Source organism: Camellia sinensis, unplaced genomic scaffold (assembly GCF_055761805.1).
Source record: "Camellia sinensis isolate YWXY unplaced genomic scaffold, ASM5576180v1 Unanchor3, whole genome shotgun sequence".
Classification (NCBI taxonomy): domain Eukaryota; kingdom Viridiplantae; phylum Streptophyta; class Magnoliopsida; order Ericales; family Theaceae; genus Camellia; species Camellia sinensis.
Window position 1 is genome coordinate 21,996,593 of NW_028129178.1, and position 72,089 is coordinate 22,068,681.

The window sequence follows — 72,089 nt, forward strand, 5'->3', positions numbered from 1 at the left end:
GTTTTGAAACGCGTCACAAAGGCTTCCGCCAACTGCTGCCACCTTTTGATGCTCCCCTCCGACAGCCTCTCAAACCATTTCAAGCCCAGCTCGCCCAAACTTGACGGGAAGATAAGGCACATAAGAGTGTCATTCCGCCTATGTCCGGCCATGACCTGTTGGAAGTGGCTTACATGCATGTATGGATTGGTCTTTCTGTCGTAGAACGTGAACTTTGGTTGGTGGAAGCCCGCGGGAAGAGGTGTTGTTTCTATCTCCAGGGAGAAAGGAGTGGCGCTCAACCTCGCCAAATCCGTGTCTGGATGAGGAGGCACAACAAGGCAAGGTGGAGGCATTACCACCTCTTCACTGGCGCGACCCCCATAGGATAACCGCTGGAATGCTGGCACCCTCTGAGTCTCCCGCCGGCGAGCCCGCTCCTTTAAGACTACTCGCAAATCCTCTGAACGAGCAGAGTAGGAGTACCTTGACGTCGTCGTCGGACGTGAAGGTTGGTAAGTGCTATCTTGCGCGCTAAACTTCTCTACGGGCGCGTCGGAATCTCCAACCTTGTACCTTCTAGTAATTGAGAGGGACGGAGTGTGCCGCTGGCTCTGACTGCCTGAACGACGGGGTTGGGTGCGCTCACTGTGGTCTCCCACTCCAGCTACACCCTTCCCTTTGACATGCCGCTTAAGATCCTCCATCTCCGCCGCCATTCTTCAGATGACGGCGTCTTGGTCCCTTAGCTTGTGTTCCAGATGTCTGGCATGCGATTCTCTCCGCCGCCGGTGACCGTCTAGACTCCGAGAATGACCAAAGCTTCTTCCGCGCTTATCTCGCGCATCTCTTGAATGTCCTCTTGGAGAAGTTTCCAAGTCCGCCATCGGAGGAATGGCGGGGTGTCCTTCTCTCCGTCTGGCTGACTCCGGGGTAACTCCGTCGATGGCGGACAAAGGAATCTCGTCGTTGTTCACCATGGACGGCGATCAGATGAGTTGGGAAGACAAGGTTTTGTCTATCAAGTTCCCACAGACGACGCCAATTGTACGGGGAGCAAATATTCCGGCGAGCCCGTACTTCTTTCTTCCAAGCTCCCTGTCTGTCCGATCGACCTGCGAACACAACAACGGTGAGCTACCCGGCGGTGTGTGGCTGGAAAACCCCTCCGACGGTCAAGTTAGCACATACTCAGGGATAGAGAGAGAGAGGAGAGAGTTGAATGTCTAAGTGTATCTCACCAAATGATCATCTATCCAAGCATGGGAGGCGCAGACACGCTTATATACCTTCTGCGCCCCAAATCTACTCCCATTAGTCTCTCGACACATGGTGCTGCTATCCCATCTGTCAACACAAATCCAGCAATCACCACCTAACTAAACTGTCAGGATATCTTGGCGGAGCCCGGCAGACCAGCGGAATCACCTCGGCCTCACACGGTCGTGCTGCACCGCATGCCCGAATGCTCACTAGCCGAGCTCCATACCGACCGAGCTCAGTTGCATTCCGGCAGAGCCGAGATCGAAATAGTTCACGCGGGTAAAATAAAGGCCTTCCTGCCGAGCTAAAGGCGCAAGCCTTCCTGCCGAGCAATGCAAGTAACACGGTTCTCACCTGTGCAAGTTCAAGTAGCTCGGTCTTGGGCTTTAGCCGAGCAACCTCATCTCCGGGCAAGCCCAAAGCTATCCTGGCCCAAACGCGCTCGGCCTTCAACTTGCTCAGCCCTTACTATGGCCCATTTCTAGCTCATAAAATCTCCCTATCGAGGTCAAAATTTTGAAGTTTTTTTCTCTTTTTTTTCCAAAAATCAATATATAAAACCATGAATTGCTTGGTATATTTTTCATTTATCCTAGGTATTCATACAATTATAGGGAAGGCTCCAACTGCACTCTAAAATTTTGGTTAGACACCTTAATGCTTTGTACATTCTATTTTGAAATTTAAACTTTACTTCATTATTTTGAATATCTCAAATAATACACATTCTACCTTCAAAAATTCTAAATACATTTTTAGGACATTCCATACAACAAATAGCTCCCAATTCACCTCTGGACAAAAATAAAATCACACATACCCTTAGTACACCCCACTATTGTTCAAACTCTCAAGACAGAGGTTTCAAACGCACAACAACAATAACATTGTCTACCACCACTGTCGCTAGAAAATTATGGAAACACAGAGCCAAACATATATATGAAATACTTATGAACAAGTTTTCAAATAAATGTAATTTGTTTTGTACTGAATTTTCGAACAAAGTTCATAAAATTGACGCCAAAAAACAAAGAATGTGAACAAAAAATGTACTTTCTTTATTAGAGGTAGTTTTGAAACGTCTTCTTCATTACCCATTTTTTAGTTCAATATGAAATAGAATGCGAGAAGATGGATTCAAGAGAAGTATGAAGATGTAAGATGAAAAAAGTGAGAGAGTAAGAGAATAGTTATGATTTGCACTTTTTAAAATTTTAAGTACTTTTTGTTTATTTTAAATAGTGACATGATGATAATAATAATAATAATAATAATAATAATAATAATAATTCATCAAGTTGAGATGTTCAATCAAAATTTTAGGATGCATTTAAAGCCTCCCAACTATAGTCATATATACCACAAATATAAACAATGTCATAGATGGAAGAAGCATTGCAGTGCAATATAGCTAACTCCTTGCCAATTTACTGTAACTAACTCCTTGCCAATTCAAGTTAACAAGAAGCACGAAGGCAGTGTAATTCGATGAACACAAAAAGTTAAAACATTTTTTAAACTGCCTAACAAAACTGAAAGGAAAATTCTACTTACACAACAACGTTTTAGCTCACTATGCCTGTTATTATAATATTTTTATTCTTTTATAGGATTACTATTAAGAACTAAAAAACTTTGGGTAGCATTTGGTAGAGTTTTCTAAATATGGTTTGAGAATATTGTATTTTGAGTTTGTGAGTTTTGGAATTATGATTTGAGTGTGGAAAATTTGTTTGATTATGAGTTTTGAATTGAGTTTTGGAGGAAGTTTTGAGTTTTTTAAATTAGATAAGTTATTTGATTCAAAAATTTACTCATAACCAAACACACAACCCAAAATTCTATTCAAAACTCATATAAAAATTTAAAAAATTACGCAAAATATTTTTTATTTACAATATAAAAATAACAAGTGCTCAAGAAAAAGGGAAAAAAAATCGAACACTGAGGATGACTGGGTTAGCCAAATTTTTCCGCCTAGAAAGGAGTTTTAAAAGTAGATGTGGAATTATAATTTGAAAGCTCAAAACAAATACCACACTCAAATGAGTGGGTGGAAATGTACTTGGAACACATAACCAAACACAGCTTCATTTTTCTTGTTAGTCTTCCTGTTCATATTTCTCTTTATATCCTTTTATCTTTCTTTCACCCATCATTACCACCACCATCATCCCGCTTCTCCTCCAACAACCACCGTCTCCTAGCCACCATCACTTCTCTCCACCAATCACCGCCATCCTTTCTCCCATCTTTCACTCTCTCCGTCCATCTACAAATCCAAATGCACATATACACATATAAATAATAACACACAACAAACAAAAATAAATAAAATTTATATTTAAAATGTATATGGTGGTGTTTGGGAACTTGGGTTTGGAATTATTTTTTGATTTTTTCCACTAAAAGACAAACTTTTTGCAAAACCAAAATAAACACATCCAAACAAAATATCACATCCAGCCCCATAATCATTTCACTTTTTCTCTCACAAACATCACATCCAACCACAAAAAAACTCACTTCCCAAACACTCACTATATAATTATTATAAATAAATAATATACAAGATTTTTGTGTTTAAAAGATGTTTAGGTATGAATTTCAAGCATTTTGGTGTAATTTCACATTGTTTGGAAAAAGTAAGTTCGAAACTTCTTCCAACTCTGATTTACCGAATAAATTGAGATTGTTCGGTCTTCAGTAGCCAACAATTTAAGTTTATATGGATTTCTATGGCTGAACATGGTTAAGTAATCAATTTTGACCCGTTTGGTGGGATGCAACCAAACAAACTTGATTTGTTTGGCAGTTTTCAACGGAACAAACACAATCTGGCCATGTCCCGCTGAGCAAATAAAATTTGTTCAACTGTGATTCAGTGAACAAAACACAAACATTGAAAGAAGCTACAGAAGTGGTGGTCACGAGGGAGATTGTAGAGTGATGATTGTGGCGATGGAGGGTTGCGAGGTAGTGACCATTGCAGTGGGGTTGCAAGGTAGCGCTTAAAGGTGGTAGTGTTGGCAGTGACAATTGTAGTAATTGAAGATGGAGGAGTTAGGGTTTTATAGATTTTTGGTGTAAGGAGAAGAGAAAAGGCTTTTGAATGAGGCTATAAGTGGCATAAAAGAGTGTACAGAGATGAAATAAGTTTTTAAAATTTTTGAAAGAAGTGTAATTAGAAAAATAGTGTAATGAGGTAGAATTATTGTGTAAATAAAAAAAAATTACACATCGGTGGTAATTCTATAAAATTATTACATATTCATGAAAAAAATTGTAATTATAATTATTAAAATTTATAAAATTTATCATTTATTTGTAATTAGTTTTTAAAATATCCATTTAACTGAAATTTCTCCAAAATAAAATTACCCAAACTAAAGACTTAGGTGTCTTGTTTTTTTTCCTCTTTTACCCCCTCACAATTTAAAAGCAGAAGTTAACTTTTTATGGGAAATATGTGTTTGAACTATTTTGGAATTTAGAAAAACATTACATAATTTTTTGTTCATACCAAAGGGAGGACTCCTGTTACATTACAAGGTTGCATACCCAAATGGATGTGCAGTTACATGTTTAAATCATAAGGTTGTAAATTAGCAGTTACATTTAAAAATATACATATCAAGTTTAGACTTCACTTTATAATAGTATAAATATAGTTTAGAGATAAAAGTGTCACACCCCATTGGATTTGGACGGTCCAAAGAGCACCATTAGTATTTAGACTCAATAGCAACAGTTCATACATACACATGGGCAGGTCAGCAACTACAAAAATCATGTGTGCCCATCATTGTTGATTGCCAAAGCTAAGCTACACCTCTAAATCAGTGATTGGCATTTCTCCAAACAAGTAATACTAAATACACTAAAAAAAAAAAAGGAGAGAAGAAGAAGAAGAGACTCTTATCAACTTTGCTGCAACTAACATTCTTTTCACCTGCAAGAAATGAACGGCAAACTGTCTACTTGAGAACACATTTGAATACCAGAAGGGGCAACTGGAAAATTTAAGCTAAAACAACATGATGAAGACAACACAAACAACACCGAAATATATGGTTCGTTTTTCAAAAATCAAGAACAATTAGCATATGCATTTCATTTCATTGATGCCAGCAACCTATCACTAACCTCACCGCTATGTTCGAAATGATATTAAAGTAGGGAGTACAAGTAAGATTATTAGAATATGATACTAACATGGGATAAAAGTGAGATAATTATTTTTGTTACCATTGAACGGAGTGTCATGGACAATCCCATGACCATCCGATTTAACAATACTATATTACTAATCCCATTAAGCAACTCCAAGTGCTCTACACTCTTTATTTTACCTAATTGCTTTAATTATTGTGTTCTCAAACCATTCAAACTAACTTAATTAATTTTTAAAACAAAAAATACTAATTGTTGATATTTTACTACTGTAAATTTGTAATAATAATAAATTTGTCCATACAAGCATACAAAACCTGTAGAATGAGGAGAGAAAAAAAATACAAAATATAAAATAAGTTATTCCGTAATTCATCAACTACAATTGAAAGAACATGTAAAATTGCTACATACATGTATACATATATAAAATCCCAAATCTAAGACATAAATATACAAAAATTCAAGACATATACATACATATTTGTTTAGAGAGTCTATGAAGCTCTTTAATTGTAGCTAGCGAAAAGGTAAGATGATACAGTAACTAATCCAATAACTAGGCCGTTGGAACTCAAAATTAGAGTTATATTAGCTAAAATATCTAACAAACTTTTTTTAATTATCCCCTTAAAAATGCGGTACTATATAATATAACTCATCCATTTGTACCAATCAAACACATTACTAGGAGATATTAAGGGACAATAAAAAAACATACTAAATCCATGCGAACCGCATGCACTGCCAATCTCAATCCTTCTACAATCCTCCCCCACCCCAAAATTCATATCAACTGTCCCTATATAATATAATATTACTCATCCCACTGACACAAGACAATGGTACTATATAATACAACTCATCCATTTGTACCAATCAAACACATTACTAGGAGATATTAAGGGACAATAAAAAAATATACTAAATCCGTGCGGTTCTGCCAATCTCAATCCTCTTACAATCCTTCCCCCCCCCCCCCAACCCAAAATTCATATCAACTCCCTCCTCACCCAAAAAAAGCTCCAACCTCAACTCAATTTATCGAGTATACCTTTTTTTCTTATCATCATCATTCGGGTTGAGTAAGGAATTCGTAAAATTCGTAATTTGATTTGGTCTAGTCCAATCCGGTAGATTTGGATTAATTTTTCCAATCTGCGGTTCGGTTCTGGATTGAAAAGTTAAAAATTCGTAGTCCACGGATCGGTTCCGGATTGAATGTGGTTTCGGATTGGGACCAATCCGGACCTATATAAATAACCTATACACAGTATCTTCTTTTATTTCATATCTTAAACTCAAATCTAAACCAGTATAATATCTTCTTTTATTGATTTTGTTTGTTAATTTTTAATTTTAATTTGTAATGGTCTAAATATTTATAATGAAACCAGTTTTCTTTTGATTGTTTAAATTTTAGAACAGTAGGTCACTGTTATGGAAATACATGTTACTATTGTGAAACTAATATGATGTTATGTTTATGTTTTTATGAAATTAAAAGATTCTATATTTTTTTTTTTTTGTTTAAATATATGAATCCATAATTCTAAACCCGATTCAATCCGTTTTTAAATGGATTGACTCGGATTAGTTCCACGATTTAAACAAATTGGATTAGTTCCAATTTTTCAAGAACTAATTGGTCTTGATCTTGATTTTACCTCAATCCGAACCAATCCGGACCATACCCAACCGTACTCTACTCTATATATCAAGGGTGTCAGAAAAATAAGTGCTTTTTATTTATTTTTATTATTATTATTATTATTTAAATCCGTAGTCCTGTCATGTTGCCAATTGAAACAAATGACAAGTGATGATAGAGTTACCATTAATTTAAATTGTAGCATAGTGGCCAACACTGAAAATGTGAGAGGAGGGAGACACATGATCGGAAGCCCATGAAATGATCGATATGTTTGAGATACACACTTAGTTTCAGGCCCACAAAGCATTAACCAAGAGCTCAAACAATTAGAACCAAACAGTTAATATGTTTCCTTTATTAGTCTTATACCAGAAATAATGTTACCTGCATTTGCTCATTCGCCCCCCAAGGATCAAACATGCAAGACATGTCAAAGATCCTTGTTACCCTCTTTAAAACTATTTGCCCTTATGATGTACACCTGGATTACAAGTAAAATGTGTTACTCTGGAACCATGTAGTGTTTTTAATTTTTTTTTATTTTTCAAAGCAAAGCTTCAATCAGAAGTCAGTCAGTTTGAATTCATTACCTTAAATACTGTAGGTCGGATTAGTTGGAATACGATTGCATCACCATCTACTAAACCATGATCAATTGAAAATCCTCTCCATCCACCACTAAGCCCGGCCTTCCTAGCCAAGTATACTGTTGGGTACTCTTCTCCCTCTTCATCTACCAATGTAACAGTTTCATCACGCCTTGGAAGGTTCCGGCGGCAGAAATGAACTGGAAGGCCCTATATTCATTCATAAAGCTTGTGCAAATGATTATTTATTTCTTCAAAACTAAATGAATTACAATCATTAAAAACAAAAACAAAAACAAAATAAAAATAAAAGGAGAAATTGTCTTTGTACATAGGGTACGAACTATTAAAAACAACAGGGGTGGGTGGTGTAACCATTCAAAAGTGAGAAGAATCTTGAGGCTATGCCCTGAGGAAAAAGATACACGCACGAAAAATTCGAACATTTATGAGGAGGAACTTCATTGAATATTTCAGTGATTGTAGTAGTGTTGATGTCATAAATAAACCCTTAGCCATAATAGTCAAATAAAGGATTGAATCAAAATATGCATAAATTTTCAGCTTACAAAAATTGATACTCTAGTCTAATTTGGTGGAATTGGCCATGCAGTGAACTATAAAAAGATAGAATAAGGCTTTCATGCAATATGGGTGGTTGCAGGAATTTCTGTTGCCCTGCATAGGTTGCAGCATGTGTAGTGAAAACATTTAATTCTTTAGAAACATGTATTCACTTAGGCTTCGTTTGTTTGGCGAATTAGGTTAGATGGAATCACCAGTGTAGTAGGATTAAGTGATAAGATTATTAGTGCGGTGATATTAGTTGGTTGTGATTAAATCTATGAAATTAAGTAAAATTCTTCATTGTATAAAATGTGACTTGGTTGTTTTTGTAGAGGCAAAATGGTCTTTTTACACCCAATTAGCAATCTCACCCTTCCATGGGAATGCTAATCCCAACATGTGAGAGGATTTATAGTCCTATGAGACTATTTATTTAGTCTCATTCCACTTTTACCAACCAAACATGATTTACGTACTAATCCAATCCCTCATCTATGGAGTCAAACAAGGGCATGTTTGTTTGGGTGGACATGAGATTGGGATTGGACTAATAGTCCAATAAAATTATTAATCTGATGTTTAGTTAAACAATTGAAATACGAACTAATTATTTTAAACTTGAATATTAGTTAAGATAGGATACATAATCCAATGGATTCGTAGTCCTAGGACTATTAGTCATGAGAATGCTAATCCAATCCGCCCAAACAAACATGGCCCAAAGGTATTAACCCACTTTCACGATTCAAAGACAGCGCTAAGGCTATCTCAGGCCTTTAGTCAAGTTTTAAGTAAGTAAAAAGATATACCAATTGATATGAAGCAACTTAAATAGACAAATTTAGAATTAAGCATAAGGTTTGAGTAAGGGATGATGAAGGGAGTTATTACCAGCCAAAACCCACCAGTGACATGAGACTGGGTCATGGGCTTCAGAAAAGTAGGATAATCTCCTCCAAGACCCGATTCCACCTCTTGTGCTTTGGATATAGCCAACTCCCTTGCTTCATCCGAAGCGTAAACCCGATTCGACAAATCCCTCCTCTTATACATTCCATTCTTCAAATTCCTGCCCAATGATGGAGTACACCCTCCCACCCCCCCACCCGTGTAACATAAATTATACGAATCAACAAAAAAAAAAAAAAAAAAAAGTCGTCATTGACTGAACTCAACCCCAAAATAGAGTAGAACATAGTACCTTCTGGGGAGCTCAAGGCGTTCATAAGTGATCTGTGAGAGAAACGAAAGGAGCAAAGTCATATTGAGTATTATTGTTGGGTAAGTGATGATGGGAGATTAGAAAAATAAAAACATACGATTTCTGCGTAAAGAGGGGCAGGCTTGTTGGCTACGCGATTCGACCTTCTTACAGCCACCATTTCTGTCCGAATGATTCGAGGTGTCGCCCTCTTCACCTATTCATTCATTCATTGTACAAAAAACACACACTTCATCAATACCCAAACCCTATATATCTATATATATAAAGAGAGAGAGAGAGAGAGAGAGAGAGAGAGAGAGAGAGAACCGGAGAAGGAGTAGGAGTGGAGGAGTGTTTTTTGAGAGCTTGAGAGAGCTGAGGGAGATGGAGTTGTTCCATCCTTTTCTTGTTCTCTTCCAACCTCTGCCTCCGTAACTCTTCGTATCTTAGCTTGCCCACCACCATTTTCTCTCTCTGTCTCTCTCTCTCTCTCTCTCTCTCTCGCTATGTTGTTGAGATGTGATAAAATTGCAAACGAATGTCTGTGACTTACTAGCCTTTCTATGCTATAAATACTACACACACAAACTGGAAAGAGTTTTCGAAAATTTGATCCAATGGACCGAAATGGCGGTGGGAGCTTCACTTGCACTGGATGGAGAGTCGACCGTTAGGACTCCACTTTGTGTTGAGCTATGATTGCGTTACTGTGCGTGCACCCGGTTACCTCACAGCCAAATTACAACCCTTGCTTGCTTGTTTTTGCCCCCATTAAATTGTGCCCTTTGGCCATGTTTGATTGGGGTTTGGAAGGGAGTGTTGTATTGTGCCTGTTTGTCAGAAATTATTTACAGCTTATTTTAGCTTTCAGCTTAATTTAAGCTATTTTGATGTGTTTGGTTTAGCTTATAGCTTATAGCTTTGTGGAAGTCAGAAATCAGCTTATTCTTTGAGTGGGGCAGGAGATGCTTTAAGAATAAGCTGAAAATCAGCTTAAGCTGAAAGTTATAAGCTATAAGCTGTTTAGGCATAAGCTATAAGCACTTTCCCACAGCTCTACCAAACAAGGCTATTATCAATTTGTGAGACTTACAAAATCTATATTTATATGTAACAAAATTCCATGAGAGTAGCGATTTTATAGGAGTATGAATCTCCTCTTATGATGAGATTAGCATTCTTATGGAAGGGTTGAGATAGCTAATCTTTTCATACAAATTCATGGCTCAATTACCATTTTGCCTTCCACATATTACAAATTTATATTATATGTGAGGAAAGGTTTTTGGTAGTTTTATAGATTTAGTCTTGATTAATTAAAACCACCATACTAAGAATTAAATAAACACATTTTATCCTACATTTTCAATCTAGTATCACCATATACTAATAATCTTCTCATTCAATCCCACCGACAGTACTCATAATTTTATCCAACTTAATCTACCAAACAAATAAGACCTTTATGTTTTATCTATTTCTTTATTTTGGTTGTTCATTTTTTTTTTCACTTCAGTCTTTTGTACTTAATTTTTTTTTTTTAATTTATACTTAAAGTACTCCTTTCGTTTCAAAATATTAGTCCCTTATTCCATTTTTCATTGTCCTTAAATATTAGTCCTTCTTTCAAAATCAAGTACAAAAATAATATAAATTTCCTATTTTACCCTTCTTTTAAATTAATAAACAATATAAAAAGTACAATTATGACATTGATATTTTTAAAAAATGTACTATCAAAAGGATAATTTTGGAAAATCAACTTTTTTTAAATGCAATAATTATACTACCAAAAAAAGTTGGATTCTCCAAAATGGACCATTATTTTGGGACGGAGGGAGTAGATTATTATTTAAAATTAGACCCAAAAAAATGTCAATTTAACTGCTACATGACATGAAAAATATATTATATTGCAGTTTTGATTTGTATTAAATGTGTGAGTTATATATAATAAAATACTTTTATATCATCTGGCTGTTAATGTGTTATAATCTTTTTAGTTTTGAACATAAATTATATTTTGCAGTAAATTAAAAAAAAATTAAAACATGAAGAATTTATAGAAGAAAAAAAATGACCAAATATAAAAAGACAAAGCATAATTTATTTGAAAAAGTCCAACATTGAAGTGGCTGCTATGTGTGGAGGATAGTAGCCAATGTGGTGCGACTATTGTACTCATTTTAGAATCTATTTTAATAATTTGAATTGTTTATTTTTTAAAAGTTTATAGAGTAAATATATATAAAAAATTAAATTGATCGAAAATTGTTAATCATTCCATTGAATTATATTTGTATATACAAAAACAAATGACAAATATAATTTAAAATATAAAACTAAATATAAATATAAGTCGATGAAAAAATTATTGATATCTATTCAATTTAATAATTTTTAAATATATTTTATTTAATATATCTTAAACTATAAATAATTTAAAGGGTAAATTATAAATACATTCTCTGAAATTTGCTTAAAATATAAATTGCCGCCTATAGTTTGAAAAATTACAAATAGCCCCTTATTAAAAAAATTTATTTAACAGAATTAACTAAAAAAATGAAATTCATAATTACTCTCCTATATAATAATAAAATTACCTAAATTATTAATTGAAACATATTTTTAACATCACTAAAAATTGTTAATTGACTTTGATAATTTATTAATAAAAAGAACAATTTATTATAAAATTAAAAAATTTAAAAAGTAAACTGTAATTTTTAAAGTCATAAAAGACGATTCATATTTTAATCATATATCAAACTATATTTATAATTTACCTAATGTTTAAATTATCCAAAATAAGCTCAAGCCCTCTCCAAGAGGATAAGACGTTCGTACGGAGAGCAAGAACAAGAAGCACCTGTAGCCAGCATTAGCCATTAACCATCCAATCAACCGCCCAAATTCAAATTTCAAAACCCAACTGTTTGCCGGATCTACGTCACTACGTGGTTAACATGTTGCATCAACTACTTACCCAAAAAAAACATGTTGCATCAACACTTCTTTTTAGAATTGAATTAATAGCAACAAGTTGAATGACTTTTATAATTACAACAATGACACGTACTACTAAAAAAATATATATATTAATAGTAATAATGTGTTGAGAATGTCATAAAAAAAAAATTAAGACATAGGTAGTGAGCTCCATCTACTATCACATCATTAATGGTGCTATTAAAGCACCACTTTTAGTGCTCTCAATTATTTTTTTTATAATTAAATGATTTGTTATTAAATCAAACATAGGCCCCGTTTGGTAGAACTGTGGGAAAGTGATTATAACTTATAGTCTAACAGCTTATACCTTATAACTGTGAACATAAGCTGATTTTTTATTTATAAATTAAGCTTCTATTTCCCCATTTAAAGAATAAGTTTATTTTTGACTTACAAAAAGCTATAAGCTATATTATTAAGCTGAACCAAACACATCAAAATAGCTTAAATTAAGCTAAAAACTAAAATAAGTTGGAAATAAGCTCTACCAAATAGGGTCATAATATTATACATTTTAATCTTTGTTTGATTAACCGAATTGATAATAAGAAAATTAATAATTTATCTTATTAAGATTGATTATCAAATTAGATTAGTATATATATATATATATATATTTTGAAATCCAATTAGATTAGTAGGTTAAATAAATCTATTTTTGTCCATATTTGTTTTGCGATAATATGAAAATATATAATTTCATTTATATATTTATTTTGAATTATTAGTTATACGGTTAAAAAATTCGTAAACTTTATTAGATAATATGTCCATTAGAATTTAGTCTAAATCATGGTTATCAGAATCCCGATCCGGATCTTACGATCTATTTGAGTACAATCGATCCAGATCGTGTAAAAACTCCTTATAGGTAGGATCTTTCGATCCTGGTAGTAGGATCTTATAGGATCATGGAATCCTGATTCGAATCCGATCCTATTCGATCCAATTTACAAGCCTTGTTTTGTATTGTATGACATATTTTATTGTAAATTTTATATTTGTTGTCTAAATACCAATTTATGTGGTCAAAATAAGTAATAAAAATTAAGTAGTATTGAATCAAATAGACTGAGAACAATAAATTAGGAAACAAACATTCAAATATTGCGGTAATTTAAGAAAATTAAATAATCGGAAAAATAAACTTTGCTTTAGCAGAGTCTAAGGAGGGCAAGATGATTGCAACTTTATCCTAATTTTTGAAGAGATTATTTTTGTGACTTGAATTCGCTCCACCAGGGATGCTAGCGACAAACCTTATCATTTGGTTAAGCTACTCTTTTGAGTTCTTAATCTATTTTCATATCCAACTTTGTTAAATATTTTTTCTTTATTTTTTATGCATTATTGTAGATTGTAAAGTATTTTGTTATAGAATTCTTCTTCTTCACCTTCTTTTTTGATGAAATACAGAACTTTTACCATCGAGTTTTCTATTGTATAATATTATATGTACATTTGACATGGAGTATTCTATTTTTCACCATATCTTTTCTTCTTTTTAATAGAATATAGGCTCATTTTGTGTATACTTTATAAGAAATATTTATTTAAATAAAATTATTATGTAATTGTCTTTTTCGGTAGGATCTTACGATTCTTGATCCGATTCTACGATCCGATCCTATAAACACCTCTAACGATCCTACGTAGAATCCCGATTTTAACAACCTTGGTCTAAATAACAAAAATTACAATCAAACCTTGAAATGTAAGTCTCATGGATTAATAATTTCAATCCTATACTATAATTTGCGTAATCAAATAAGCACTTAAAATAATTCAATGTCCATCTATTAAATAAAGAATAAATTATAAATATACATCCTGAGATTTTGTTTAAAATACGAATTATCTATGGGATTCTGAAAGTTACAAATATCCCTTCTTATAATTTTTTATTTAACAAAAAAATAATAATCTAACTACTCTCCTATGCAACAATAAAATTATTAGAATTATTAATTGAAATATATTTCTAACATAATTAAAAATTGTTAATTGAGTTAATAATTTATTAATAAAAAGTGTCATTGTTATGCAATTTGAAAGTTGAAAGGATAAGACATATTTCCTAAAATTATAGGGAACAATTCATATTTTAAGCAAACAACCTCAGAGGATGTATTTGTAATTTACCTTTAATAAATGAGAATAATCTTGCTAGATTGAATTGTTGAAGTAATTTTTCTTGAATTCTTCAATTGGTGATTTTCGGATCTTATAAGACATATTTCCTAAAATTATAGGGAACAATTCATATTTTAAGCAAACAACCTCAGGGGATGTATTTGTAATTTACCTTTAATAAATGAGAGTAATCTTGCTAGATTGAATTGTTGAAGCAATTTGTCTTGAATTCTTCAATTGGTGATTTCCGGGTCTTCAAAACTCTTTGTAGTACAGAAAATTGATACTTCAAGTCGCGTTACTTAGTTATTTTCCTAAAGACAATATTTGTACCTACCCAAAAGGTGTGCAAGGGATTATAATAAATTCGCCTCTAAGATACAATGAAGCCTGATTTAGGATCAAGTTTATCGGCGTCTGCACTGACGATAATAGATCAGAATACTCTTGATATAATCAAGAAAGCCAAGACACTAATAACCAAGTCTACAAAACTTGATTATTAGTAAGAAAAGTAGAAACTTGCTTTAAAAAACTTTTGATCGAAAATTCTAAATCAAGAGAGAGAGAGAGAGAGTTGTAGGAATGCTTTTAGGATTTTTGAATGTATTGAAATGGCTGATTTTACAGCCTATTTATAGACCTTTGATGCATTTGATTGAAAAGTCATATTTTTTGTTCTCATCCAATCAGATGTGACCGTTGGATCGACGATCTATGGTGCAGATCCATCTCACACTGAATAGATCAGATATAACCATTAGATCGATGATCTATGGTGCAAATCCATCTCACACCGAATAGATGCCTTGACTGATCACACCTAATCATGATCGGGTGTCATTTCAAGCCGCTTCAGATCGGACACACAATCGTTCGATCAGTTGGTTGACTTATCGCCAATGGATTCACTACCACGCAACACCAAGCTGATTGTATTCCACATCACCCATACCACATTGGATCCACGTTCAATCAACGGCTATTATCAAGCCACTTCAAATCGAATAAGCAACCGTTCAATCGATTGGTTGATTCATCGCCACACCACGTTATCACTCTAGCCTGTCTGATGTAAATAGAAAGGCGCATGCCTAATGTAAATAGAAAAGCACCCTCATGGTGCCAGTGCAAAGTGCACCATCAAATGTCACACTATCCACACCACACGTGGGCGTGGTGCTCCATCCTTGTGGTGTGAGTGTATGCATATTAACATTCATTCCATAATTCTATATTTAAAAGAATATTTCATTTAACACTTTATTAAGTGTTCCATGTTTTCCTCTCTTTCCAATGTGGGATGAAATTCCCAAGCTTATTTCGAACTTTCTAAAGAAAATCAAGAAAGGTTTTGAAAACATTCAAGAACTAAATTATAAATTTTGAAAATCATTTTGAAAATTTCCCGACATTTGCATACGAATTTAACAAATGATCTCAATCAATCCGTTTTATTTTATCAAATATTTTTCTAGTAGATGGCAGCAATGGTTGAGTCATCCGTTTTATTTTATCAAATATTTTTCTAGTAGATGGCAGCAATGGTTGAGTCATGGTGGTGATAGCAAAAGTGGTAACCATGTTCAATTCAATTAAATTTAATTTTAACTAGGTTCGTAAGGACAAACCTATTTAAATCCATTTATAAATTCAGACAAGTTTAACCGGTTTTGACTAGGTGCCGCTAGATAAATTGTTATATTTTAATAATTTTGGTTTCAGTTTTATAAATTTAGTTTTTTGGAAATTGAATTTTTTACTTTTTGTTTTTTTTTTTATTTTTAGTGAATATTTTTAAAATTTTAAGAATTTTTTTTTTTACTTTTTTAGATGCACCTTATTTAGATGTATCTAAATAGTAAAGAATTTATGAAATTTTTTTAAAAAATATTAATAAATACACAAAAATATGAAAAATATAATGATTTTTGTATTTTCTTTTATATATTTTTGATATTTAGTGAATTTTTAAAGATTTTTTTTCACGAAAATTATACTTTTTAAGTGTATTTACGTTAGGTGTGTCTAAAAATTTAAAAAAAAAATCAGTAAAAATAAAAAAATATATATATAAAATAAGAAATTAGAATTTTCTGAAAAGTATTTTCAAAAAATTAAAAACAAACTTCGTGAATAATATTTTTTCTATTATTCTCACTTAGATGTCAAATAAAAATTCTATATACGAATTCCTTGATGTAAAAACAAATAGGGTAGTAAAATTTTAGATGTTGCTAAAACTGGAGTCAAAGATCAAGATGACTCCCAAGCATCGAAGCATTACCCTCCTTCTAAACTCTCTGACAAAGATCAAGATGACTTTGGTTGAGCAAATATTCAGTCCTGGATATATCCAAATAAAGTATTGCTATGTGTGAAGCTGTTGGCTACATATTTTGTAAAAGTCAGTTGCAGTTCGACACGTGGCATAGTAAGGGTAATAAAGGAAGGTTATTCAAGCCTTTAATCCTGATCGTACACGTGGCAATAAATATTGGTCCTCACATGATCTGAGTAACACTAGATCAAATAACGGGATGCAAGATGACGTGTCTTCAACGGTTACTCATATTCAAATCCAGTACAAGAGGGAAGCTCAACTGCCAGTAATGGCGTAATGGAGCTACTTTTAAGGAAGCATGATCAGCGATCATGGAGGAGCAGTTCGACGGATCGAAGTGCAGTTCGAAGGTCATCACTGACGAGTATAAATAGCAGAGCAGCCCCCAGGAAAAAGGACGGACTCAGATCATACAAACCAGTCATTTACTTCATATATTTTCTTTTCCAGTCATTTACATTTCCAGTCTTTAAATACCTGCACTTTAAATACCAGTACTGCACTTCGATTCATAGGAGTAGCTTCAAGTAGATTCACAAGTAGATTGCTGTTGTAAACCTCTCTGAGGCTGAGTTCGGACCATTGTAAGTGTTCATTTTTATGAAATACTTCAATTGTTCTTCATATTACTGTTATTTTCTATTAACTTCTCCTAAATCAAGCCACCAGTAAAAGTCCTCTTCATTGAGGCTGAAAAGAACTAAAACACAATCGTCTGATAATTGGTTGACAATCACAATTTCTGTAAGGACTGATTGATCCTTGCTGGCACGCTCACATTCACAAAAATACCCTTCGAAAAGCCAAAAAGCCAACAGAAGCATAGGCAAGTCATGACATTTGTGATCTTTACTATAAAGGACATAATTAGATTCTCTTTAAGCATAATTAAAAAGAAAAATCGAGTCATAATTAAGTGCATATTTGGCATCCCCTAAAATAATTAAAAAATTAAAAAGTCACTGAAAAAGTAAAAAAGTAACACTAAGGCTTGGTTTGAGAGGTGGGTTGACTTTTTAACTTTTTAATTTTTTTTAGCTATATTAGTCTGAGGCTAAAAAGCCTGATTTGGAAAAGGCTTTTGACTTTTTGACTTTTTTGTGAGAGAAAGAATGTAATGATTATGGATTGAATGTGATGTTTTGTTTTATTGGGAGCTAAAAAACCTATGTTGTTTTTTGTGACTATTTTAGCCTCAAACCCACTTCCCAAACAATGTCATATGAGGTATAACTAAAAACTTTTGAATCTTAATAATAATAAAAAATATCATAATCAGGCCTTGTTTGAGAACTCTCCCTTTTAACTAAAAAATCAAAAAGTTACTAAATTAATCAAAAAGCCAACAATCCATACCAAAAAGTCAAATATTCTCTTTTCTTTCTACTTTTTACACATCTTTTCGTAAAAAATCAAAAAATCATTCCAAACATACTAATTTTTTTTAGCTCATATTTTAGCTAAATAGCCAAAAAGTTACTAAATTAGCATGTTCCCAAACAAAGCCTCAATATCACATTAAGTTATAACTAACATCATAATATGTCACAACAAAAAATCATAAATGGACATATGATACACACCAATAGAATTCTCTTCCAAATAAATTGACCCATCCAACATGTTATGTTGCTGAAACTAGACTACGGTTGGTTGTCAAATTCCTCCGTTAAAGCAACCATCCATTTCATTACAGATTGAATAAATCCCATCTTTACCTGTACTTACAAATTTTCCCATACCGAACTCCTACTGCCCAAGAGGTGGTAGGGGTGGTAGCCACAACTTTAGGGTGGCAGTAATGGCAACAACAATAGTGACGTCATTGATCTGTCTCTTTATGTTTAGAAAATATTTTTCACTTTAAAAAATAAAAAACCCCTTGAATCAATTCATTTTTCTATCGACCATTAAATTATTTATTTAATTTTATTATTATTTTTTTGTTTTTGACTTTTTCTTTCTATTGCATCATAACCAAAATCAAACATAGCATTGATGAACCTATGTAGTTCTAACCAGAAGACCGAGAAAGATATCAACACCCATTCTATGTTGATTCGACACAAGTAAATGCGCCTTTACAAGCCAAACATAAATTTGCGCATAACAAATCAGGTACATTTATCCCAAAATATGATTTTTCTTGAATTTGAAACATCAGACAGTGAGTGACAGTTTATGGCAAGCTCAAGGCAAATGAAGCAAATTTCACAATGGCTATACCTCTTCCCATCAACATATATGCACTCATATCATGATAGGCTGCTAATATTAGTACATGTACACCCACATCACAAGCCAAATATCATCAATCTAGTATTTTATCAAGCCCAAGCTCTTCAACCAGGGTAGTACCTCTGCTAGACCTTCTTGCAAGCTTCTAGGGTTATACCCCAACTCTGCCTTGGCCTTCTCACAAGAGTAAGCCCACTGATGTCCAAGAACATACACTGTCTGCTCAATAAATAAATAAAAATGCATAAATGAATCATAAATCTCACTCACAATTTAGGGTGGTGGAAATCGCAGTAGCAAAAGTAGTGTAGACTTCAGAGAGGACACAAATCCTTATTGATGCTCATCAGAAAAATAAATAAATAAATAAAGGAGAACCCGGCTGGTAATCTGAGGGTTGGTAGACATTACACAACCTTTAACATAATTCTTTCTCAGATTGTTTATATATTATTTTAAAAAAAAAAACAAATAATATTCTAAACAAAATTCAAGATCAGCATAAACTTGAGGAAGGATTGAGAGCATACCGGGGGGCTGATCAGGGGAAGCTTTCCTGTTATTTTAGAGAAAAAAAGTGATATCCATCCATAAACCTCAATGACAGATAACGGAATGTTAAACCAAGGCCTTTTTGTTTCAGTGATGGCTGCAGCTATATCAAAAACATGCATGAACGATGCATTTTCACCTGTTAGAAGATATCTTTCGCCTGGTCGACCTTTGTTCAAAGCTGCAAGGTGCCCTTCTACTACATCATCAACATGACTAAAAGAAAACTTATCATTTCCATAGCCTATATAACCAGGTAACCGCCCATTAAAACGTTCAATAATCTGAAAAGAGCATAAAATGTTTTCAATTTCATTATCATATACAGAACAGTACATAACAACAGTCATAAGAGCCAAGTAGATGCACTTCATACAAGCATGACTACACTTGCTCAATGCCTGAAAAAAATCAATGATCATACCCATGAAGGTGCAAAAAAATCTTTTCTCACTTCTTGTTGTAAAAAGCTAGAAATTAGCACTGGAAAAACAATAATGCACAACAGATTACTCTATTACTCCAAAGTAGCCGCCTCTATCTCTATGTAATGAATTCCATACATGTAAGTTCTTAACCAACTAGAAAGACTAATGCTATAGACAAACATACAAATTTCACAAATTATTTTTACTTGCAGATATGATAGTTGAGTTAAAATATCAAAGCTTTATTAAGATTTGTTTGTAAGATTTATATAACATTTTCCAGCTAGAAATTTGAAACACAATAAGCATAAGAGAATTGATCAGAGCTGTTACAAATACACCACAAATACTCAGTTCAGCACAATTGTATCAACAACCATCACTTTCAATTCAATCAATCTCATTTTTCAGCCACCATAAACTACCATCAATACTGACGTTCAGCAACAGTCCAAAAATTCATGCATATTTATTTAGACATGAATGTATCATATAAATAATTTAAAAATAAAATAAAAAAAAATAAAACACATGTATATATATACAAGCAATTGAGCTGAAGTAAAAAATGAATGGTTTTTACCAAACGTGCGACTATATTTCCAGCGGTGAGTTTGCCGGGACCGTATACAACTCCGGGATAGACAACCACAATAGGAACCCCCTCTGAGGCGGCATCTAAGGCAATCTTATCTGCAACTGTCTTTGATTTCTCATACTCTGTACAGAATGACTTGGCAGAATGAATCTATTGCCACAAAAACAAAACACACAACGATGTCAAAACAATACCCAATGACCAAACCAATTACCAATAATACCCAAATGAAATGTTTTATTAGTAGGATTATAGCGTAGCATTGGGATTGTTGGTCCATAGCCTCACAGTTCCATATTTGATTGCAAATTTTATTAATTGGATTACATATATAGCGGACATTCAATCTAACGAAATTGGCGAATTTTTAATATTGAGAGGGGCTGAAAATGGTGCTTAAAGTATCTGCAAAATTCTCTCTCTAGATGGGTTTCTCTCTACCTTAGGGTTTTCTCTGGAGCCATTCCAATCTTGCCTACCCTTTCTCTTACTGCTAATCGTTCTGAGCTCCCCATTTCTCTGGTTTTCACCTTTCTATTCCCCTTATCCTTTCCCCTGTTTTAGCTCCCTTTTCTCTAGTTTTTACCTTTCTCTTTCCCTTATTTTTTCCCTGTTTCGGTTGTTTTCCATGGCGAATGTGGAGCCTGGTCTTGATGTTTTATGCTCTTTTGAGCTGGAGGAAGGTTCGGATGAGAGCAGTGACAATTCCCGTTTGTGTTTGATTGGGAAGATTTTGGCTTCGAAGTCACTCAATAGGCTAGCAGTCACTCGTATTATTCTTGGAGCCCGAAAAATGAGAGCCAAAGTCTCGATCTCAGTTTGGTCGGATAATGTGTTCATGTTCAAGCTCGATAATGAGGATGACCGTTCTCTGGTTCTCAAGAATTCTCCTTGGTCCATTATGGGCAACCTCTTAGTTATCCAACCACTTGAGATAGGGAAAGCAATTTCTGAAATGGGCTTTACTCATTGTCCTTTTTGGGGCAAAGTTCATGGGCTTCCTATGGAGAAGATGACTCGCAGAAACGGCCAAATTATTGCCGGTAATATTGGGAAACTGAGTAGAGTGGAAGCTCCTAATGAAGGTCTCTCGCTCTCACAGAGTTTTCTTCGTATCAGAGTAGAGATGGATGTTTCCCTCCCTCTCCCTAAGGCCACGTTTGTTTGGCGGATTAGGTTGGATGGGATTGTTAGTAAGCAGATGATTAGTGAAGAGATTGTTAATGCGGGGATTGTTAGTGAGAGAATTAAGTAAAAGTGTGTTTGTTGTGATGATAGTATGGGATATGATTAGTGATTGGATTGTTAAATTATTTTTATATAAAATGAATAAATAATAAATTTTATACTAAAAAACTAAAACAAATATTAAAACAAACAGGTGCACTTAGTAAAAAAAAAAAAAAAATTATATAAAATAGAATCAATCCCCTCACTATTTTTCTAATCCCACCCAAAATCCAACCAAGCTAATCTCCCTACAGAGGAGGGATTACTAAGCCCCTTAGACTATCAATCCGCCACCCATTTCACTACCAAACATGATGTGTGTGGGACCCACAGCCATGGTAGTCCAATCCGGCCACTCAAGCCTCGAAACAGACATGGCCTAAAGGTTTTATGCTCAAGAGACAAACTCTGAACTCAAATGAGATTAAGGAGACCTGGGTTCATTTCAAGTACGAGCGCCTCTTCGATTATTGTTATGCTTGTGGAAGGATTGGCCATGACAATAAGGCCTGCAAATTAGTGTATCGGGAAGAAGGGAATTGTTCTGGGTATGGCCCAGAGTTACGCACTGGAGTGGCAAAGAATTTTGGGCTCTTGGTTGAATTCTATTGTGCCCAGATAGATAAGATGGAGGAGCGTCTTCAATCTATACTCCGGCAAAGGCAGGATCAGGCATTGGCGCATGAGGAAGTAGCGCACGCACGATCTGCAAAAGGAGAGACTAGCTCTTTGGGTCATGGGGTTTTGCAAACACCTCCGTCCTTAGGCCAGACACCTATAATAGAGTCACCTGACGTGCACCTACAATCACCACTTGGCAGTAGTACGTTTGAGGATAGGAATGTTCCACACAAGCTAGCTCCACCTATTTGCAAGTTGATGTCATCCAAACAGGTTTCCTCCTCAATCCCTTCACTTAATTCGTCGTCACCTTTAAAAATTCATGCCCCACCCCCCCACCTTCATATTTCTACCAAGCCTGGGCTTAAGGTGTTTATCTGCCTATCTTTTATTGAAAAGGGGCTTTAGAGGGAATAGGGGTGGAACGTCTTTGTGTCTTCTCTTGGGCTTGAATGAGTAGTAGCTCCAGTTGAAGCTTCTCAATTTCTCAGAAAGCTTTGAGCCTATTAGAGTAGAGATTCTTGACTTCTTGATCCTTAGTGCTTATCGCTAAAGACGATAAAGAAGCAAAACTAATTTGGAACCCAGGGACTCTTTTGTGCCCAGCCCAGTAGTTCTTGAACCAGCCTACTTTGTCTCCGAACCCCCAGATAGCCCAAACTCCTTACAAAGCCCAAACTTCTTTCATAGCCTAGACTCCCTTCCAGCCCAGGCTCTTTATTGTCTACATATCCATCTTCTTCTCATGAAGATAGCCCTTCTTCTAGCCCTATCTCCATATCCAAACAGCTTACCTTTGCAAAAATGTATCCACTGCATTCTTATCTTGTGCTTTCAATGGAAGATAAGGAAGACCCCTGAGGAGGACCTACAGTTTGAATCTTCATTCACGGCTATTAAGTTAGCCCATGAGCTCACCCTTACATATCCACCCCTTTCATGGTGCTACTACTGCTAGGGGATTGGGTAACTTCAGGAGAAATAGAGGGGGTACTTCCTCTAGTAAACAGGGCAAGAAGTCAAGCAAGCATGCTCATCAAGAGCTAGTTGATGTTGTCATTCGTGATGATCTTAGTGCTTCAGTGGAGGAGACAGATTTCTATTCCCAAGTACCCAATACCTATCCTTTGGATTCTCAGAAGGATAACTTGAACAGGGCATTGGTGGCTGGCCCCAAACAGCCACTAGGTTCATGTTTATAATAAGCTGGAGCTGTCAGAGGATTGGGCGACCCCAGACAGTCCAGATCTTGCGAGGGTTGAGTAAAACCCATTGTCTTGGAATAATCTTCTTGACGGAGACGAAAAATAAGTGAGCAGAATTGGAACTAGTTAGGAAGCGCCTTGGCTTTGTGGTGGATTCATGAAGTTGGTTTGGATGTAAGACATAAGGGGAGCAATCTTTTTTTGCTATTTGATCTCTGGCTCTGATCTAAATTGGCTAATTACCTCCATCTATGCCCTTTCTAGGCTGGCTCAAAGGGTGGCTTTTTGGCACTATCTTCGGTCCATCGCTAGAGAGAGTAATCTGCCTCGGCTTTGCATAGGAGATTTTAATGAAATTGGGTCTGTTTGGGAGAAAAAATGTGGGGTTGAGCCTAATGCTAGGAGGATTGAGAATTTTAGAACCTCCTCAATGAGTGTGCTTTTATGGATTTAGAATTTAATGGGCAAGCTTATACATGGACTAATAACCAAGGTGGTGATGTTCATATTCATGAAAGGTTGGATAAAGTTGTTGCCACGGTCAAATGGAGAAATATGTTCCCTTATGCTCAAGTGTTTCATGAAGTTTTCATTGGATCGGACCATTGTCGTATTCTCCTCAATACTGTCATCCCCCCTAAAAGAGTGCCTAGGTTATTCAAGTTTGAATCAATGTGTACCATCTCCCCGGTGTGTGAAGAAGTTATAGCTTCCAAATGGCAAGGAACTTCTTGGGTTCTCCAATGTTGTGTGTGTGTCAAAGACTCAAATCGTGTGAAGTAGGCTTGAAAAGTTGGAGTATGTGAGAGTTTGGGAATGACGCTCATAGATTCAATGATTTGAAGGCTAAACTTGCTAGATTACAAGCCTGTCCCCATTCTACAGATAATTAGCAAGCCCAACAGGCTATTCAAAAAGAGATTGCTGAAACACTCAAAAGGGAGGAAATGTACTTGCATCAGAGGTCTAGGGTTGCATCAGAGGTCTAGGGTTAAATGGTTGCAGTGTGGAGACCACAATTCTGCCTTCTTTCATGCCTCGGTTACGCAGAGAAGGCAACACAGCTGCTTGATTAAATTGCTGGATGAAAAGGGAAGGTGGTTAACTTCGGATGAGGATATCAATCCCATCTTTTGGATTTTTTTCAACCCTTTTCATCTGTCACCAGCAGAGGGACATGGAGGCAGCTCTTTCAGCAGTGGATCATCAAGTATCTTCTGATATGAATGCATCTCCGATTAGGCCAGTCACAGACCAACAAATTAAGGATGCAGCCTTCCAACTAGGTTCCCTCAAAGCGCCTGGGCCTAACAGCTTCTCGGGGATTTTTTATAACAAGTATTGGGAGGTTATAGGGACAGAGGTCTGCGTGGCAATCAAAAGGGTTTTTAGGAATGGTTTTCTGCAGGAATGGAATCTGTAAAAAAACTGATGTATTATTGATTGATGAATTGTTGATTGATATTTGATTCTGTTACAATTGATTGATTATATAGATGTAGGTTAGGTGGTGGTAGGTGAGGAGTAGGTGAGTGTAGTAGGTGAGTGTGTGGTAGGTGATGGTAAGTGTGTGGTAGGTGATGGTAAATTCTAACAGCCCCCCGCAAACTCAAGGAGGATAGAAACTAACCAACTTGAGTTTGGAGAGAGGAACAAAACAAGAAAATACATAAAAAATAAAATAAAGATAGGAGACACTGTATGGTCGTGTCAGACCGTTGGTGAAGACACTGGATGGTGGTGTCATAACGTTGTAGAGGACACTGGATGGCGGTGTCAAACCGATGTAGAAGACAGTTTATGGGGTCATGTCGGACCGTTGTAGCAGACAATGTTGTGACAGTTGTGGTGACAGTTTACGGAGTCTTGCTGGACCCTTGTAGAAACTAACCGGAATCAATGTCGGGACAGTTTACAAAGTCTTGTCGGACCCTTGTAGAAACTAACCGGAATCAATGTCGGGACAGTTTACAAAGTCTTGTCGGACCCATGAAGGAGCTAACCGGAATCAATGTCGGGACAGTTTACAGAGTCTTGTCGGACCCTTGTAGAAACTAACCGGAATCTATGTCGGGACAGTTTACAGAGTCTTGTCGGACCCCTGTAGAAACTAACCGGAATCTATGTCGGGACAGTTTACAGAGTCTTGTCGGACCCTTGAAAAAGTTGCACCCTCAAAAGGTGTGCCCATTTTTGTCAAAAGGCGTGCCATCAAAAGGCGTGCCCAATTCATCAAAAGACGAGCCATCAAAAGGCGCGCCAGACACGCGGCGATGCACGTGAGTGCCTTGGCTGGCGTGCCCTTTTGTCGGCTGGTGGGAAGAGGCGCGCGATGCTCGTGGCTGCCTCGGCTATAAGACAGAGGCTGAGGCTGAGGCAAAAAACCTGCGAGAGATATTCTGAGAGAGAGTTCTGAGAGAGATTCTGTAACACTCTGTTTTCTGAGAGAGATATTGTGTAACACTCTGGTGCCTAGAAAATGGCTTCATCGTCTTCCCGCGGGCTGCTCACCCTCTTTCCCGACCTCAACGAGTCAACGAGAGAGAGAACTGGTGCGGTGGCACTGGAAACTCAACCAAGCGCCCCGGAGTTTGCTCCGTTGAACTTTCCGATGCGGTCGGTGGAGCAAAGAATGGCAGTGCAGTCAGATGTAGAGGCCAATCAGTATACTTTGAAGGCATGTGTGGAAAGCATGACGGCGGTCACAAATTTGTCGAACCGGCTGCAGAGTAGGACAAATGAGGTGCAGCATGTAAACGCCCAACTGGCTCTGCTCCAACGCATGTATAAGGATGCGCGAGCAGAGATAAGTGTGCTAAAGGCGGAAAACAAGGAGCTGAAGCGGAAGGCCACCGTGATGTTCCGATTTGAAGGGCCGCCATATGCTGCAGTGGAAGAGTATGGGGGAGTGAACGTGCTGGGCGGCGTGGAAAACTCAGATGCAGCACCGTCAAGGACAGTCCAAGACGGAGGCAAGAAGAAGAGACCCGCAGCAGAGTAGAGAAGAAAATCCTGCCTGTGGATGTGGCTGTTTTGTTGTTGTTTTTTTTTTTTTTTTTTTTTTTTGTTGTAAAATTGTGATCGGGGTTGAGCCCCTGATATGAATAAAAAGAGTTTGGTGTGCAGTTCATCGGCGTCGTCTGCGTCTTCTGTGTGTTTGTTTTTTTTTTTTTTTTTTTTTTTGTGTTTTTTTTTTGTGTTTTTTTTTGTTTTTTTTTTTTTGTTTTGGGGTTTGTTTTGGGTGTGTTTGTGCAAAGAAATAAGAAGAAAAAAAAGATGAAAAAGAAAGTGAAAGAGAAATAAAAAAAAAAAAGAAAGAAAACCTGCAATGGTTTTGTTTTTTTTTTTGTTTAAATAAAAGAAATAAAGAAATAAAATAAAATAAAAGAAAGAAAGTTGAGTGTGTGCCCATGTGCAGTTCTGCCGAAAGGGAGAGATAAAGAGTCCGTTTTTGGTTTTTTTTTTTTTTTTTTATGTTTTTATTTGTTTATTTAAAGTAAGGGGAATCATGGGTGAAAAAGTAGAAGAAAAGAGAAAAAAAAAGGAAAATAAAAAAAAAGTGCACATGGTTTCAGCGTGTGGAAATGGGACGGTGGTGGGAGTTTGGTATAGTTGTGTTGGAGAAGAATAAAATAAAATAAAAAATAGATAAAAGATAAAAGCAGTGTACTCTCTCTCACCCTCCATCTCACAGCAGCCATGAGAAGGCAGAGAACGGTGTTTGGCAACATAAGGGAAGTCGAGGGAGGCGAGGTGGAAGTCGCCGTCGGCAAGGAGGATGTCGTCGGGGAACCGGAAGAAGGGCGCTAACTGGGCGCGACGGTGGTGGGAGCAGCGGGTGGGGGTGTCCGCCAGCTGATCGATGTTGGTGAGGCCGGAGTGTACGGCGGCGATGGTCTGTCCGGCGAACGACTTGCCGGAAGAAGGTTGCGGACTGATGGGTAAAGGATTCCTTTGGCAGTGCAAGATGATGCCATTTCCTTTTTTTACTGTGAGTTGTGTGATAGGAGCTGCTGCTGTGTGTAAATGTAGCTGCCATGGCCATGAGGGAGAGGGATCATGTCTGATGCAGAGGATCCGGCGGGCGGTCAAGGCAAGGTTGCCGCCCGCCAGAAGGCGGAGAACACCAAGATCTTTAACCTATTGCTCTGATACCATGTAAAAAAACTGATGTATTATTGATTGATTAATTGTTGATTGATATTTGATTCTGTTACAATTGATTGATTATATAGATGTAGGTTAGGTGGTGGTAGGTGAGGAGTAGGTGAGTGTAGTAGGTGAGTGTGTGGTAGGTGATGGTAAGTGTGTGGTAGGTGATGGTAAATTCTAACAGAATCAGACCAACATAGTGCTAATTCCGAAAGTCCCACATCCGGAGAAACTTTCTCAATATCGCCCTATAAGCCTGTGCAATTTTAATATCATGATCATCTCAAAAATTCTGGCTAATAGGCTTAAGTCGGTGCTTTAAAAGCTCATTTCTCCTCACCAGTCGACCTTCATCCCAGGCAGTTTAATTCAAGATCATATCATTGTGGCACATGAGGCCTTTCACCATTTGAAACTCAAGAAGAGGGGGGCAATGCATGAGATGGCTTGATTTCAATAAAGCCTATGACAGAGTTCAATGGGATTTTTTGGAAGCTCTTTTGGTGAAATTGGGTTTTGATAGTTTGTGGATCAAATGGGTCATGCAAGTGGAGTCTACTGTCTCTTTCTCACTGTTTGCTAATGGAGTGAAGACGGCAGCGTTTATTCCATCTAGGGGTCTTAGGTAAGGAGATCCCTTGTCTCCTTATCTATTTGTGCTCACTATGGATGTTCTCTCCCTTTAATGGACTTAAATTCAAGCAGGATTGCCCGAAGTTGTCTCATTTGTTCTTCGCCAATGCCCTCCTATTTGCCAAAGCAAATCTGCTGGAATGCCAATGTTTGAAGGATATTTTGGAATCTTGCTGTGTTACTTCTGGACAGACCATTAATTTCAACAAGTCTAGCATTATCTTCTCCTCAACTACTCTGGATTCGGCAAGAAAAACCACTTGTGAGTTGTTGGGAATTCCAGCTATTGATCATGGCAACAAGTATCTAGGCCTTCCCACCTTTTGGGGTCGGTCTATGTCTTGAGGCATATAGGTATCTCATTGAGAAAGCTATCCACCAGATGCCAGGGTGGAAACAAAGCCTCCTTTCCCAAGCTGGTAGGGAAACATTAGTGAAAGCAGTTGTCCAAGCCATCCCTGTTTATGCTATGGCCTGTTTCACCTTCCCCAAGAAATTCCTTGATCGTCTCAATTCTTATTCTAGCAATTCATTGGGATTGATTATCTATTGCTAGGTCAAATGGCGGTATGGGTTTTAGGGATTTCAAGTCTTTCAATACTGCACTGTTGGCCAAATAGGCATGGAGGCTTTTGAAGTTTCCAAACTCCTTTTGTGCAAGAATACTGAAAGGAATCTACTATCCCATTCTAATTTTTTATCAGCAAGACGGGGTCGTAGTCCATCTTGGGCATGGTCAAGCATCCTCCTTGGAAGAGATTTGCTTCAGTGAGGTCTACGGTGGCAGGTGGAGAATGGTAACTCTATCCAGTTTTGGGACAATAGATGGCTACCTCATTCAAGTGATTTCAGAATCCACTCCCCGAAGCCTGCACAGAATCAGGTTCAATTGGTTAGTGAGGTTATCAATCAGAACACTAAGGATTGGGATCTTCGCAAGCTAAATGGTCTTGTTTGTAAGGAAGAAGTTCAAAAAATATTGTCTATTCCAGTTTCTTCTGAGGGCAATGAGGATAGTCTTTTTGGAATTTCACCAAAAAGGGCAACAACAAAGTGAAGAGTGGTTATCAGGTGGCTCGTTCAGCCCAGTTACCAGGGGAGAATACTGTTGCATCCACCTCCTTTCAACCTCCAAAGGATGTATGGAAACAAATCCGGTCGCTCAATGTCCCGCCAAAGATCAAGAACTTCTGGTGGAGAGTGTGCTCCAAGAAGTGAGCTACTAAGGAAAATCTATCTCGTTGTCGGTGTGCAGCTTCGTCAGCCTGTCCTATTTGCCAGAAAAATCCAGAATCCATCGAACACCTTCTCTTTCATTGTGGATGGACTAGAGCGGTCTGGGTCTGGTTTGGATGTGATCTTGGTCTGAAACTGGGAAATTGCTCTATATCCTTAGCTATTCCATCCATCCCAAAATATTAATCCCTTTTGGGAAATCCAATTTTTTGTTCTGGTAGTACAATTATTACACTTTAAAAATATAACTTTTCAAAATTACCCTTTGGTAGTACAATTATTACACTTCAAAAACATTAATGTTAATGAATTTAAAAGAAGAGTAAAATATGAAATTCATGTTATTTTAGTCTTTAATTTTTAAAAAGGGACTAATATTTTGAGACAATGAAAAATGGAATAAGGGACTAATATTTCGGGACGGAGGAGTATTATATGGACGGTGTCCATTGGGGAGTTGTGTCAAATAAAGAGTAGTGTGCTTTGTTGGGTGAGGTTGCTACAGTGAGTTGGTGCATTTGGAAAGCTAGAAATTATTTTGTTTTCAACCACATCCCTGTTGATCCTACTCAGGTAGTCAAACTTGCCACCTCTTATTAGCGAGAAATCTGAACAGCTCTGGATCATGGCTTGAGTACTTCTCCACTTGGCAGCCATGGCATCACCAGCCCCCTTTCTGTTGATCCTACTGAGGCAGTCTTAGCTGTTGTTTTGAGAGATCGAGAGGGCAATCTTCTGGATGGTATTGTGACTTTGGCCCAAGCTTCTTCAGCACAGCAGAGTGAAGCCCGTGTAATTCGTCTTGCGTGTGCTCTCCCAAGCTCTGAACCTCTCAAATGTCCAAGTGGAAAGCAACAACAAAGCTGTCACTGAGTTGTGTGTTTCAGAGCTGATCCCTCCATGGTAATGCCTAGCTATTATTCATGACATTTGTGCTATGCGCTCTACTTCTTTTTTTCGTTTTATTGGGTTCCTAGAGTGGTTAACAGTGTTGCCAATTGGTTGGCCGCCTCCTATTTGAAGGGCACTTTGCCCTTTGCTTGGGTCTAGAATCCTTCCTATACTTTGATTGGGGGATTTGAGAATGGATTTGGAAAGAGAAAAGAAAAGGAAAAAATTGAGTGCGAAATTAAATGAAATGTAATTATATTTTATTCACATTTCACCTACTTTTTTCCTTTTCAAATCCCCCAACCAAACACAACACAAGAGTTGTTGAGTTTGGACCTTTCTGTGTATAATTTCATGTAGGGATAATTACATTTTACCCCTCTGTGGTTTCACGCATTTTCACATTATCTCCCTGACATTTATAAATGTACTCATAAACTCTCTATGGTTTTAATTGACGTGCAAAAGTGACGGGATGTGACAGAATTATTGAAAAGACTAGAATACCCTTATTTTTTCTTCAATTTTCTTATAAATGCCATTTTACTACCATAACTCTCTGTCTTCAATTTTCTTACAAATGCCATTTTACTACCATAACTCTCTCTCTCTCTCTCTCTCTCTCTCTCTCTCTCTCATCATGATCTTCTTCTTCTTTAATAGTAGTCTCTCTTGACCATCCCCCCTTCTTCCTTTCTTCCTCCCATCTACTCCAAACTTTCCTCCTTAACCCCCATTACATTTCCGATCAAACTCAATTCCTATCAAAATTAAGCAGGTTCTATACCCTTAACCCCCAACCCAAGCAAACAAATAAAAAAGCCCAAAAAATAAATTAAAGGAAATGATGTACACACCCAAATTCTCTGTAAAGATTGTATGCAATACTAAATCGGTCTGGGAATAAATCATCTTCTTCGTCATCATCTTCATCCCCAATGGAAATCTAGACCATCAGTTCTTATACTAGCACCATAACACTGCTTAAAGTTGTCTTTCACTCTCTCAAGGAACAAAAAAGGCACACTCCTCCCAACCGATTCATCGCCAATATCAACATCATATATTTTTTTCATTTTCTTAAAAAAAAAAAAAAATGAAGAAGAAGAAGAAGAAGAAGAAAGAAAGAAAAGAAAAGATTCTATTAATTTGAACAAAGAATCAAATACCAAATTCATTATCAATGAGAAAGTTGAATGTGTGCCCAACACACGAGACATATATACACACAACATCTATTTCTCTCTCTCTCTCTCTCAATATATATATACACACAGAGATATACCTCTCTGTATATATGATTAGTGTCATCTATTTGATTATTGGGTGGGTTTGATCTCTCCATAGTTCTGAATTTTTCATATTTGACAAAAACTAGAAGATGGGTAGCTGTTTGTCTACCACCAAGGTGAGTGGCTCAAACAGCAACACCACCGACCAGTTCACTAGCGCTACCTTGAATTGGACGATAGAGACTTATAAATGCGAGGCCGTACCCTCTTCTCCATCGTGGTCCTCGTCGCCTTCATCCTCCTCATCACACTCCTCTTCATCTACACCCGATGGGTCTGCCACAATCACACACACTGATCGGAGGGAGTAGGAGAGACGAACCAATCGGATGTCATCAAGAGCCTTAGAGGCCGTGAAGATCAGCTTCGGTTGGTGGTGGGGCGACCGGTTCGCCGCCATAGCTGGGTTGAAGCAAGGGAAGAGGTGAGAGAGAGAGAGAGATAGTAGAATCAAAAAATTGGGTAGGGGTAGGGGTAGGGGAGAGAGAGAGAGAGAGAGAGAGAGACGGGTTATACACTTAGAGATTGGAAGGGCAAATCAGTCAATTCACGTCCCAATTTTGGCACGAATCACTTAATCTTAGGCCTCGTTTGGGAACGGACTTTTTTAGTAACTTTTTGACTTTTTAGCTAAAATATGATGTAAAAAAAGCTAGTGGGTTCGTTTGGTTTGTATTTGTGAAAAATTTTTGGGAAATTTTCTTTACAAATAAGTTTTTAAAAGTAATCAAATCAAACAAATTTTCTCAAAAAAATTTCTCAAAACTTGTAAATCAAACAAGTTTTCCAAATAAATCTCTCTCTCACACACATCAAATCAATCACTTTTTCTAAAAAATTTTCTCAAAATAATTTTCCAAAACATATTTTGAAAAAAACCAAATCAAACAATTTTTCGTACTTTTTATCTCTAAAACACATCTCTCAGAGACAAACCAAACATACCCAGTATATTTGGAATAACTTTTTGACTTTTTGACTTTTTACGAAAAGATGTGCAAAAGTAAAGAGGAAAGGAAATTTTTGACTTTTTGATATGGGTTGTTGACTTTTTGATTTTTTTAGTAACTTTTTAGCCTTTTGGCTAAACCGGTTGCTTCCCAAACGAGGCCTTAGTGCAAACACACTTCTCTGACATATTTGGCCCACGCGCAGTTAAGTCTAACAGAAAATGTCACTTTTGCACATCAGTCAAAACCACATGGATTTATGAATACATTTATAAACATCAAGAGGTAATGTGAAAACGTGTGAAAGGGGTAAAATGTAATTATCCCTTTCATGTATGAAATAAATAAATAAATAACAAAATGAATAATTGGATAACTAATTATAAACTAATTCATGAAATTATTAATCATTTCACTATTAATCAGGTTAATGAAACAAGGCCAAATAGCATAACAAAGTCAAAAATTGTGGAGTTGAAATTAACCACTAGTAGTAGTAGCAGCAGCAGCACCTGAGTCTCGTCTGCAACATAACCGTCGGTTGATCCCACGGCAAAAAACGAGGATGTGTATATTATCTTCTGTATGGTCGTCTCACTCTCCTTGTATGCTTGCAATACATTCTTCAAACCTCCAACATTAACCTAATAATAGAATAGAATAGAATCATAGACATAATAATAAATGAGAGCACTAAATTCATTCGATGAAATTCAAATTTAATAATAATGGAGGATAAGGGAATCGGAGGATTGCCGTGGAGAATCTAGAAGGGTCAGGAAGCCAGGGCTCGACGAGGGCGGCGGAGTGGATGATGACGTGGCAGCCGGAGCAGGCTGCCAGGAGGGACCGGTAGTCAGTCACATCCCCGTAAGCGAGCTCCAAAGCTCCCTCGTACTCGCCGGCCGGAGGTAGGCAGCTCAGATCGCTGCTTGACCTGACGAAGGCCCGTACGGAATAGCCTTGCCTGACGAGGGCGTGGCAGAGCCTTCCGCCCAAGTAACCGGAAGCACCGGTCACCAACACCCTCATATCATACTGATTCTGGTTCTGATCTCTCTCTCTCTCTCTGTGTCTGGCAATCAAAGTCAAACCAGTGACGTTGTGTTGAGGGAGGGTTGTGCGCGGGAGTTCAGATCCTCTACTGGTATCTCTCCATGCCTTCTTACTTGCTTGTAACGGTGTAATGGTGAAAAATAATTTAACGATCGAGATCTGATTATTTTTAAAAAATTAAATTAAAACAAATTGAAATAATCAGATTTGAACTATCGAACACCTTAAGGTGTTGTTTGGGAAGGAAAAGCCGGGCTAAATTAGCCACGTCGCGACAAAGTTGGCTATTTCAGCCACGTCCCGACAAAAATGCATTTCACGGGTATGGGAGAGGCTTGGTCGTGTAAATTTACCTAAATGTCCCGATAGGTTAAACTCTCTTCCATCTGCAGGACAAGCCTCAGATTGAACCCAACACACCCTTCGCAAAGCAAAAGAGAAGAAGAACGGAGCTATCTGACGGCATCTAAGCGACCTTGGCAGAGGAAATCGCCACTGGAGTACGCATCCGCGGCGGCGAACAACAACGAAGCCTCTCAAACTCAAACCAATCTGCAGGTAATGCTCTATGGCCTATCTGATTTCTCTTCTTCTTCTTCCCATCTGCATAGTTTAGGTTCATAACAGCATCGGTTCATGGCCGATCTGTTGCTTTACGGTCGTGATTGGGTTGATTACGCTTACATTACACACAGACGGGGCACCAATCTGTCTCTGTGACAAATCTGGGATTCTGGATCTGTTGTTATGTTCAAAATCTGTTCGGTAATCACAAATTTGGGGCAGATTTGTATATATACATACATATATATATATAATATATGTTCTTCTTAAAATATTTGTTCTTATTTATGAAAATCAGATCTATTGATCTTATTTATCTGTTCTGAATTACAAATTTGGGGCAGATTTATGAAGGCACCGTTGTTTAAACTGAAGGAAATGCCAATGTTATATCTGTTCTGATGTACAAATCTGTTCTATATTTTTTGTATCTGTTCGGTTATATTTTGAAATGCAGATATATCTGTTCGGTTATCACACATTTGGGGCAGATTTGTTATATTTTTTTGTTTATAATCAATGCTGAACCCTGAATTTTTGCTAATAGAAATGATCAATTTCCATTTGTGAAAAATATATAAAAAATATAATTCCAACTCAATTACATAAAAAAATATATATTAACAACAAATTACAAAATATATATGAAATGTATATAACAAATTAGATATAATTCCAACTCAATTTGGGAAGGAAGTTAGATATATTAACAACAAATTACAAAATATATAAAACTTATAGTACCAAAAAAAAAAATAACAAAAATTTTCAACAATTAAGCAATATATTAAAAATATATTACCAAGATATGAAAAAAAATATATGTGAAATGTATATTACAAATTTAGATTTAAAAAGTAAATACTGTAAAAATTTTATTAGACATATATGACAAAATTTAATTATGAAAAACTATATCATAAATATATTGAAAAATGTTTTGAAAATATCAAAAAAAATATATTGAAAATATATTACAAATTACATGTATTAATTTGCGTATATTTTTTACTCAAGACGAAATGCTTCTCATTTCTAAAAAATATATTAATTAGATAAAAAATATATTTGGAACTAAATTTGGGAAGGAAGGTACATATATTATCTACATATATTAACAACAAATTACAAAATATTACAAGTTTATATTACAAATATATAAAAAAAAAACAGTTTATTAACAAATATATTACAAAAATATTAGAAAGATATTAATAATATATTAAATTATATATTACAAATTTAGAGTTAAAAAGTAAAGAGTGTAAAAATTTGATTAAACATATATGACAAAATTTAATTATTAAAAAATGTAGTACAAATATTTTCAAAAATCCATTTTCAAAATATCATAAAAAATATATTGAAAATATATTACAAAATAGATTTATTAATTTCAGTATATTGTTTACTCAATACGAAATGCTCAATTCTCATTTCTAAAAAATATAATAATTACATAAAAAATATATTTGGACCTAAATTTGAGAAGGAAGGTACATATATTATCTACATATATTAACAACAAATTACAAAATACATGAAATTTATGTTACAAATATATTAAAAAAAAAAGTTTATTAACAAATATATTAAAACTATATTAGACAGATATTAATAATATTTTAATATTTATATTACAAATTCGGCAGTTAAAAAGTAAAGAGTGTAAAAATTTTATTAAACATATATGACAAAATTTAATTATTAAAAAATATAGTACAAATATTTTCAAAAACCCATTTTCAAAAAATCATAAAAAATATATTCAAAATATATTACAAAATAAATTTATTAATTTCAGTATATTTTTTACTCGATACGAAATGCTCAATTCTCATTTCTAAAAAATAAAATAATTAGATAAAAAATATGTTTGGACCTAAATTTGGGAAGGAAGGTAGATATATTATCTACATATATTAACAACAAATTACAAAATACATGAAATTTATATTACAAATATATTTTAAAAAAAAGTTTATTAACAAATATATTAAAACTATATTAGAAAGATATTAATAATATATTAAAATAAATATTAGAATTTTTGATTTAAATAGTAAAGAGTGTCAAAAATATATTACAAACTAAATTTGGGAAGGAAGGTAAATATATTAAAACGTGATTACAAATATATGACAAAATTGGGTATATTAAAAAAAATATTACAAATATATTAAAACGATGTTAAAAACATATTAAAATATAAATTTGCGTTACTCTTCGTATCTGTTCATATTGATTCATGTAAATTTAATTTATATTAAAGCGTAGCATGGCGTCGTTCACCTCTACTGCAACTTCCAGTACATGGCCACGACGAATGTGTGCATGTGGACATGGCCCGTGTATTGTTAAGATTTCCAGGTCCACCAAAAATCCAGGGCGTTCCTACTTTGTCTGTCCCCGCCCTGTGGTGAGTGACCCAATCTTTACCGGTCATAACTTTATGAACATTAACAACCCATGAAACTAATAGTTCCATAATTTTCACTCATCAGCCCTGTGTAAGTTGGATTGGTTGGTGTGAAGAACGAAGGCAAGAGAACGAAGGCTATGCGTCACCCGGAGATGAAATTGCCATGCAATTGCGGGCTGATGTCATAGACATTCAACAATCCTTGCGTGTCCTTAAGACCATTGTGTATGTGCTCTGCATTGTCGTTGTCATTTTGTTGTGCCGTATGTAAGCACCGTTACCATGTTCTTAGTATGTACAAAGACGTTAGTATGTTGTCAGTATGTTGTTAGTATGTTCGTACCATGTTGGTAGTATGTTGTTGCATATGGGAGCCGTAATACTAACTATCATATTTTTGTCCATTACTAACTTCCATGGAACCTGTGTATGTACGTTAGTAATGTTCAATGGTTATATGCAAATTTAACTTTAGCATCATATATCTCTGTTTGTTGTTATTAATGTGTCATGGCTTATGCGTGTGTATATAACAACTAAATTTGTGATGGTAATCTTTTGTAATTGTACATTAGTAATGGCTTCGACACGTACTTCGCCGCGTAACCACTCGAAAAGCAAAAGCGTTGTCACTGACAAGTCAAGCAGTCTTGAAGAGACACAAAATCAGTTAAGCCACAAGGCGTCATGGGACAGTAACTCAGTTCGAGTTTTCCTCCAGTTGATTGCAAATGAGATTAGTAAAGGAAATCGTCCATTCTTAGTCCTCAGCCAAGCAGGGTACAAGTCATTGGCAAGGAAATTTGAGAAAAAAACAGGAAAAAAACATGGACTGAAACAGTTGAAGAATAAGTACATGACCTTGAAAAAAGAGTGGCAAGCGTGGACAAAGTTGATGGATTCAAGCAAGGGAGTGTCCGGGATAGGCTTTGACTATGACACCGGGTTGTTTCAGGCACCTGACGAGTGGTGGGACAAGATGGAATTAGTAAGTACATGTACAAACAAGTTTTATATTTGTCATTTACGGATACATTTTTTACTTCTTCATTTAACTTCAATAGAATTTATTTATATGAAATATTTCATACATCTATATTTCTGCAGATCAACAAGGCGTGTGCGAAATTCAGGAAAAAAACTTTGGAACACCGTGACTTGATGGAGACGGTCTTCATGGGGGCATCAGCTACTGGGAAGCATCATTGGACCCCGGGAGAGAACTTTCCCAAACCTGCTGAGGACTCATCTGATTCAGTGCGTAGTTTGGGAGCCCAGCCATTTGCTGATTCGATACCCGCAGGAGTACAGGACGTGGATTCTGATACTTCACTGGAGCATGTTCCGATTGAAAAGGCAAAAAGGAGAAAGACGCCATCAACAAGTGTTTCAAAGTCGAAGAAGGGAACAAGTGGTGCATCCGTTATTGCGGAAAGCATGAACAGAATGACAGATGTGGTGCGTTCGAAGAATCAGCAGGTCACGGTGAGGCATCTCACAGGCAACGAATCGCTGTACACTATTTCTGAGTGCATGCATAAACTGAGCAGTATTCCATCCCTGATTGGTACACCGTTATTCCACTTCGCCTCCACACTTATGGATAACGCCGATTACCGGGAGGTCATGATGTGCTAGCCTCATGACGACCACATCATTGGATGGCTTACACAGAAGCAGCTCCAGTGTACTGCGTCGGCGCCTTTTGCAAACCTGTTTGGGGGTCGCCGGATGTGATGTAGCGGTGTTACGAGTGTTGAAGATGCATGTCCTTCTCTTCCTTTTTAAAACTTTGACTTATGGTATTGTTGGCACTGTACTAAAACAGGATGGTGGTGTGTGCATGTTTTCATTATGTCGTTTTTGTTTTTTTATTACTAGCTACGGGCAGCAACAAGTTTTAGGTAAGTGCATGGGTTGACGGAACGGAAGCATGGTTGTGCTTCGTTTTTGGGAAATGAATGGGATGTTTATGTTATAATATTTTCTGTGGGTACGTTTAAGATAGGGAATTACGTTTTACTTGTACGCTTTTGAATGCCTATATGTCGCAAGTTCATTTGTTAGTTTAGTTTGCTGGCTAGTTTTGTGGTTGTTACCACCATGGCCCCCCTGTAAAGCATAAGTTGAACAGCTTCTTTTTTTTGTGCAATTCATATGATCATGCGTTCCAAATGACATTGGTGACGGCATTACTTTGATTAAAAACAATGTCGGCATTTTCTAATTGCAAACTTCAATAAAATTTAAGTCAATGAATCACGTGCCAACTGATTGAAAGGCTGCCACTCTTATAGGTTTCGCATCAACGAAGACGCGATGAATCCCTGGGATAGAAGCAACCATGATGAAATAACGAAAATGCTTAATCAAATGGCGGTCCAGGTGCAACAAGAATAGAACTGCACATTTCTACAAGCATGCCAGTTGGCAACAGAATGGTACGAAAAACACATGAATAAAACGCCGTGTCGCACTTCTATACTAACCGGGAATACATGGATATGCGAACTATATGCGGGGCATATGGGTCGATTTGAGGAAAATGTTTGCATGCCGAAGGAAGTTTTTGCCGCATTGTGTGAGACATTAGTCAATGATTTTGGGTTACAAGTCCCACAACGTCCCCATGGCTTAGCTGTTGAAGAAAGCGTTGCGATGTTTATCCATGTGTTGAAAGGGAAGCAAAATCGGGAAATCCAAGAACGGTTCCAACATTCCGAGGAGACTGTGTCGAGGCACGTGCATAACGTATTAACTTCTATGAAAGAGTTCACTGTTGTTCATTGCCGGCCCCCATACAGTCAGCATCGTATACATCTATACGTGTGGTCTAGACGGAAATACTTACCGTTCAAGGTACTTCTGAAAAACATGATTGACATATAAATGAAGACAATATATTTTGTTTTTGTTATTATCTGCACGTGACGCTTTTATAAAAGCGAAACACTTGTTACCCACTTACGCAACAAAACAATTTATCCATGTTTGCAGGACTGCATTGGCGCAATAGATGGAACACATGTCAGTGCATGGGTTACGGGGCCAGATGCGGCAACATATTTCGGTAGGAAATACTGTCACATGCAAAATATAATGGCCGCTGTCGATTTTGACATGTGTTTCATATTTATTTCCTGCGGATAGGAAGGAAGTATGCATGATAGTCGCATATTCAACGAGATACTAACAAATGACAATGTCGCCTTCCCACATCCTGACGAAGGTAACACATGGTCCTGTTATTAGATTTATTAACAAATAAATTTTTTCTGAGAAAACGTTATATGAAAATGACGCTGAATGTTCGTTTTGGTGTCATACATTGTTGTCATGTCTGCTGGCAAATATTATCTTGTCGATTCTGGCTATCCAAACCGGATTGGTTACTTAGCACCATTGAAAGGCCACCGTTACCACCAACAAGAATTCCGACGTATTGCACGGAACGCGATGGCAAACACACCAAGGGAATTATTTAACAAAGTGCACTCGTCCTTACGCAGTGTGGTGGAACGCACTTTCAGTGCCTGGAAAAATCGATGGGGGTTTATTCGAGACATGCCTCGATATGACTTTGCAAATGTGCAAGTTCAGTTAGTAGGTGCGTCAATGGCATTACATAATTATATACGGCGAAACACAGGTAACCCAACAACTGTTCAGCCAATCTGTGACGAGGAAGAGGCAATGACAATAGTAAATGCCATACCGGAAGTTGAACATGACGAGGATGGTTTAATGGTTGGAGATGAAGACCCCCATATGGCATTAGTCCACCTTCACATACGCGACAAATTATGTTACATGCGTAATAACGGAATGTTAGGAAATATATAGTAGTCGAAATAATTTTCGTATGGTTGTCACATAATGACACACGTGGAACAAACTGTATTCAAATATATTATCATGTACAATATGTATGAGTTTCCACAGGAATGTAACCCCTTCCAATTGCTGACGTGCCTAACTTTGGAAAACAACAATCCATACGAATTTTGCTTGTGGAAAAACAAAAAAAGGTGAAACAAATAAAAACAAATGAAAAAGAAAACTAATACACAAATTGTCAAAGAAATAAAAAATTAACGCAATATCCGCCTAATCCAAACTCAAAAAAAAAAAAACAAATAAAAAATAAAAAATTTGGATTTGCAAAATTCGGCAGATCGAAACCCAACATACAAAAATTGTCAACAAAAAAAATTAAGCAAAAAATGCCAAAGCGAAACCCCCCCCCCAAAAAAAACAAAACAAAAAGAAAAACGCAAAAAACGCAAAATCGAAACCCAACATGAAAAAATTAAAATAAAAAAAGAAGAACCAAAATATGGCAAATCCAAACCCAAAATAAAAAAATAAAAATTTAAAAAATTAAGCAAAAGTCGGCAGATCGACACCCAATATACAAAAAAAAAAACAAAACAAAAAAAACAAAAAAAGCCAAATCCAAACCCCAAAAAAAAATATATATATATATATATATTTTAGCAAAATACGCCAAATCGAAACCTAACATAAAAAAATTAAAATTAAAAATAACCAAAATATGCCAAATCCAAACAAAAACAAAAACAAAGATTTTTAGCAAAAAGCCAAAATTGTAAAAAAAAAAAATACCAAAATTTTTTTTTTCCAGCAAAAAGCTAAAATTGTAAATAAAAAAAAAGAAGGGAAAATATGCCATATCCAAACCCAAATTAAAAAATAACAAAAAATGGAAAAGGGCAATTTTGTAATTTAACAAGATGACACCTCACCAAAAAGCCAAAAAAGCGAAAAAGCCCTTCCCAAACCAGACTTTTTAGCCCCAGGCTAAAATAGCCAAAAAAGTCAAAAAGCTAAAAAGCCAACCCACTTCCCAAACGGAGGCTAAGGTACATATCTACCCTTATAAATAGAGAGGTAAGGAGAGAGATCAAAACAAGATCTCAATTTGTGTACGTGATATTGTTGAGACGAATAATACTATATGTATCGATTAATATTAATTAATATATTAATAAATGATGTGACATAATTTTAGGCGTTTTAAATATTTATAATTTGTAATAATGACATAATATTAATTGGTACATTAGTGTGTACATTAATTGGTGTATGTAATATCACCATATTCGAATAGTTTAAGATTAAAATTATAAATTAAATGACATATTGACAAATTAGCGGATTGACAAATTACGATTTAGGTGATTTTTTGCGAATTAGCAGATTAAAGAACATTTTAACTAAGTATTGTACATTTGTATAATATATAATACTAATTTATATAATATTTTACATATAATACAAAGTGATTTTATATAATATGCTTTATATATATAACTATTAATTTGTAATAAATTTCATATCTTAAATCTCTCTCACATTTATTTTTATTCTGATATTTCATTAGAAGTTAAACTATATATATATATATACATATATTAACTATATCGGAGTAAAACAATTTAGAATGTAAATTATAAATTTTAAAATTTAAATTACAATTAGTAATTAAAGTGATATGAATTAATACAAATCAATACAATTTAACCAATTATGTGATATTTTACACCACCTTAGTTGTGTGATACCCACCCCCTCATATCGGTGCTGTTTGGTGTAGCTGTTAAAATCTATAGGTTAACAGATTATAGATTATGACTTTAATCAGAAACTGTTAATCTGTTTGGTATAACTGTTGGATTATAGATTTAAGTTGCTGAGTAGTGTTTGTTAAATAAGCTGTGAAGTAACTTTTTCAATTAATTTTTATTTTTTATTATTCACTATTTGCCTACATTTTTCATAAATAATAATAATAATATTTAGTAGTCCATTTGAGTCTTTTTCTATTTTTAAAAAAGTAAAAAATAAAAAAATCTAAGAGTATAATCGTGAATTAACATATCCACAGCAGAAGCTGATAATCAGAAGCAAGGGGTGAGCAGCTTCTCAGAATCAACTTTTTTGACTTAAAATAAGTTGTTAGAATCAGAAGCTGTTTGAAATAAGTTTAACCAAACAGTCCAAAATAATTTTTTAAAAACCAGAAGCCATAAGTTGGCTTAAAAAAGCTGCACCAAACACCCCTATCATATCAGTAAACTCCTTTTTCTCTATTATTTTTCCTTGTAGCAGAGCAGCTACTCACTCACTCACTCACTCACTCACTCTCTCTCTCTCTCTCTCTCTCTCTCTCTCTCTCTCTCTCTCTCTCTCTCTCTCTCTCTCTCTCTCTCTCTCTCTCTCTCCTCAAGAAAATGTGTGTTGCCCAACTTAAAATAAGAAGTAGCAGGTCTTTGGTCCCGTTTGTTTTGGGTAATAAGGAGGAGATTGAGATTGATAGTGAGGTGGGACTATTATATGGGGTATTTGTTTTGAGAGATGTGGAGGAGACTCATAATCCCTTGATATTAGTAAAGGCCTTAGAAGGAGATTGGTAAGGAGGAGGTATAAATGGTATTAGAAAAATAGTGAGGGGATTAGAAATTTTTTTATTTTTTTTATATTAGAAATTTTTTTTAAAATATTAATGTTTAATTTTTTATATTTTTTTATTATTTTATATAAAAATAATTTAACAATTCATTACTATTAATCTCCTCACTAACAATCCCTTCAATTTGAATCTCCTCTATTCTACCTCTGAAAACAAACGGACTTTATCACTTTTATGCTGGTTTTTAGAAAATACAATAATGCTAGAGGGCCACAATTTTTGTGGTCACAATGGCTCAAAACTGTTAAAACGACGTCGTTTTGGCATGTTTTGCACACAAAACGACGTCGTTTTGGCAGTTTTGAGCCATTGTGGCCACAAAAATTGTGGCCCTCAAACATTTTCCTAGGAAATACTAGACAACTTTCACACAATAACAGATGATAAAAGAAACAAAATGATTGGAGTCACTTGAGTGAGGAGAAAAGAAAAATTATTCTGCTTGTTTGGTTTTGATTTTTGGAAAATAATTTTCAAAAGCTTTTATTTTTTTTTATTTTTTGTATTTTAATATTTTCAATAAATTTTTTTAATATTTTAAGTAATTTCTTAAAATTTTTAAACACACCTAATATAAATATACTTAAAAAGTATAATATCTGTGAAAAAATATTTTTAAAATACACTAAATATCAAAAAATATTAAAAAAATACAAAAATTCAGTACTTTTTTATATTTTTGTGTATTTATTAATTTTTTAAAAGATTTTTTCACAAATATTTTACTATTTAAATATATCTAAGTAAGGTGTATCTAAAAAAATTTAAAAAAAATGTTTAAAATTTAAAAAATATTCACTAAGAATAAAAAACATGAAAAAAAAAACTTAATTTTTAAAAAACTAAATTCAGAAAAATAAAACCAAACACATTGATTGTGATTTTTCACCTACTTATTTGGATGGACAATGGGAGTGTTTGGGAAGCTAAAAATTATTTATTTATTTATTTATTTTGTTAAAATTCATTAAAAAAAAAGGCAAAAATATTTAATAAAATAAAATATCACAACAAACTCATAATCACTTCATTTTTTTTTTCACAAATATCACGTTCAATTACAAAAAAAAAAAGTCAACCACTTTTCCAAACATAAGTATTTTTGCCTACTAAATTAGTCAAAAACTAAAATAACCTACTAAAATAACCAACTTTCCAAATGAGGCCAATGACTAAAAGAAAATATATGTGTCTTTCATTTCATTTATTTTGTATTTTGGAGAGGTAGTTTATGTATTATAATTTTTTTTGTAAACAGAAATTTTAATTTCTCACCAAATTTCATCATTTTTGGTGAGAAACAAAATTTAAGTTTGATGCGTTTTGTCTTTCTTACAATTATTCACCTCATTAACCATCTAAACTAGAAGTGATCATGGATCTGCCTAACCCGCCCAATTCGATCGAACCGATCAAATCTGATTGATTTTGGACGAATGCGTGTCTTTCAGCAGATGGATACGAATGAAATATTTCAAAATTCGCGGATATGGTTCAGATGGCAGATTAACCATCCCACACCCACATAAACTTGATCTGACTGTAAATGAAGTTTAAAAAAAAAAAAAAATTTACTAACAAGTAAACAATATAGTGTAGAAATAATAAAATGTATATTTTAGTCAAAATATAAAAAAAATACCTTTAAAATATGCATGCGTGGTGCCATAGCTTATTGTAAACAAATAATACATATTTTTTTAGATTACTAGTTATTGGAGATTGTAAAAATTATGAATTTTAATTCAAAAAAATGCCAAAAATTTGTAAAGTCCAAACCGCCAAACCGATCGCTTCTATCCACTAACCCGCACGACTTGCTCAATCCGCATCCGCCAAATCAGTGGACGGATGCGGATTGATTTTTTTCAATCCACCTAATTTTGGACGGATAACGAATGCAATGCCACTCGACTCAACCCAATCCACGATCAACCCTAATCTAAACAATTGATAAAAATCCTCATCATCTCAATTTCTTTTCTTTATTCACCAAACCTCTCAATCCAAATAGAATATAAATGGTGTAGAGCATAGGGGTGCTTGCGGATCGATTTTTGACAGTTCAGTTTGTGATTTGGACCAACCCGTATGTCTACGATTTGAGGAAAATTGAACCTACAACAGTCCGCAATGCAGGTTGCGGTTTATACAAATAGGGTTCGTGGATGTGTAGGCGGTTGCGGGTGATTTGCGGATTGAGTTTTTCCCTTTAAAAATTTATTTTTTGACTTGTTTTTTTCTCATTTTTTCAATATTTTTGATTGCAAGAGATTCAACAATATCCTATATTAAAACTGTATTACAAAAGATTAGAATGAAAATTAAATAAAAACTAACATAGAAAAAAAAAAACATCACATAACTAGATTTGCAAAAAATTGAAAAAATTTCAATTAAATAATAAGTATTTCAAACAAGACAGTGTGTGATATTATTATAATGTTATAATGTTAGAGCCTACATGTTTGATAATCAGATTAAGTGAGTGAGAGAAGAGAAGATTAAGGTTACACATTTACAAAACTTACAAGAAAATCTGATGGTTCATATTTAAATAATAAAAATAATTGAATACAGATGCGGGTAAGTGAGTACGGGTGCGGATAAAACCCACAGTGTAATAACCTGACTCTCCTATATGTTTTTTGGTATGCTTTCGGTCTCTTATTATGTGCATTTATCTGGTTAATGTGAAATTTCATGAGAAATTAAGTTTAATTGTGTGAATCACATGGTTATGGATTTATATCTGTCAATCATGAGAAATATCTGTTATAAATACGATGTTTGGATTAGTAATTGGAAGCCTTAAAAGCTTGATAACCTGAAATTGACTTTATAACTGTGATTAGCATGCTTTTTAAATCATAATAAGAATTTTTGTAAAAATGTGATTTGGAATGATTAAACTGATTAAATTTCTTTTGTCAATTCTTTTAGGACTCTTATATATCTCTTTTAACCTCTTAACCTAGAAAACTCTTCATATGAAAATATCTCCTGAGAGAGAGTTAGAGAGGGAGAACAAGAGGAGAAGCTTTAACAAGAGGGGACATTGGAGAATTAAGAGAGATTGTGGTGATTTGAGCTCAAGGTGGGTTTAATCCACCTAAAATAACCCTCACTTGGACTTGAGTAAAGATTTCTTTTGTTTTCATGTGTTTAGGGTTTGTAATTGAAATTGTGTGTGTGGAAATTGTTTAATTGGGTGTGTTAGTTGTTTAATTGGAAAGAAACCCTCATCATTTGGTTGTCTTGGAATTGAGTGGAGTTGTATGGAAGAATTACATCTTATTCTTTGATTTTTCATGTTGGGTTCATATATACATACATATTGTTCATATAACAAATATGAATACAAATTGAAAGGACTTGAGTTGTGTATGTGAATTTGAAGTTGATGTCAACTTAATTGGACTTATGATTTATATTATTGTGATGTTGAGCCATAGTATGGAATTATTTCCCCCTATTTTGTGCCTTAAATGTGTTTACCTAGTTGAAAACTTGCCTTGGTTCGAAGTGTGCAAAACAGGGGTTCCGACTGCACATGCGGGGGTCATTGTCGCACGTGCGGGACTCAAAGCCGCATGTGCGGGGCTCAAAGCCGCACGTGCAGAAAATAGGGGAATCCAACTCTAAGGTATTGAAATAAAAGCACGTGCGGGGGAGGATCATCGTACGTGCGGCCTACCTTCCTGCACGTGCGGAGGGGGACTATCGCACGTGTGGCCCATGTGGAAAAAGACTATGTGCTTCTTTTCTCCTGTTTGACCCTCTAGAATTGCTAAAATGTGTATCTAAAGCTTTTAAAATGCTTATAATTAAATGCAAGTCAAACGAATCGGATATTGATTAAAAGAAAAATAGACTAATCTCTGAACTGCTTGTGTGTGTAGGTCACATACCGGAAGAGACTATAGCTCCATCACAGCACTGTGAGTAATAGTACTGTAATGACATACTTTGTCTATTGTTAATAGCCCTTATTAACGTTCTATTCTCTGTAAGTTAATTATGTCGTTTCATGTTAACCAAGTGGAAACTTATGTGTGTTGTTGAACGATGAAACACTTAAGAACTTGAGATTATTCTGCTTTGTTAACGATGGGCCCGAGGCCGTTCAGTTATCAGCCACTGAATGTGGACAATTCTGGAATTGAGGGAGGTGATGACATGCCGATGTCTCACCGACCCTACTCTGATTCGAATTGATTATGATTCGAGGCCTACGGCTAAGGGAGGTAGTGTACATGTTGATGTTCTACCTACCCTCCAACATGTAAACAACTGTTGATATGTGGGCCCAAGGCCGTTCTGTATAATATGTGGGCCTAAGGCCGTTCTGTATGAAATTGGGCCTGAGGCCGTTTTGTAACTACTGGACCTAAGGCCGTTTTGGAAATGTTTACAGGACAAGATCAAATATGTAATCTATACGTTCATGTGCATTATAATTCATAAGGGTTCATCTGAAATTTCTTACATACTATTATTCACTGAGCCATGCTCATCCCGTGTTATGTCTGTTTCTGTAGGTAATCAACCCAGTGGTCAGTTTTAGTCCAGCTTTAGCGGCTTTCCTTTTGTCAACCCAGCCGAGCTCAAGTAGCTAGATGAGGCTTCTTTATTTTTGTGAAGTCCTTTCATAGCTCCTAGCATCGGCCTAGACTTTTGTCAAGTGTTGTTAAGCACATATAACCTTCACTGTTAATGTTTTGATTATACCCCAGTTGTGGGGTTGAGACTGTATGTATATGCATGTATATAGCTATCCTTTATGAGTGTGTGTTATTATGTATAGATTCAGGTTACGAGTTGTTCTGTGATCCTAGCATGTAGACGTTAGCTCAATGGATGTTATTTGAAGTGGTTAATTGCTTCCGTTCAGGCCCTATATTGTATAATTATTGAGTCTTGGCAACTGTTAGCGAGTTGGTCATGCCTAAACTTCTAGGGACGGGTTTGGGGCATGACACACGGCTCGCCTGCAACCCGTAAAATAGGAAAATCTTAAACTACATTCGACCCTAGCAATTTTGTGAAATTGCCCAAATAGACAAGGGCGCTTCGACTTGGGTGATTTTCGCTAGTCGAATAACCTTATGTCCAACTTAAAACCACCAAATAACTTCTTATAATTTTTAGCGTGGGCTGATTTCTTAACCACACACCATTTGTGTTGTTTTATTTATTCTCTTATGAATTGATTGTACTTTTTTTTTAAAATTTTTTGAAAAATCTAAAAATAAATAAATAAATAAATAATTGATGAATTGTTTTTAAAAACTATTTTAAGTATTTTCCTTACCTCTTTATTTATTTATTTATTTATTTTTTTTTTGCTTTTTGTTTTGTTTTGTTTTGTTTTTGAAGACAATCAAATTTTGGAAAACACTAAAAACTTATTTCAAAATTTGGAAATTATTCTCTCAAAAAAATAAAAATGACATAAAAAATGAGCACTTGAACGATAAATCTAAATTTAAATTTTTTTTGGAGACAATTGACTCAAGTTTTACCCATTTAGGACAATAAGTGCAAGCAGGGGTGTAAATTTGGCTCGCCTTGGCCTACCCGGGCCCGGCCCGACCCAGCCATGTCGGGCCTCGTGGGCTCCCATCGAAATTCGGGCTAGGTCGAGCCAACCCACAGGCTAGAAAATTAGGCTTAGGCCCAGGGGTTATTTGAGCCTCGAATAGGCCAGGCCTCGGGCAAGACTTGAACATTTTTTAAAAAAAATTTCACCATAATTTTATTTATTTTTTCATAAAAAATGACACTAGACCTCGGGCGAGCCAGGTTTTGAGTAGGGCCTTGAGTGGGCCGATGGGTCGGGCCATAGGCTAGCCCAGGCTGGCTGAGTTAGGCTTCAAAATAATGGCTTAGGACCAAGCCCAGGGTCTCGAATTGGGCTCAGGTTTGGGCCCGGGCCTAATCAGGCCGAGCTCACCCCAGGTCATGAGCGAGCTTCGGGCCACGGGCCATTTTTACACTCCTAAGTGCAAGTACATTTTAAAAGACTACATTACCCCTTCTATAACGTATTCACCAGGAAAAAAAAAAAAACTCACACCACTTTTTTTTTGCTGCCGAAATACATTTATCTATCCATCATTTCTCAAAAAAAATTTACAATCTGTCCACATTCTCATCATAATGAAACCCATTACGAGTCCACATAATGAATTTAGTCCAGTGGAAAGAAGCTCAACCCATTCCATAGCTATAAATTACTATAAGAAATGGAAAATAAAATACTCCATGGTATAAAATTACAACAATAAAAGAGAAAATGAGAGCTAAAGAGAATAGCAAGGAAATAGAATCAAGAGAGTAAATATTACTTCTCATTCAATCTTATGCATACCAAAACATCTATCAAACATTTGCTTATATAGGCAAAATTTTGGTAGATACAACATGTGAATTTGAAGAAGTTGGTAGAGATGAGAGGTTGGTGAAATAAGTGAAAATGGTGAGGTTGGAGGAGTTGTTAAGGTTGGAGATGTTGGTAAACTTGGAAGAGGAGGTAAATGGAATAACCCTTGTAATAGTTATCCTAATTTCCACAAATATTTCACAACACTCCCCCTTGGATAATCATATACTAAGAATATGCCTCGTTAAAACCTTATCAAGGAAAACCTTTGGTGAAGGAAAAAGAGTACAATATTCTTGTATGTGATTTGTTTAGATTACCTCATTAAAACCTTGCTAAGGAAAACCCAGTGGGAAAAAACCTTAGACGAAGCAAAAAGAGTACAATCCACAAATCTGTTTAAATAGATAACTCCCCCTCAATACCACATGATAGATCTTTATGTCGACGCATCCCAATATTATACACCAGTTTTTAGAATGTTGCAGTCGGTAGTGCTTTAATAAATAGATCTGTCAGATTATCACTTGAATGTATCTATTAAACATCAATATCACCATTCTTTTGAAGCTCATGCGTGTAAAAGAATTTTGGTGGAATATGTTTAGTCCTGTCACCTTCGATATAGTCCCCTTTTATCTGTGTGATACATACAACATCATCTTCATATAATATGGTTGGACTATTTGTTGTTGAAGACAATTCACATATTTCTTCAATATGATGGATCATGGATCTAAACCAAATACATTATCAACTTGCTTTATGAATACCAAGTATTTCTGAGTGATTTAAAGAAGTAGCAGTCATTGTTTGTTTTACTGATCGCCAAGATATAGCAGTATTTCCATAGGTAAAACCATATCCTGTTTATGATCTGGCTTTATGTGGATCAGAGAAATATCCAGCATCTGCGTATCCAATAAGTTGTGGCTTTGATCCATTTGAATAAAACAAACCCATATCAGTTGTTCCATGAATATAATGTAATATTTGTTTCACTCTATTCCAATGTCTTCAGGTTGATGTAAAATCATATCTAGCTAATAAGTTGACTGCAAATGCAATATTGAGCTGGTACAATTTATAAGATATATAATAGCATTAATTGCATTGAAATATAACACTTCAGGACTAAGAATTTTCTCACCATCTTCTGGAAGACGATAAAACCATTAGAGTATTTAATGGAAGAGCTTTTTTCATATAAACGTGCTTCAGGACTTTTAATTGATGAACAAGAATTCCATTTGGCAAATATTTGATCTTCAAGTCAATACAAAATTTCGTTTTGCTAAGATCTTTTATTTCAAATTTATTTTAAATTTTCAATAGTTTATGTAAGCTCTTCTGGAGTTCCCACAAGATTGAAATCATCAACATATATTGCAACAATTGAAAATCTGGATTATGACCATTTAATAAAAATGCATAGGCAAATTGGATCATTTTCATATCCCTTTTTCAATAGATATATACTATGGCGATTGTACCACATGTGTCCGAATTATTTCAACCCGTATAAAACTTTTTGTAACTTGATAGAATAAACATTTCTGGGTTTTGAGTTAAATGCTTCAAGCATCTTAAATCCTTCGAGGATTTATATATATATATATATATATCACTATCTAGTAATCCATAAATATGCTATAACCACATTTATTAAAAGCATATCTAAATTTTTTTGATTACCAAACTAATGAGAAATTTAAATGCAATTGCATTCATTACGGGTGAATAAGTTTTCTCATAGTTAATACTAAGTTTCTGCAAGAAACCTTGCACAATAAGTTGCACATTAAGAATTTCATTTTTCTCATTGCACTGTAGTACAAATACCCACTTATATCTGACAAGTTATGTCCCTTCAGGAGATTAGACTACAGGTTCAAATACTTCATGTTTTGTAAGCGAGTTTCACTCTTCTTATATTGCTTCTTTCCACATTGACCGATTATTTCTACGTCGTCATTCTTCGACAGTTTGTGGTTAAATGTCATCATTACTTCTAGAAATTTTTTCACCATTATTTCTGGTAATGTTTGCACTATTACTTCTGGTAATTTCAAGAGCAACTTTAAACGAAAATATGTTGTCAACAACAATTTGATTTATATCCCAAACTTCTCCTGTACTTATATAATGTATTGAGATCTCATTAGTTTCAGGTACCTTTTCCACTTTAGGGAATAACTCTTTAGGAGATTCCTCTTGTGGAGGTTTATAAGTAGGAGATTTGGATAGACTTACTATAGCCTATTTTGTGGTTCTAGCCTCTTCATGAGTGCTTTCATTTATAGATATGATCTCTTCAAGAGATCCAGTTATGGTCTCTTCTAGAGTACCAACTTGAACTTTCCTTTTTCGAGGAATTTTGTTTTTTGCACTAACGGGTCTTCCATGCTTTTGGCATGCCTTAGATTCATTTATTGCTTTTCCTATTGATTGTCCGACAGGGACATCAATTTTTGCTGGGGTATTAGCAACTGGTATGTAAGATTTTGTCACATTCTTTTGTGTCAATGAATGCATCCGGTAACTGATTTGCAATACTTTGCAAATGAATGATCATTGAACTTCTAGTTCATATTGATTAGTACGAGGATTAAGATGAGATAACATCAAAGTATTCCAAGTGATTTCTTGTCGAGCTTCAAGCTGCGACTTGTCTCTTCCTAATGATGGAAAAATTGTTTCATCAAAATGACAATCCTCAAATCGTGCCTTAAACACATCACCAGTCAAAGGTTCTAGATATCTAACGATTGATAGAGAATCAAAACCAATATAAATTCCAAGTCTATGTTGTGGACCCATCTTAGTACACCGTGGAGGTGCAATAGGGACATAAATAGCACAACCAAACACTCTAAGGTGACTAACATTTGGTGGTTGGCCAAATACAAGTTGTAATGGTGAATACTCATGATATGTAGTTGATCTGACATGAATCAAAGATGTTGCATGCAATATAGCATGGCCCAATGCTGAAATAGATAATTTGTTTTTCATAAGCAAAGGCTGAGCAATCAACTAAAATCTTAATGAATGATTCAGCTAAACCATTTTAGGTATGAGTGTGTGCAACAAAGTGTTCAATACCAATGACAATGTACATGCAATAATTATCAAACGCTCGAGATGTAAATTCACTAGCATTATCTAAATGAATTGTCATGATAGGATGGTCTGCAATTTAATTATTTGAGCAAGGAGTCTCGCAAATGCAACATTACGTGTATAAAGTAAACAAACATGCGACCATCTAGTTGATGCATCTATTAAAATCATAAAATAACGAAATGGCCCACAAAAAGGGTGTATGGGTCCACATATATCCCCTTGAATTCTTTGCAAAAAGGATAGAGATTCAATGATTACTTTTGTGGGTGATGGTCTAGTAATTAGTTTCCCTTGTGAATAGGCAAAATATGGATAATTATTTGGTAAAAGAATCTTCCAATTCTTTAATGGATGTCCATGTGAATTTTTATTATTCGACGCGTCATTATAGATCTTGGATGCTTGAGTCGGCCATGCCATAGCATAAACATTTTTGGGTCAGAGCACTTCTAGTGCATTACAATATGCGACTTAATCATTTTTATCGTTGTATAATGAAAATGTAAGAAGTTTTTCTAATACTAGCTTCTGCCTAGAATTAATTGAAGTAATCAATAAATACTCTTCTTGACCTTTATTTATAGTTTTAATATGATAACCATTATGACGTATATCTTTGAAACTTAACAGATTTCTTTTGGATCTGATAGAAAACAAAGCTTAATCAAAACAAATTTCTATTCCATTTGGAAACACAATATTAGCTCTTTCGGAGCCCTCAATTAGGTTTGCAGAACCTGAAATTGTATTGACATTAGCTTTTTCCATGATTAACTGTATAAAATATTTTGCATCACGTAAGATTGTGTATGTGGTTGCACTGTCCACCAAAGAGATATCATCACCAATCATTATTGAATTAGTTAATACATTAGTAAAATCTATATCTATAAACAACTAATCATCATTTTCAAAACGTGATCAAACAAAAAAATACAAACTCCAAAATCATCACTAAAACAAATATAATATTTAAAAATCAATATGAATATTTTCATCACCAATAATATTTCCTTTTATTGAGGCTTTCTACCCAGAAGGCAAACATTCCACATGGAAAAGATTTCTATAGTAAAATATTGTTGATAAATAGTATTTCGAGAAAAATGTCAAAAAGAATGCACAATAATGAATAGTGAATTACTAGGTGAAATTTGTCAAAAGATGAATATTAATTATTTATGCACAATAATAACTCACTTTTCTAGCAAATTTGTTTGCTATGCAATATGTGCCATGCATATACAACATGAATACATACATCATTCTTGGGAGGTTCTATTACATGAACTTTTCTCTTTTTCCTATAATATCTCAAGATTATTCCATTTCAAGTGGAATGACATGATATTTTTACGCAGATGTTTCTGAACATGTCTTCCATGAATTTTGTAATTTTATCTCAGCCATGTCCAAAACCATGACTTCTTCCTCGTCCACGATCATGAAATGTAACCTCATTTACTTCAGGGAATGGAGCAGAGCCTATTGGACGGGATTGATGATTTTTAATAACAACTGCTTCGTTTGTTTAGCCACGAGAAGGCATGAAATCAGTTCAAAGTACTTTATAAATCGACGCTTTTTATATTGCTACCACAGGAGCACATTATCAACGTGAAAATTTCAACACATATTATATAGATTGTATTCACTAACTGATTTATAATTTTACAACTTCAAGTGCAACCAATTATAAGGAGCTTTTTGGGAAGGATTACGGTCTTCTAGTACTCGTATTTCTCCTTCAAATTGTTCCACAAAATAAGTGAATCTGTTACCATGAGGTATTCAATTTTAACAGTGGCGAATGAATATCATTGCATTTGCGCAATCCTTCAAGGATGCTTCATTTTCATTTTTAATGGTATCTCCAAGATTTATTGCCTCAAGATAGATTTCAACATCAAATATCCAAGATAAATAAATTTCCTGAGATATCAAGATCTATGAATTCTGATTTTGAAGGATTTGACATATTTATGCACTCAACACAAGAATAATAATATATTTAGTATTACGTAAATATATGAAGAAAAATATAGAATTAGTCTTATAATAAACCGCTCTTATAAAATATTTATTCAGAATTTATTTATACTTACCTCAACCACTTTGTAGAAAAATTACACCAACCTTATTTGTATGTGATTTAACTTTTCATTCTCAACTAGCCAGAATCTTGTGTTGATAACATATTATAAAATTAAAGCAATAGAAGAGAAAATGAAAGCTAAAGAGAATACTAAGGAATCCGTATCAAGAGAGTAAATATTACTTTTCATTCAATCTTATGCGTACCAAAACATCTAGCAAACATTTGCTTATATAGACAATTTTGATAGATACAACACGTGAACTTAGAAAAGTTGGTGGAGATGAGAGGTTGGTGAAGTAAGGGAAAAATGGTGAGCTTGGAGAAGTTATTGAGGTTGAAAGGTAGGTAAAATTGGAAGAGTAGGTAAATGGAATAACCCTTGTAATAGTTATCCAAATTTCCACAAACATTTCACGACACTCCAAATATTTTGAGCTTTCTCGTCTTATTTATTACTATTGCCATCAACATTAAAACCTCAAACATTTGTGCAGAAGTACTGACAAAGGTAATCAAAGTTTTGGATAATCAAGTTGAACCAACTGCAATGAATATATCACACTCGAACAAACTTCCTCTTACTTCCAACACAAAGCGGGGTCCCATTCTACCCTGAAACTCTGAACTAAGTCAAAAAGTGTTTCTCTGGTAAAATATCTGTACATTCATGCATTCTCTGTCAGATTAGTTCAAGCCACCACAATATCATCCTTCCTTGTCACCACACAAAAGTACACCCCATTTCTAACTTTACTCACCCAGTTCTTCATCGTTCTCTGGCCTAAAGCATTGCTCATATGTTGCACCATCCTTCAACCAAATATGTGCAGACTCAAATATGAATGCCCAGATCTATTCATTGACATTGTGCTGACACAAACTTGCATCATCATTATCATCAGGTGGGATATATTACATCACAACCTTGAGCGACGAATGCATTTAATAGGATTCATGCACTTGATAGGATTGAAAGGTGAATGCCATCTTGAGGATGAGGGTGATGACCTTAAATCCCAACCTTCAACATTCTTCGGAACACACACATCAAAAAGGATTTGACCAAGAACCCCATCAGCTTTGATACGAGGTGGGCTTGACACACGGATCAAGCCTTCTTTATGAGCATCCTGCATAGACCCAATGTTTCTGTCCTCGTGATACTCCACTGAACTGGGCACAAAGAAATGGTCATTCAGCTCAAGAGCAACTCTCTGAAAGCTCTGGTTTGAGGTCATTGCTGCTTTCTTCAGCTTGTAAAATGGTTCGGAGATCTCATCCTGCGTACCCTCAAAGCCCATTCCCTCTCCTTCCAGTTGTCTAATTCTATTAGAATAAATTACAGCAGCCTTTCCAAGTAGCTCAGTCACAGCAGCCTTGTAGTCGATTGCGTAATGCCGATAATGACCTATGGGACAGTGAAGCAAGTGAAGAGAATATAAATTAACACAAAATATTTATATATAATTTTACAAAAGGAAAAGTTAGCACAAGAAATTGAGTGGCAAGGAAATTTTTCTTCACGAAAACAAACCTTTTTGCTCATTGGACATATCTGGATGATTAAAAGAAGAATATTAATATGTTATCAACATTAAGGTGTTTTTCTTCCCTTAGTAACCTAATTTGCCCAATTGGGTCCACGCTCCCTTACTAATTCATGATTTTGAGAATTCCAAGCAAATTTGCCATGAATTCGTGAATTATTCTTCTGAGCACATGTATTCACAATGCTCTCAAGTATTGAACTGAAATTTTACCATCTAATAATGGTTTACTTGCAAATGTCAAATCACTTATTTATTAAATTAACAATGGAGTTTGACCAAAGGCATAAGATAGACATGCCCATACAATATTCATTCTCCTATGAAACATCAAAAGACTAAGCGGCATCAAACCAATTACCTCTCCCTGCATAAAAAGACTACTTACTGTTCGGCTAAGTTATAGTGGTTTTGCTATATTGCCATTTATAAATATTAAACATACAGATTTCTACAAGAGTCTACTTAAACTACTCATGAATTTTACAATACACGTCGTCATATCTACAAAACAGTTATTTACAAAACAACTGTAAACACTGTTTTGTAAAAACTGCTGCCAATAAGGAGGCTGTGGTTACAGACCATTGAGTTGGTGTCTCTGGGATAGTGTAACGCCCATTTGCATAAGAGGTTTTGAAGATTGGGAGGTGGGGTCTTTGGTGGATCTTCTTGAACTTCTCTTTATTGCATGGTTGTCCCCTCAAATGGAGTCAATAGAATGGGGTGGAAGCAGGCCAATAAGGTACTTAACCTTGATATCTGGGGAGAGGTGCAATTCTTGTCCCTCAAAGATTATGTGGAAGTCAGCACTTACAACAAAAGTGGTGTTCTTTTGTTTGAACAGCCGCTTTAGACTCTATTTTGATGATGGATATCTTGATGAAAAGAAGCTTTAGTCTGCCTAAAAGGTGCTTGATGTGTTGACGAGTGGAAGAAACAATGGATCACCTTTTGATACACTGTAAGGTAGTGGGAGAGTTGTGGAATATGTTGTTTTCTATTTTTGGGATCAAATGGGTGACGCCAGCAAATGTTCTGAAGCTTGCGGAGCATTGGGGCAGTTGTTGATGGCACCTTCATGTATTGCTCATCAAGAGAAAGGAACAGTAGGACTTTTGAAGACACAGAATTGGGGATTCAAAAGCTGCAGTTGTGTTTGTTGGACATTTTTCATTTTTGGTATAAAGAATTTTTTGCAAATCCTCTACCCTCTGGTATATTTTATAGGAGAGCTCAACTTCAGTGTAGAGCTTTTTTTTTTATCTACACTTTTTTTTTGGTACAGGCTATGGCCTTTTTGACATATTTTCATACAATACTTTATTTACTCAAAAGATTAGAAAACAATTGATACATAATACTCACATTTAGTATATACTGATCTACATATATAGGCGCTCTGGAGGTACTCCCATTCTCAAGGTATTTTTACTATGGGCGCTTTATTGATCTCAGTAATATGTACATACTTCTTTCGGGCTTGGACGTGTTTTACTTATCTTGGACCAGGCTTGGTTTGAAAACACAACCCGAAATGAACTTGGGCTGACCCAAGCAAAGTTTTTGTCAACCTGTGGCAGACTGAGTCCAACTGTTTATATTTATCTATTAATCCAGTCAGATAAAATCAACTGGTAGCAGTATAAATTACATATGCACACATGGGATTATTATGCCTTAATATGACCCAAGATGTGTATGGTTTCAATTTCCTTGATGAAACCACCACAAACAATCATTATGGCTCCCACCTCAACATTGCTGCAAGCACCCATGACAATCTACATAAATTTCTATTCCCCTTAACAGCCCACAAAATACTTGTTGGAATGTGTCTCACGTAGCCTGAAGTTGCCCCATCTGTGCTAGTTATAAGGTTTTAGTTTCCCTCTCCTTAATACCTGGGTTTTAAGGAGAAGTGTAAGGTTGGGCTGTTCAATTTGATATCAGAACTTTGTTGGATCTGTGACTGGTGTGCCGTTTGTCCAGCTAGTGTATGTTGTGGTCCAGGAAGCTATGTTAATGTGTCCCATATAGCTTGGAGTTGTTCCATCTGTGCTAGTTATAAGGTTTCAGTTTCCTCTCCTTAATACCTGGGCTTTAAGGAGAAGTGTAGGGCTAGACTTTTCAATTTAGTATCAGAGTTTGGTTGGGCCTGTGGTTGGTGTGCCGTTTGTCCAACTAGTGTATGTTGTGGCCTAGGAGACTGTGTTGAAATGTGTTCCACATAGCCTAGAGTTGCCCCATCTGTGCCAGTTATAAGGTTTCAGTTTCTCTCTCCTTAATACATGGGCTTTAAAGAGAATTGTGGGTTAAGCTTTTCAATTATACTCTCTCTCCTATTAGAATTTTGTGTGACTGTGTGCAAATATATGTATGGAAAACAAAAATGACATTTCAAAATATTAAGCGAAATTATATCAGCCAAGACTCGGAAATATCTGAAAATAACAGTACATAGAAAAAAATAACGTATTCTGAGTTTAGAAGTTGACAGATGTGGTTGAAAGCCCTATATTCATTTTGATAAATTCTTCAATCAATCATTTTAACCTCAAATCCCAATTTAATGCTACCAACCCAATCAAACCGGAAAATTCCCTAGCTTCCCAAAAAGCCTAAACCAATTCGATAAGCTAAACCTCCAGCTGAAGGTCAGGTTCAGTTGGGCCTAGGCTAACCTTCATAGAGCTTGAGCTGAGCCTGGGCAAACCTATAGCTCGACAAAACTTGACCAAGTTGCAATCCCATATTCAGCAGCTAACATGGTGTGTAACAAGGTAAATATACCCCAAACAATGGAAATAACATTTAGTTAAGGATTTGGAGCAGACCTACGTGAGGAGAGCTATTCCATTTCACTAGTTTGACATCTCCACCAAGGTCATGTAGTCGTTGAGCGAAATTGCAGATAATTTGATAGGGAGCAAGATCATCATTTTCTGAACACAAAATAAGATAGGGAGCCCCCATGCTCTGCATAGGAACAATTGTGAATAAAAAAGCAAAAAAGGAAAACAAAAACATTAAATAGAAGTACATCTGATGAATACTAACCACGGAGGCATACAGAGTCTGCCAATACTCAGCGCGCTGTGATTCAAATCTGCTGAGGAAGAGGGAGTCCAAACTAGAAGCAATGCCATTTGCAATCCATGATGCTAGTTGTGAAGGTTGGGACATCTTAAGGACAGTTGGGTGTAGAACAAACCGAGTACCCAAGTCACTGGTAAAATCAACTGGACTCGAATCATAAATGTGTCCAGAAACACAATGTCTAACCAGTCGGTATTCATCCTATCGCAAGAAAAACAAACTATAAGATGGGAAGAGCCATGTAATGAAGTTTTCCAACTCTAATTACAGAAACACCAAACAAATAATTGCCTAAATCCAGCAATAACTACCAAGAGAGAAATCTTTTATCCTGGTCATGCTAATTTGGCCATTGTATGTAACATTGTTCCATACACCAAGTCAACTAGATAATGTGAATTGGAACAACACCACATGATAGTAGCTGAATTTTTTAGAATATATATATATATATATCAGAGGGGCGGGGGGTCAAACATTGAAAAGTAAAGCATACCAGATTGAGTTGCGCTTCAAACTTCCCCTCAATTATCTGAAAGAAATGAGAAAAAAAAATGGTTATATGGTGAATTATATATGCAGACAAACAAGGAAAATGAAAACATTCAGCTTACATACATGATCATGTAAGCAAGCATCCAACAAAATTACCTGAAGAACCTTGTACATGCATGCCTTTGGACCACCAGAAAAGGACGCAAAGACAACAGGACATGGCCTCAGTTTTAACTCCTTCGCATACAAAATAAAAGTGAAGCATAATTAGTAGAAATCGAAGACCACACAAACACACACAAAATATTGTATCTTGATGATTGTTGAGTATTAACCAAACAAAAAGAAAAAAGAAAAGGGGCACCATATGTTACACGGACTCTTCAAACTAAATCAAATACCATATCCAACACCTGGCACTTGGATAAGGGTATGAGATACGTGTTGGATACTGTTCATCGGACACTTTTTATATACTTATATTGAACACTATTATTATATATACATGTTGTATAATTGTTATAAATGTCTTTTTGATATTGTATGTTACATATATATTTTCTCTCACATAATAGATTAAAAATATAAAAATATGACGTTTTTTGCTGAGTCCGCAGATCCTCAAATTTAAGGTATGATGAGTCTGATCTCTAGACCCACACCCACACCCAATACCCATTCCCGAGTCCATGTAACATAGGGGGCACCTCTTTTCATTCAAGATTGCATTACAATATGGAAGCAGCTTTCTTAGGGAGCCAGGAAATATGGAAATGAAAATAACAGAATTTTACTAACTAAATATTAATTTTTCGTCTTCTTTTTGGCTATTTTAAGGGCTCTCGGTTTAAGTCTCAAGGTGTTTGAACACCAGGCTAGCCTTGCATGAGATTCTGGCCCCCTAGACATTCACTTAGAATATCAACGGATCAACCATACAAGAGTCATTCAATTGTAATTGATGAACTTCCATAAGACTTAATCCCATGGGAAAATAAGAAACAATAATTCAAAATTATTATAGCACTGACCTTGACAAGCTCATTAAGAATTTCAAATGCCAATGACGTAGCCTTGTCAGGGAAGAATCTGCAAATATTGTTGACATTAATTTCATGATGTCAAAATGTAAACGAAGTAAAATAGAAAAGCATTAATCAAAAAGTTAAACTGTTCCTTCAGTCCAATAAAAGCATGCCAAGATGTTGGAAACATGATGAAATTCTAAGTCAACCTTAAGTTTGATACTTCTATTCAAAAAACTCCGTTACTTAATTTACAATATTTTTCCCATCAGTGTAGAATTACTTTAATCACATAGTTGATGATTGTATTTATATTTGCATGACATCTTTCAACAGTACCTTTTTCACAGCTTTCCTGATCTCACGCTGCTTACATTATAGTATTTGCTAAAATTAGACACATACTCTATTTGTTTAAAATCCTCCTTGGCATAGCATTTATAACATATATGCAGTTGGCTATTCCATTTTGGCCCTAGCACTAAAGTACATAATAGATGGCATATGTGCACAACATCCTCCCAGTCAATTTTCACACCTTATGAGATCTAAAATTCCACCATTACATGAGATAGTCAACTTGTTAGTAATTATCTCAGTTGGCAATACATTTGTTCAAGCATGTGCTTAACTTAGTGATATACCATGACTTGACATCCACATTGGCAGTTCTTATCTGGGTGAGATAGTAGATTAGGCTACAATTTACAATGAACTGACAATGAGAATAGTAGCATTTTCCGGTTTTATATTTATGATAGAATACCTTCTTTTATACTAACATTCAATATTACAACATTACTATAAATGGTATGCAAAGATATTTGTTCTTTTTCGAATTTTTAGGGCCAACATTTGAGGATTTGAGAACACATCAGACATTGGCACCTGTCTCAATTGTTCCATGAGGTGCTTAAAGGAAGAAATATGATTTTCCTTCCTTGCCAGTAAGGGAAGCTCCAGAGCACATTTATTTGCATTGATCAACAAATGCCCATTGGCTCCATTTGGATAGACTACAGACCTAGTAAACAGGACATCAACTGTGTCAACCTAAACATCAATTCCAGATTCAGGTGTTCACATATCAGTTTATATTACAGGACAACACACCCAACCAACAACCAGGAATCCAACTTCCATTTACGCTCTGTTTGTTAGGCGCATTTTCTGCTGTTTGGTACAACGGAAAATAAAAATCAATGGAAAACATTTTCTATAATCAATGACAAACAAGCTTATTTGGACGGAAAATCCGAACCAAAGTTTTTATTGGTGCCACCACCACATTACCACCACTACCATCACTGCTACCATCACCACCGTCTCCGCCAACACCTCACAACCACCACCAGTACCATCTCTACATCATTACTACCGCCACCACCACTATCCCCAACACCTTCACTTTCACCTCCACCCTACAACCACCACTATCACTACCGCTAATACAACCATTAATACATTAATTTCAAAAACACAACCAAACATAAGAAAACGTTTTCTATGAAAAATGTTTTCCAAAAAAATTTTTTTAGAAAATATTTTCCGTCAAAACAAATGCGGTACCAGGTCCACATTCAAGCACTAGATCGATAACATTTAAATAAGTGAGAGATGATTCTCATTCCTCAGTGACTTTTTTCATCAAGCGCCTCCCTCAATAAACCTGCCTCAATAGAGCCATAAAGCTATTACTCATTATTGAAGAGAGGAACATTATTCTCGGAACGCTAACAGATAAAATCACCACATGCAAAAATTATCAAGTGCCCGTATAATATGATGTTAAATAGTTAACATCCTCCAATCATATTTCTGAATAAATACTCCAAACATCAAAGTCCCAAATTTTTACAAATCCAAAACCCAAGCTAGGTCAAACTCTTTCGTATCAAAAAAAAAAAAAATGAGTAACCTTTAACTGATCAAAACAATACAAAAAGAATGGGAATGGAAAAGAAACAGTGAATATAGAGGAGGGAAATTAACATACAAATTGAGGAATTGGGAATGGCATACGAGGGAATTCCAGCCGAGAGAAGAGTAAAGTTGGGTGTAATTGTTCAAGTGACGGTCTTGACTGGACATCCATGCGAAAACCACCACAATTCCTTCCACTTTCCCAGCTTCTCTTCTTCCCCAGTAGTACCTACCCCCTAATCCCCACATCTTCACCTCACTCACCTTTCTCTCCCTAATCCTCTCTGCAAATTTGTCACCGATTTTTCCAAAAACCTTTCAATGCCCCCAAACCAAACAAACTTCCTTCAAGAAAGCCAATACTTCAATTCTATGCCAGCTTCGTATTCCCTTCTCAATAAACTATACGTACCAGAGAGAGATTGATACAGAGAAGAGGAGGTAAAACCATTTGCAGCTTTATATAGTAATAATACTAATAAATGGATGACGATGATGACTAAGCTTTTTCATGGATGGTATGCGAGGATTGCCAAATTTTCGTGTGTTTAGTGATTTTATGGCATTTGATTGGGCGGATTATTTAGTGATTTTATGGCATTTGATTGGGTGGATTAGAGGATGGAATTGAGATTATTAATTGGTTGGTTTAATTATTTCAGGTTTGTTTTAATATTTTAATTTATGATTATTAATTTAATGAATAATTAATTTAATAAGTTTGTAGGATTATTAGTAATAGGGTAGGGGTGAGATTATTAATCCAATGGATATTAATTAAATTGAATAATGAATATCACACTAATTTAATAGGATTATTAATACTTCACTATTAGTCTTGTGAATCAAACATGCATTATTTTGGGGGCCATCTGCAAACATGAATATAAAGTCAAAAATTAATTTTTAATTTATTTTAGATGACATTATTTTTTATATAAAAAAAATTAAAAAAATTAAAATTTAAAAGTTAATTTTTAACTATTTTTTTAAAACACTTCTTTGTATTATATATTAGGGTTTTTTTTTTAAGCTCCCTAATAATAACAATTTTCTGCATAAAGGACATTAAAAAATGTAATACTGCCTCAGGTCCCTAACCAAAATACCCGCTCATTTTATCAATTTCTTGGACCAAAATACCCTACGTCTGTTCATCTTCAGATGAGTTGATTTTTTTAACCTGTCTACTGGATATTCTCCCTTGTGATGCTGGTACTGGTGTTGGGTATTTTCCGGCGAGTACGAAAACAAATTCAGCAAAACAAAAGCACTAAGTTTGGCAAATTTGATTTTCTGGGTAAACAAACAGAGTGGAGTGGAGTTGATAGATGTATATATATATATATGATACATACATATATATATATATATACAATCTGTTGCTTACTGTCTTGACTAGTATATATATGATAATTAAGACCATTTGCAACCATAATCAAACAGTCACTCTTAGTTATCTTATCTATGGTTGCAAACATATATATATATATATATATGATACATACATATATATAAATACAATGTCAGCACATATATATATATATCTAGTGTTGAATATAACATCTTCAGGTTCAAAATTTCTCTGAGTGTTGAGTATAACGTCTTTTGATTTTTTGGGTTTAGTAGAATTGGAGTTGTTTCTGGAAAAGCAATATTTGGACCCCTACTTGAAGAATATTGGAAAAAGAAGCTTGAGGAAGAGGCAGCAGTAGAGGAAGGCTTAAAGTGATCCAGAGAAATTTGAATTTTCTCTGGATTCAACCTAGAGAAATTCATACCATTAAGTTTAAAGAAAATCTATCACAAACTCATAGAAGAACTATTAATTTGTTTGTGCAGGAAATTATGATTGAATCAGCAGCAGCAAAACCAATGACAAATTGATCAAATCAGAGTTTATCGTTCCAGAGAAATTCTGGACCAGAGAAATTTGAATTTTCTCTGGGTTGAATCCAGAGAAATTCTTTGGAAGTCCAGAATTTTTTTGCTTCCAACTGATGATGGGTTGCTTTCCTTCCAACTGTCAAAATTGAACTGCTTTCTGTGCATTTGGGGCTTCTTATTGAAGCTTCTTGTGTTCTTGTTTTTGTAAATTTCTCTGGCTTGCTACATTTGTGTTTCTCTATTGTGTAATTTTGTCTGGCAAGTTTATGTTTCTTCATTATTTTCTCAAGCAAATTATCTGTGGCTTACTACTCTATTGGTGTGGCTAATTTTCTCTGGCATTTATAATTTTCTCTGGCCAAATTACTTTTCTTACTTTTGTGTCTAATTTTCTCTGGCAGCATTTATAATTTTCTCTGGCCACATTATGTTTATGTCTTGTGTCTAATTTTCTCTGGCATATTTATTTTGTTCAATGCTCCATTTCCTCAAAATTTCTCTGTTGTGTAATTTTCTCTGTCATGTTTATGTTGCTACCTTGTAATTTTCTCAGTTGTGTAATCATTGCTACCTTGCAATTTTCTCTGGGATTTAATGTTTATGTTTTCATTCTATAGAAATAGCAAAGCGCAGAAGCAGCACAACCCCAGAAACCCCGAAAAAGAAACCAAAAGTCTCTGTGTCTGTGTCTTATGATCTTAGATCAAAACGCAGTAGCAGCACCAGAACACCACAAAAAAAACAAGTCCAAGTTGAAGAAGCAATAAGCATCAAGATCAAGACACCAACTTCAAGGGTGATTTTTACTCAACTACAAGCTTAACATTTTCTCTGTCATTTTCATTGGATTATAATAACAAACCTACAATTTTCTCTATACTACAAAGAAAAATCCAGAAATATGAATAGTGCAAAAAAAAAAAAAATGAAAAGTGCAAAGAAAACATATCAGAAACTTTGAAAAGTGCAAACATATAAAAACACATAAAAACACAACATATAAGTCTAGAGAAATTTGTAATACTTATCATTTGTAATGCAATCATATGATTTTCTCTAGACTGCAAAGAAAAGTCCAGAGAAATTTGTGAACTTATATTCACTTTCAATATAACAAAAACAAAAACACGTTAACATGAAGAGACAAAAATATATTAAACACAAGCACATAAAAAAATCACAGAGAATATTTGTTATGTTCACAAAACATTCAATTCAAAAATTTTTTTTAAAAAAAACAAAACACTTACTACTCTATTGCTACATCTGTAAATTTCTCTGCCTACTTACAATTTTCTCTGTGATTTTCACTGCACTACAAGCTTACAATTTTCTCTGTGATTTGAGTTCAATTATAGTAACAAACCTGCAATTTTCTCTGCACTATACAAAAAATGCAAAGTGAACAAAAACCAGAGCACAAAAACGCAGAAAAACAGAGCACCAAAAAGCAACTCATAACCATGTTGACAGAGAATGAAAAAGCAACTCCAAAAATTAAAATCAACTCCATCGAAAATTCATCAATAACAGATAATGAAAAATTAACTTCAAAAATCAAAAACAACAACACTGAGTTCGTCTCTCTCACATTGATCAAAACTAAAAACAAAAACCTAATTCAATACCTACACGATCAAATCAAATCAAAAATTGAAAACGTATCTAATTCAACTCCACATGAAATCAAATCAAACACAATGAACCAGATTTCAACTCTTACACGATTGATCAACACCTACAAACAATGAACATGATTTCAACTCGTACAGGATTTCAACACCTACAAACAACGAACAGGATTTCAACACCTACAAAAACCCTAGAAAATCTCCACAAAAATCTAAATCGTCAAGTTCATCCTCACGTAATCTCCCACAAAATATCAATATGATCTTTAGCTGCCAAATTCAAAACAACGTATATTATAAACAAGGGTAAGACAGGTATTTCACACTCTAAAATAACATTGAGGGACCTTAAGCTACAAAAGAACACATTGTGGACCTAATCCATTACTAAAAGTTGGATAGGGACCTTAAACCGATTTTCCCTATATATTATTCCATGAGATTAAAGAATGAAATGATACGATTTTATAGTTTTTAAATCATAATTAAAAGAATTTATAATTAAACAATATATGAAATATAATGAAATATCTTATGAGTTATTATTAAAATAAAGTTATAATAAAAAAAATTAATTATAATTATATAAGAAAAATTATATAAATTAAGGGTGTATTTGATCATAACTAAATAAGAAAATTGGTTAAATTAAAGGGGGATGCACCAATAAATCCCAAATTAATAACTTATACACTGTTTAGTCCTAAAAGTTTTCTTATAGACTGAAAGGTCCCATTACAATGTTTCAAATATCAGATTAATGTTTCGAACATTAGATTTCGAACATCAGATTAATGTTTCGAACATTAGGTTTCGAACATTAGATTTCGAACATCAGATTAATGTTTCAAACATTGGATTGATGTGCAAATGGGACTAAATGGAGCATAACAAAACTTTTAGGACTAAATGGTTCAACTTTTCAAAAACTAGGACTTATGGGTAAATTTTCCTAAATTAAAATTAGTAATACTATAAATTTAGATTTAACTATTTAAAAATTACTCAGAATTATCCTCTTGTATTTAAATGTATTTTATAAATAGACTTCACACTATACAAATTTAATTTCCATCACACAATTATTTATCCAGAAAATTTTAGATAGATAAGTTTGGGTTATAAATTTACTTCAAACTATCAAATAAAATTACCATTCATTACTAGTAATAATTACAAATTTATAGAAAAAAATTATAATTTTAAATATTAATAATTATAAAATTTATTACTAATTAATAATTATTTTTATAAATATTAATTAGTAATTATTTTTTATAAATATTACTGATGTGATATTTTCTTATAATTACACCCACCTTTTCTTAGCTTTTTGACTACACCCACCTTTTCTAAGCTTTTTGACTACAATCATTGGCGTTGCATTCCTTCTACTGGCCCCAACACGTGTGCCACGATTATTGTAAGAGCATTTGCATCACTCATAATAAATTTTAAATTAAATTATAATCTAAATCTATTTTTTATTTTAATTAATCTCTTTTTTATATATACACTCAATCAAGCTCTTTACTCTAAAATTCTATTTCATTAAAATATTATGAATAAACAAACATAAACAAATCAAATGTAATTTTTCAAAATAATTACATACTCATAAAAAAAATTATGACTTTAATAATAAAATTTGTCATTAATTAATTTTTTTTCTAAGTATACACCAATTTTTCATTTTTTCTTATTTTTTACATGATTAGCAGTACTACAGTACCTCGCGAGTAACTAGCAGCTGTAGCTCCATATTAAACTACAAAGCATGGAGCGAGGCTGTTGGAACAAATTTTCTTTTATTTTGCTTGCTATTTCCACTAAAAGTAAGATTTAACAAGATTGATGGAGATGCTTTAAGAGCGCATCTTATTAAAACGAATGCTAAGCAAGTGTCTGTTATGTAACCAAGGTAATAGTGCACTTGGTAAAGGTTTGGAAAGAATAATGATGCATAGTGGTGTTTTGAAAAGTTGGTAAAGAGTTATTTTTTAGCTTTTTAATTTTTTTTGTGGTTTTTTTGGCAAAAATTTGGATTTTTTTTTGGATAAAAAAGTTAAAAAGCCAAAAAGCTGACTTTTTTAGCCTCTTCCCAAATAGCCATAGTTCTAATTTGAGAGCTCTAAATGGAGCTTTAGTGAGGTTGTTAGAAATTGGACGCACATGTGGCATGACCCTTTGAACCTTTTGAACTTGAACCTTTTGAACCTTATCCATATAAGTTTGAATTTGAATTCAAAACTTATTTGGATAACCATTCAGGATATCTATATCTATCATATCAATAGCTATGGATAGATGGATAGATAGATATTGGTGGATATATATCTGATTATATATTTTAGATAATATATTGATATATCAGATACGTTATGTGATTTTTACCTATAACCTGTTTTCCCAGACTCTCTCTCTGACTCTCTCCCATTAAACAACGATCAAGCCATTTTGCACTGTGACTTGTGTGGGTGATACTCATTTTGTAGTATCACTCCACTGTTGGGTTCGTTGTTCAGTTTCTGGAAGCATGTGATTTACCTGTGAGGTTCTATCACCTAAAGGTATGATCTAAATGTTTTTCCCGTTGCGTTGTAATACTTTATGTTTTACATTGGTATCAGAGCTAATATGGGTTTTTTCGTGCTTATTTTTATGCATTAAAATATGTGTATATTTTTATATAAATATATATACATGATATATGCATGAATATTAATAAATGAGGGAGATACCACTCTCATTAGATTAAGAGTGTAAAATACCTCTTTTTTATGTTCATTAAATATCATTTTTAATGCCATAAATGTATTTATTTTAGAAAATGGAGTCTGGCAGTACCGAAATTGGACAAGAAAATACCCTAGAAGGCGGCGCGTGGTTCATACGCGCCATCTGACGCCGTTAGCAACTTTCACGCGTTCTCACGCGCCACCACACGCTCTCACGCGCTGAGACGCGCTGTCTGCGTTTTTCATACGCACGTCGTCCGCGCTGCGCACGCGCGCGCCAAGTGATGAGCCACGCGCTGAGCCGCATGTAAAGCCGCTTGCTGAGCCGCGTGGTGCGCCGTGCGCTGAGCCGCGCCGTTTTTCCTCCGCGGCTTGGCTGCTGGTACTAAGGCGCTGTTTGTTTTGTTTTAAATTCTGAATCGCGTTAAATGGTCATAAGTAATTCGTTATAGCTTTGTTTTAAGCGTGGTTGGCGTGGTTGGGACCATTAGACTCAGAATTAAATTTTCTATATTCTGTAAAATTTTCAAAATTTTATGAAAATAATTTTTTTTTCGTGAAATAATAATTTATTATTTCTGCTTTAAAATGCATCTGGTGTTGCATGATTAAGTTTCTGGGACTAAATATTTTATTGTAGACTACTGTTGTAGTTTACTATTTACTGGTATGGTTATTGCATTTTACCAGATTCTGGAATATTTATTTCTAATTTTATGTGTGTTTATTAGTTATTTAAAATTTCAGAAAATTTCAGAAGTGATATACTTTCTGTTATGGCATGATTTGAATATTAAATACAGCATATTGTTATTTTTTGCCTAGGGTTTCTAATATGTTGTAATTAGAATAGCATGATTAATTGTTATTTGTTTAAATTCCATTATTAATTGTGACATAGCATGAGTTGGTTGTGGATCTACATTATGATGCTATTGTATGGAATTAAAATTTTTTATCATGCTTTTAGACATGCCATAGTCAGTGGGAGGTTATTCGGTTGAGAGAAATCTTTGTAAATTAACTCCCGAAAATCAATATTTTGTGCATAAATTAAATTAAATTTTGGATAATTGTCACCTGTGGCGCAAGAGATGATTACGAGCATAGCGGATTTTCGATCTTGCGACTTGTGTAATATTGTCACTATTTAATTTAGATTTTTGTGGCAAAATTATATTATGCTAATCAAATTAATCCTAATGCGAATTTCTCTCTAAATTAACTTAGCTTATGGAAGTTAATTGATTGACCTAGACTTAGTAGAGATGTTCAAATGTGAACAATGTAATCCTATTCTTTAGATGAGCAAAAGTCTTGGAGACTTTAGGTCAGACCTTAATTGAGCCAAAGTAAGGAAATATGACTCAAAGTCGCTGTGGTTTTGTTGCCTTGTTTGGCACAATAAAAACTAATGTGTGCGCTATGGTTAACGTCATGCTACGTAGTTTTGATTGGCGAGTTTTGGAGTTATGAAATTAGTAAGCCCTCAATAGATTTGTATATGATCTTGACTATTGAGCTGAGCGGATTGACTTTGTAATTTGACTTGTAATGATGTTGCATCATTGGATGAAGTAACATTCAAGAGTCATGTCATCCAAGAAATACGAGCTTAAATGAATTAGTCATTAAGTGTAAGATGAGTAGCCAGTATGAGCAGTGTTTTGCTCTTTTTCCAACTGTTGGGAGTGGATGGAGCAAAATTTCATGCATTATAATAGTGTGCATTGACGTATCACTTAAAGTTAAAAAATTAGCGCTTAGTAGCAGCAAAATCTATTAATCCTAAGTGAAAAGATTAGCGCCAAGTGGCTGCAAAATCTATTAGCATTGCCAACTTGTCTTAGGCTGGACACTTACTGTTTCCACACTTGAGTGTGAGACATAAGGAGGTGTTTCTTTGTATAATTCCTTAGCTAGGGTAATGTTTTGAATAACGTTTACCACTAAGCGCAAATGTTGCAGCATAGTAATGAAAAGGTCAAGGCCGATAAGGTTGTTATGACTCTAAGAATTTGACGCATCGCTTGTGAGAGCATTGTGTTGAATTAGACTCTTTAGCCTAATTCGTGCTTAAGTTACTTCAGGAGCTGTCATAGATTGATAGCTTATTCTCTCATTCTTGTGGATAGTAGAATTAATTGCAAGTAACTATGAAGCGAGAAACAGAGATGGCAAGAGGAGTATCGTCATCTTTCAACTAGATGCAGTAAAGTGTATGGAGAATAAAATTGGCTTGAAGGTGCAGGGGATTAGCACTTACTAGTTAAATTTGCGACTTAGGCACACTTGGTATCTCCATGACATCCTTTATGATCTAGTGAATATGAATTAGTCATGAGTCATTACCTAGTTGAGCCTAAACCTTTAAAACTTGTCTTCGAGAACTCACATTAAGATGATTGGAATTAGTTTGTGACATTAGTCATGAACCGGTGGCTTATTATACTTAATCACATTAATGAGATGATGACACGATGGTTTGAGTAGGCCTTCTCGAGCCCACTCGCTTATGACATCCTGCTCTCATGTGAATGTGTAACTTTGTTCGCAATGGGTGCGCACAAGTAAGTAGGAAAGCCGTTAGAAGGTCATTTGTTTTGGCGCATTTAGTCCACTATGATATTTGTGACTAGATATGTGTAAGGG

At 34.9% G+C, this 72,089-nt stretch overlaps 4 protein-coding genes and 1 long non-coding RNA gene across 7 annotated transcripts; 1 reads left to right on the forward strand and 4 right to left on the reverse strand.

Moving 5' to 3' along the window:
* Nucleotides 1–4,947: 4,947 nt before the first annotated feature.
* LOC114279266 (B3 domain-containing protein At5g42700-like) lies at nucleotides 4,948–9,979 on the reverse strand. The gene is made up of 7 exons (XM_082912382.1): nucleotides 9,758–9,979; nucleotides 9,546–9,644; nucleotides 9,428–9,459; nucleotides 9,118–9,295; nucleotides 7,663–7,869; nucleotides 7,457–7,553; nucleotides 4,948–5,197 (listed from the first exon to the last, which is right to left on the reverse strand). Exons 1-6 carry the CDS (start codon nucleotides 9,893–9,895, stop codon nucleotides 7,503–7,505), a joined length of 705 nt encoding a protein of 234 aa, XP_082768508.1. The 5' UTR covers nucleotides 9,896–9,979; the 3' UTR covers nucleotides 4,948–5,197; nucleotides 7,457–7,502.
* Nucleotides 9,980–19,045: 9,066 nt separating this feature from the next.
* Nucleotides 19,046–34,231, reverse strand: LOC114287572 (uncharacterized). 2 transcript variants are annotated; one of them, XM_028230958.2, is made up of 5 exons: nucleotides 33,705–34,231; nucleotides 33,461–33,592; nucleotides 20,724–20,888; nucleotides 19,691–19,996; nucleotides 19,046–19,379 (listed from the first exon to the last, which is right to left on the reverse strand). In XM_028230958.2, the coding sequence occupies exons 1-5, from the start codon at nucleotides 33,978–33,980 to the stop codon at nucleotides 19,239–19,241; spliced, it is 1,020 nt and encodes a 339-aa protein (XP_028086759.2). In that variant the 5' UTR covers nucleotides 33,981–34,231; the 3' UTR covers nucleotides 19,046–19,238. The 2 variants fall into 2 exon arrangements, with proteins under 2 accessions (XP_028086759.2, XP_028086757.2); XM_028230956.2 differs by having other exon boundaries at nucleotides 33,434–33,592; nucleotides 33,705–34,216.
* On the reverse strand, nucleotides 21,236–33,427 carry LOC145816227 (uncharacterized). The gene is made up of 2 exons (XR_014358662.1): nucleotides 32,944–33,427; nucleotides 21,236–32,650 (listed from the first exon to the last, which is right to left on the reverse strand). It is a non-coding gene; the product is annotated as an uncharacterized LOC145816227 (long non-coding RNA).
* A 3,336-nt stretch (nucleotides 34,232–37,567) lies between the features above and the next one.
* Nucleotides 37,568–39,012, forward strand: LOC145816226 (L10-interacting MYB domain-containing protein-like). The gene is made up of 2 exons (XM_082912530.1): nucleotides 37,568–37,978; nucleotides 38,098–39,012. Exons 1-2 carry the CDS (start codon nucleotides 37,568–37,570, stop codon nucleotides 38,626–38,628), a joined length of 942 nt encoding a protein of 313 aa, XP_082768656.1. The 3' UTR covers nucleotides 38,629–39,012.
* A 16,244-nt stretch (nucleotides 39,013–55,256) lies between these two features.
* LOC114287573 (uncharacterized) lies at nucleotides 55,257–63,745 on the reverse strand. 2 transcript variants are annotated; one of them, XM_028230959.2, is made up of 7 exons: nucleotides 63,255–63,745; nucleotides 61,265–61,322; nucleotides 60,390–60,470; nucleotides 60,235–60,270; nucleotides 59,700–59,939; nucleotides 59,477–59,618; nucleotides 55,257–56,500 (listed from the first exon to the last, which is right to left on the reverse strand). In XM_028230959.2, exons 1-7 carry the CDS (start codon nucleotides 63,428–63,430, stop codon nucleotides 56,010–56,012), a joined length of 1,224 nt encoding a protein of 407 aa, XP_028086760.2. In that variant the 5' UTR covers nucleotides 63,431–63,745; the 3' UTR covers nucleotides 55,257–56,009. The 2 variants fall into 2 exon arrangements, with proteins under 2 accessions (XP_028086760.2, XP_028086761.1); XM_028230960.2 differs by lacking the exon at nucleotides 60,390–60,470.
* Between the last annotated feature and the right edge of the window lie 8,344 nt (nucleotides 63,746–72,089).

Excerpts from the sequence above, each read along its gene's own strand:
- LOC145816226 (XM_082912530.1), top strand. The coding sequence starts at position 37,568 with ATGGCTTCGACACGTACTTCGCCGCGTAACCACTCGAAAAGCAAAAGC. Across the intron at positions 37,979-38,097 it reads GGTGGGACAAGATGGAATTA|ATCAACAAGGCGTGTGCGAA; the intron begins GTAAGTACATGT and ends ATATTTCTGCAG.
- LOC114287573 (XM_028230959.2), bottom strand. The coding sequence starts at position 63,430 with ATGTGGGGATTAGGGGGTAGGTACTACTGGGGAAGAAGAGAAGCTGGG. Across the intron at positions 61,323-63,254 it reads CATTCCCAATTCCTCAATTT|ATTCTTCCCTGACAAGGCTA; the intron begins GTATGTTAATTT and ends CAATATTTGCAG. Across the intron at positions 59,619-59,699 it reads AGACTCTGTATGCCTCCGTG|AGCATGGGGGCTCCCTATCT; the intron begins GTTAGTATTCAT and ends GTTCCTATGCAG.
- LOC114287572 (XM_028230956.2), bottom strand. The coding sequence starts at position 33,980 with ATGAGGGTGTTGGTGACCGGTGCTTCCGGTTACTTGGGCGGAAGGCTC. Across the intron at positions 19,997-20,723 it reads GAAATATAGTCGCACGTTTG|ATTATTGAACGTTTTAATGG; the intron begins GTAAAAACCATT and ends TGCTCTTTTCAG. Across the intron at positions 19,380-19,690 it reads TTCCCCTGATCAGCCCCCCG|ACAGTGTATGTTCTTGGACA; the intron begins GTATGCTCTCAA and ends TTTATTGAGCAG.
- LOC114279266 (XM_082912382.1), bottom strand. The coding sequence starts at position 9,895 with ATGGTGGTGGGCAAGCTAAGATACGAAGAGTTACGGAGGCAGAGGTTG. Across the intron at positions 9,460-9,545 it reads CCCCTCTTTACGCAGAAATC|ATCACTTATGAACGCCTTGA; the intron begins GTATGTTTTTAT and ends TTTCTCTCACAG. Across the intron at positions 9,296-9,427 it reads CGCCTTGAGCTCCCCAGAAG|GAATTTGAAGAATGGAATGT; the intron begins GTACTATGTTCT and ends ATCATTGGGCAG.